This window comes from Coregonus lavaretus (assembly GCF_964263955.1).
Source record: "Coregonus lavaretus genome assembly, chromosome: 6".
In the NCBI taxonomy this organism is placed as follows: Eukaryota; Metazoa; Chordata; class Actinopteri; order Salmoniformes; family Salmonidae; genus Coregonus; species Coregonus lavaretus.
The window spans coordinates 27,457,500-27,529,588 of NC_139993.1; the positions used below are offsets into that span (position 1 = coordinate 27,457,500).

The 72,089-nt window shown below is 42.7% G+C and overlaps 4 protein-coding genes across 4 annotated transcripts in view; 2 read left to right on the plus strand and 2 right to left on the minus strand.

Moving 5' to 3' along the window:
* Positions 1-11,524: 11,524 nt before the first annotated feature.
* LOC311131495 (diencephalon/mesencephalon homeobox protein 1-like) lies at positions 11,525-17,804 on the plus strand (the record flags this gene model as incomplete). Its single annotated transcript, XM_084164518.1, has 4 exons — positions 11,525-11,678; positions 12,086-12,264; positions 14,713-15,160; positions 17,365-17,804. The coding sequence occupies 4 exons, from the start codon at positions 11,525-11,527 to the stop codon at positions 17,802-17,804; spliced, it is 1,221 nt and encodes a 406-aa protein (XP_084020644.1).
* A 12,637-nt stretch (positions 17,805-30,441) lies between these two features.
* Positions 30,442-55,308, minus strand: LOC311131446 (vitamin D3 hydroxylase-associated protein-like). Its single transcript, XM_084164444.1, has 15 exons — positions 54,958-55,308; positions 54,522-54,635; positions 53,848-53,988; positions 53,392-53,525; positions 52,408-52,614; positions 52,069-52,109; positions 51,676-51,800; positions 50,775-50,900; positions 39,216-39,313; positions 38,076-38,175; positions 36,286-36,329; positions 32,348-32,387; positions 31,932-32,040; positions 31,532-31,677; positions 30,442-31,146 (listed from the first exon to the last, which is right to left on the minus strand). Exons 1-15 carry the CDS (start codon positions 55,162-55,164, stop codon positions 31,024-31,026), a joined length of 1,755 nt encoding a protein of 584 aa, XP_084020570.1. The 5' UTR covers positions 55,165-55,308; the 3' UTR covers positions 30,442-31,023.
* A 1,037-nt stretch (positions 55,309-56,345) lies between these two features.
* uqcrh (ubiquinol-cytochrome c reductase hinge protein) lies at positions 56,346-58,045 on the minus strand. The gene is made up of 4 exons (XM_084164079.1): positions 57,919-58,045; positions 57,580-57,615; positions 57,147-57,308; positions 56,346-56,518 (listed from the first exon to the last, which is right to left on the minus strand). Exons 1-4 carry the CDS (start codon positions 57,961-57,963, stop codon positions 56,486-56,488), a joined length of 276 nt encoding a protein of 91 aa, XP_084020205.1. The 5' UTR covers positions 57,964-58,045; the 3' UTR covers positions 56,346-56,485.
* A 9,779-nt stretch (positions 58,046-67,824) lies between these two features.
* Positions 67,825-72,089, plus strand: part of LOC311131408 (uncharacterized protein) — a 9,895-nt gene continuing 5,630 nt past the window's right edge. The window contains exons 1-4 of the mRNA XM_084164373.1: positions 67,825-68,076; positions 69,861-69,963; positions 70,061-70,206; positions 72,038-72,089. The exon at positions 72,038-72,089 is cut by the window's right edge and continues 248 nt beyond it. Of these exons, the coding sequence (XP_084020499.1) occupies positions 68,055-68,076; positions 69,861-69,963; positions 70,061-70,206; positions 72,038-72,089 (323 nt within the window). The 5' untranslated portion in view covers positions 67,825-68,054. The remainder of the gene's footprint in view (positions 68,077-69,860; positions 69,964-70,060; positions 70,207-72,037) is intronic.

Consider the following 72,089-nt stretch of genomic DNA (forward strand, 5'->3'; position numbering starts at 1 on the left):
GTAACTCCCCTAGATGTGTTCATGTTCTAAACATTTCTTGGAACATCTCCACAGCCTAGGGACACTCCACTGAGTTCACTCTGATGTAGAATGAACTGAAGTTCTTGGTCCAAATCTGGATTTGTGGGAGAGTTTGGACACAGGTCAGGGTGTGTTGGGGATTCGGGGTGATGAAGCAGATTGTCTAAACAGTGTGGGTGCTGGGACAGAAAAGTTCCCGTAGTCCCTTGTCTCGGACTAAGAAAAGAGCAAAGAAAGAGTCCATATCACACAACGTCTACAATATTTAACATACAACTACCTCAAGCTAATTTTTTGAAAAACAGTATACTGTATCATTCACTTGTTCACACTTATTTTTACTAGAAACAATGTTAGACTAATGTTTTACCCAACTTTATATGGGATCCTAAAGCATATGCTTGGAAAAAAACACTCCATGGTCCTTTTGGGATCCTGGTGCCGGTTTTATGTCAGTGTGGAGGTGAAAGCCTGTCAGAAATGGTTAGCTTCTCCAGTGAAACTACTTCTTTGCATCTTATAGCTCCAGGTCTTGCCCTGTGTCTGCACCATTTCTTTCTATCCTCTTGTTTCTGTCCTTTTGTTTAGATAAAGCGAGGGATTAGGGAAGATTTGCCCCCATGAAGTAGTGGTTTGATAGGCTTTTATCCCTCCATGTTGCTAAAGCTGTGTCGCCCCTGGATTAGGCGGCTACAATAGGGGCCCTTGTGCTAGGCCGCAGCCCGAGGGGGACAACCAAACACTGGCTCGGGGAAAAAGGGAGGAAACAAACCTGCCAACTTCAATATGTCAAGTTGGCCAGAGGAACCGTTCGCCAGAGTAGCTGTGGAGCATGTATGGTGGTGTGTAGGTTATGCAATATGGGTATATATATATTCTACAGGGTCCATTGGATTAGTTAAGTCAAACTCTTCCAGGGTGCCACTGCCACAGAATATCCATTACTAGTACCCATATGGGTTTAAATCAAAATATGCCCTACCTATCTAGTTACACTTACTTTACAGTGCTAATAGGGATATCCGGTCCTATTGATGCAAGTCATTGAAAGCATTGTAACACCAATTAATCTCAATCTGCCCATCTGTTGAGATGAGCTGCAATGAGGTCTACGGTTAACCTAAGGGTTTTAGTGCCTAGGGATCCTATGGTAAAATGATGATCCAGAATCAGATGGAATACCATCTCTCATATTTAAAGGAATCAACAGGGACCATATTTATCAAGTATCTCAGAGTAGGAGTGCTGATGTAGGATCAGTTTAGCCTTTTAAATCATAATTAATATGATTATTAAAGGCCGGGATGACCTGATCCTAGATCAGCACTGCTTGATAAACACAGGCCCAGAACTCTATGGTTTGCCACCTTTTGTATGCAAGAATGCAGTGTCACTTGTGTCTCTTAATATGCCTCACAGTATGGATTCAGAAATAAACTGCACGAAAACATCTGCTTTTTCATTCATTTCCCACCTACTCAACCTACTTCTAAATAACACCTTGCTTGGTACTAGACTTGTTGCAAGAAATGTGTTGTATCGCATATGAGCGCAAAGGGCGCCTACTGAGCAGTTTCATGTCATATAAAGCCTAATAAACCTGATATTGACAGACTCCGTACACTAACACCCTCTAGGATCATTACAACACTCCAGGTTCTGACACAAAACACTCTAAGAGTGTGTACCAAATGGGCCCATAGGGCTCTGGTCAAAAGTAGTGGACCATTGTAGGGAATAGGGTGCCATTTGAGTTGAAACTTCAGACTGTAAGACTGGAGACTATTTTAGAGGTGGTTAAAGACAAGACATCTCACGATATGTCATAATGATATATAGCACTACCAGAAGGAATGTGAATTATTGCAAGCCAAATGAAATCTAAGACTACACTGGCATTTTAAAATGTGCATGTCATGCCATGAAACATGCATATACGTACAAGACATGCATCTCGCTCTGTGTTTGTGTGTGTGTGTGTGTGTGTGTGTGTGTGTGTGTGTGTGTGTGTGTGTGTTGAACATATAGTAGGCCTAACAAAAAGAAAGGAGGACCAAGGCACTCTTCATATAATTAATTTAAATGCCTTTATTAGTATGGCATGTTCAATGGAAACAAAGATTTTTAAACTCTGACGCGTTTCGGCTGCATGGCCTTCATCAGGGAGTACAAAGATACGATAATACAATGTCTCCTTTTGAACAGCAACATACAGTAGGCCTACTTGACATTACAGTCCTTGACATGCAGTAAAGCGATTTCAAATCAAATCAAATGTTATGTCACATGCGCCAAATACAACATGTGTAGACTTTACCATGAAAGGCCTTCTTACGAGCCCTTTCCCAACAATACAGAGTTAAAAAGTAAGAAAATGTGCAAATACATATATAAAAAATAGTTACATAATAAATAACAATAACGAGGCTATATACAAGGAGTACCTGTACCGAGTCAATGTGTAGGAGTACGAGGCAGTTGAGGTAATTGAGGTAATATGTACATGTAGGTAGGGGTTAAAGTGACTAGGCAAAAAGGATAGATAATAAACAGAGTAGCAGCAGTGTATGTGGAGAGTGTGAAAGTGTGTATGTGTTTGTGTGTGTGTGTGTGTGTGTGTGTGTGTGTGTCGTCAATATGCATGTGTGTTTTGTGTGTGGGAGCGTATGTAGTGTGTATGTGTGTGTGTGTGTGTGTTGGAGTGTAAGTATGTGTGAGTGTGTGGTGCAGAGAGTCAGTGTAAGAGATTCAGTGCAAAAAAAGATCAATGCAATAGTCAGGGTAGCCATTTCATTAACTGTTCAGCAGTCTTATGGCTTGGGGGTAAAAGCTGTTCAGGTGCTTTTTTGTCCCAATCTTGGCGCTCCGATACCGCTTGTAATGCGGTAGCAGAGTGAACAGACTATGGCTTGGGTGGCTGGGGTCTTTGGCAATTTTCAGGGCCTTCCTCTGACACTGCCTGGTATAGAGGTCCTGGATGGCAGGGAACTCGGCCCCAGTGATGTACTGGGCCGTCTGCACCACCCTCTGTAGTGACTTGCGATTGTGGACGGTGCAGTTGCCATACCGAGCAGTGATGCAGCCAGTCAAAATGCTCTCAATTGTGCAGCTGTATAACTTTTTGAGGATCTGAGGGGCCATGCCAAATCTTTTCAACCTCCTCAGGGGGAAGAGACGCTGTCGTGCCTTCTTCACGACTGTGCTGGTGTGTGTGGACCATGTTAAGTCCTTAGGGATGTGGATACCAAGGAACTTGAAGCTCTTGACCCGCTCCACTACAGCCTGTCGATGTGGATGGGGGCTTACTTACCACTCTGTTTCCTGTAGTCCAAAAATAAAACAGAGGTTTCTATAAAGTAAATGAGGTTTGTCCCCTTAAAGCAGGTATCTTACAGATGCAGGGAAAGCTTTAAAGGTGAAGGACCTGCTAATAACATGGCAAGTTGCTTTGTTACTCTTGTCACACAAGTCCCCAGATAGTACTCAATTCTTCCCCATACATCCAAAATGATTAATTTCGCCTAAATGAGCACAGGCCTGAATACCCTTGACTGAGAGCAGGGGAGGCTAAAAGCAAGAGGATTGGAAGAATAATGTATTCATTAAGTTGTGAAAACCTAATAATGACTCTGCTTTGAGAGACTCAACTTTCCACTCGATTTGATGCAAAATATCTGTCGAAAATGTGCTAAATTTTTGGGGTGTAAAAATTACAAATGCTTGTGCATGATAAACATGATTAAACTGTAACTGAAAATCGTTTCGTGTTTCCATAGTGTTTTACCGCTCGAGTTGGTTTATGACGGCATAGACTGCCAAAGTCCTGATACGACTGGATAAAGTTTTAGATCCTGAAAGCAGGCAGGCCTATGCGTCATTCAGAGATGATGGAGAGCAAAGACGATAATTCACGTCAGTCGAGGCTTATACATGATAAAGTCTGAAAGGAGCCGTTGCCGGGTATGGGAGAACAATGAGGCTAGTGCCAAATCCGTGGAAATCTGAGATGAATTTCGAAATAAGGGCTAGAAAAGTTAGAGGGTGTTAGGATGAGAACGAGAGAGAGGATAGAGAGGATGGAGAGAGAGAGAGAGAGAGAGAGAGAGAGAGAGAGAGAGAGAGAGAGAGAGAGAGAGAGAGAGAGAGAGAGAGAGAGAGAGAGAGAGAGAGAGAGAGAGAGAGAGAGAGAGAGAGAGAGAGACCAGTTGTGGCAGTAATAATGCTCTAATAGGAGTACGTCTTCGTCGTTACACTTGGCTTTAAACACCTCAAACGCGCTGGACATTAGCCCGCATTAAGTTATGTAGAAAGCTGATTTGAGGAAGAGCAGCTGAGAGGAATGTCTTCTCTCTTTAATTGCTTTAGAAACGGTTTCCACAAAGAGACACTGCCCAGATTTACCTCCCGTTTAAGTTCTTATTTCTATCGGTTCACAAGTTAATCCGATTTCTCTCCCAGACCCAAATACTCAGTGATATATTGTGCTGACAAAAGACGGAGAGGAACAGTGTCGGCTTGAAGCATTAAAAACTTCCCCCCAAATAAGAACAAACAATTGGAAACGAATGTGCATTTATACGAATTAAGTCCCAAATTTGTTTTATTATTAAATTGCTAAATGTGTTGTCGTTATTTTCATTATTAACCCTATCATTAATGATCAGTTAAAAGGCGTATTCATTGAATATTGAAAATGACAATTAGGGCTATATCATTGTAATTATTATTAAATGGAATTTCATGACTATTAAGTCATCATATCATCGTAGTTTTGGAGTCTCAAGACCCAAATCAGGAACTATGTCATGCCAAATTTTGTCACTAAATCGATATTTTTCAACAAGAGAAGGCCTGCGTTCCATCAAAAATCCCATTCTGATGTTGAATAAACCCATCTTTGAAAATACTGGAGCTGCATAGATCATTGTTTTACGTAATCTAATGAAGGATCACAAATAAACAAGAACATTGGTAAGCGATATTGAACAAGGCTATCTGTTGCGCATAATGCTCTCCTGGGGGCGCGATGGGGTGATGCATAAATGACAGCAGTAAGTTGTTGCTGATAAATTCACTGTGTAAAGATGTCACATGGCGTCCTGCCAACCTGCTCAATCCACCAAGCTACGCCAACACGGCTTATTCATTATCTACAACAATTTAATAGGCCTATAATTTTCCCTATTTGCTTCAGAGGTTTCCCAAGTGTTTCCCGTACCCTGTTATTACATGTTGATGTATTACATGGAATACATTTAATCAATTAAGATGTGAGAATTACACGACCTACAAAGAAAATACAACAGCATATTCGCCTTGAGTATTGCACACACTTTTTACTGGATTTCTCAGGAAAAGTCGTTATTGGCATTTCACAACAAGACTGGATTGTAACTCAGTCGTGAGAGTGCATACGTTTTCTTTTCATACAGTGTTTGATCGAAGTCTAAACTTCTATGGATGAATATGGTCAAAGATCAAATTGAGTTTAAGATTTCACACCCTTCTCTTTCTCACCTTCTCTCTTGGAGAAATTCAACAAAATATGCAAGCATTAGGCTACCTTAGAAGGCTACATTTCGCTGCCCTTAATTCCAGCCTAAACGGGTTTTCTCCGGGAGAAGAAATCTTTTCTAAAAACCTTGAAGAAGAGAGGGGGCATTATTGTTTTAATCCTCTTACCAGCAGTCATTTTAAGACCGTTTTTTTGGAGGCTGAAATAGCGTCTTGTCTCCCCAATCCTAACCTAAATCCCTTGAGGCCGGGAGAGTTTCTAAAGGCAGTAGTACCCTGGCATCTATTACCCATCTCTCCACCGCAGTCTCCTCAGCAAATGGCTCGACAAAGTCGAAAAGCAAATAAAATTAATGCATGAGTAAATCAACCCTTTAAAACACCCCAAAACCTGCATGCAAACCACTATAATCAAAGCGATATTGAAGCCATTGGCACTTCTTGGATGAACAATCATAAGTCTTATTTACACCACTGATTTGAATTATTATAGCTACCCTTTTAGGCTATTACATTAGACTAATATAATACTGCATGCGTTTGCAAAATGGGATAGTGGATTTTGGTCAATGTTCCAAGTTCCATTTGAAAATAGACTGCACATTGATCAAAGATATAGGCTACAAAGTGCTTAGGCCGAAATGCAAAGCAATTGCCAGATGTAGGCTATATTTTAATTAAGAAAATTAGACTCAAGGAAAGAAACACTTAGGCTATATTTCTGCTAAGGCTGTCAAACGATTAAAAATGTGATCGAGTTAATCGCAGGATTTGATTTCATTAATCATAATTAATCACAAATTCAGAATTTGTTCAAAACGAGCTGTAATTTAAGACGTTTTATACAAAAAGCATTACAAAAATATTGATGTCTTGATTTTGTCCAAAGTAGGCGAATGGTAAGCAGAATCAGGTAAATTGATAAAGCACACTTACTTTAACCTCAATGTCAACTTGTTTTAACATGCAATGTTGTTTTTAGCTGTATAGACGCTGTATTTCGATTGTTTTTGTATTTTGAACGCTTTGAGACAATGCAATTAATTACGATTTAAAAAAAAAAAAGCGTGACCTAAAATTACAAGAAATTCACTCGAGTTAACAGATTAACTCTGACAGCCTTAATTTCTGCATACCCAATTATAGACTGAGCAACATGTGACATTCCTTATTGCATGACTTCACCTAATTTTTACATTCTGACATAAAGAGCACATGTTCAAAATAAAACACATTTTCCAATCTCAAGAGGTTAAATAAAATACAACTATAGTAAGTGCCTATTAAAGGCCCAGTACAGTCAATATTTTCCTGTGTTTTATATCATATTGTACAAGAGCTGATGAAACTAACACTGTAAAAGTGTGATTTTTTTTTTGATCAGTGTTATTTCCTGAAAGTTGCTTGTTGAAAATACAATCTACACACACAGGACCTTCTAATCAGCAGGTTTGCATGGGGGGAGTTTCATCTTTGCATGGTGACATCACCATGTGGTAAATTGCTTAATAGACCAATAACAAAGAGAGTTCCAAACCCCTCTGCCAATAACAGCTTGTTTTCAGTTTTCCCATCCCCACTCAGACCACTCCCAGACAAAAAAAGTTAATTTTGCCAATTTTAATGGAAATCTATCACAATAAGGTACTTAATTATTACCCAGAAATTATTTGACATTGATATAAAAACGGCTGCATTGGGCCTTTATGTGCCAAATAAAATAACAGGGTTGACCATAAAAGGGTTGACATGACTAGGTTTGAAGATTTTATCTTAAGTCAGCCATGAATCCCCTTGTGAGAGGGGGAATGGAAGCTTGTTGTGTGCAGCAGGAAGGGGCAATTGAATGCAAACTTCACAATAAAAGTAATTGTTTAAACATTTCTAGCCTGTCTGTCTATAGGTAACAGGGTTGACTTGTTATGCTCGACCCACTCAGTTTTCCACCACAAAACACCAGAACATTTTCAAAAAAAGAGTAGAACCAGCTCACCTGCTTATAGATTATGATTTGGCTATTAGATGTTCAATGTTTCCTTAGATAAAAAAATAAAATAAAAAAAGGAATTGATTCACCATATTATAAAACGAGAGTTCAATTCAGGTAACAACCTTAAAATGAGGGAATTATTTATTTTTAACCTTAAAATGAATCACAATTGCCAAAGACCCTGTCACCCAATCACATGAAATTAATAATCTTCAGAAATGACTTTGTCAAAGCAACAAAATAACTAAGACTTTACAATGATGGTGAAAACTTTGAGACATTTTGGGGTGAAGTGGGTTAAAATCTTCCTGGAAGTCACAGAGGAGGCATGAAGGGACATATCAAAATGCTGAATTTTGACACTTTAGCTAGTCTTTATTCATATTAAAAATCGGATTTATTGAATTCTCCACGTGGTCTATATTAAAAGGGCACTTAATTGAATATAATAGGCTTTTAAATTCATTATTGGTGCACAATTTCTACTTAAAATATCAACGGGGCGCAAAAGGCACGCATTTCATGGAACGACCCATACAGCAATGGCCCTACAAGTTAAGCGGATGAAAATACTACTACTACTACTAATAATAATAATACAATTTGATCGTTTTGCTATTTGATAGACTACATTTGATAATACCTTGCCAATATCAGTATTCTAAATTAAGACTTTTAATGATCACAGATCCACATACACCAACATTTTTATGATATTATGCTAACATTAATGTCCAGACATGGATTCAGAAATGAAATCTAAATCAGTCATGAGAAAGACTGGAGTAGAAGAAACCTCTTTTGATTGGCACAGCAAAGAACCATTTGAAATCCTGCATGACCTCACCAGGCGCTCTAGGTCCTTAAAGCCCTTACCTCGTGCACGAGCCAGATATATGGCAGTTCTCTGGATTCTCCCACACTCACGAGAACGACAGGGGAGCGAGAGCATCTCGCGCAGAAAACGGACTACTGTATTCCTGAAAGAAGACAGCGTTTTGAGGAGTTTGGACACTAGTTCAAAAATGAGTATACAGGACTAAACAGCACGGAATTTATAAGTAAACATACAAGGTGATACTTTGAAAGCTAATATTCCATTTGAAAACAGCCGGACATAGGCTACACCACTCAAAGACCCCAGGAGCGGCGTGCGTAAGAGGTAAGAACTTTTTGAAGGGCATTCATCAGTAAAACAAATCAGGGATGGACCATGTCAAAGTACCATTCTAAAGTGTGCCTGTCATAATTTTGGGGGGCATTTCCTTGCAACTTTAAACCTCTTATTTGATTGCTTTGCTGAACCATTTAAACCTTGGAGAATAATATTGTTGTAGTCTTATGAAAACGCATTCATTATGCGTGGAAACGCCTAAACGTATTTATTGAAATTTTAAATCGGCTAAATAGTTTATTATATTAGCCATGTCTATTGGCGTAGGTTTGGGCATAACTTGAATCAGGGGTGCATGCATGCATGTTGAAGAGTGTGTCGCTTTGACAGACATATCTGCGGCCCCTGGGCGATAGGCCTATATAGCCTCTTCATTGTCTGGGGTAGAACATATAAATCCACGGCAATTAGCATAATGAGGCTTAAATCAGATACCCAAGGCTAACTGACTCTCTCCACATGGAGATATTCATATTTAAAGATCCTCAAAGCAATTGTAAACAATATGTAGGCTACAGGCAATGGCACTTATAGTAAGATCAACTGTCATATTCAAAAATGGACATTATTAATCACACACACACACACACACCTTTCACGTGTCAGAACTTATGACAAATGAATAGCCTAGCATTTGAAACCTATTTCACCTACATTAGATGGGGTAGCCAACTGGGGATCACCATATATCTCCCCGCCACTGCAAGCCTCCGGGCGGAGCAGCCATAGAACGGGAGAAACGGCTCTCATTTAACTCAAATAATCAGGGAGCTAAGTAAATATTTAGCCATGCACATTCTGTCCCGTCCAGGCCTATGTAAAGTGTTCCCTCATGGCTGGCTGGCAAAGATTCGCTAGCGAATACAGAAAAACTGATTTCTTGACCTGTGGGCTATGGCATATTCCAGTTTATTGTAACTCATTGTATTGTCATTTAAAAAAAATGTTTTTCTCAAATACATTACAGTTAAAAGTAAGCCTTATCTAAGATAGGCTGTATTTTAGGCCTATGATAATCCCTGTAAATATGTCTGAAATGACCTTGTCGTTACACTATACTGTATTATTGGCATGGCAAAAAAACTAGCTAATTTATAATAGGTAGCCTATATGCTTCCATCATAACTGATAAATCAAGATTTGTAGCATTCAAACATTCAGATATTGTTAGATCTTGATAAATGTTCATGCTCCTGCATTTGGTGACAATATAAGAAAGTGAAAATATGGATGATATTGATATAAACGTATATAGGCCTATCAGGTTATAAGCGTTCAATTATTATTATTATATTAAACTTGTATTACCCATTTTTATAATTTCACTTCATACATTCTACATTTCTGCATTATCAATTACAATATTAAATGTTAAACTCGTGATAGGGGTCTGACACTATAATATAGGCTACTGTATTTAGATTATTGTTGTGTTAGCCTACACATTCCCGCTGTCACCCTTAGGGCTTTCATTCCCAAGAGCATATAAAATAAAATACCGTAGGCTATATGATCTTTTGGACATAGTGCAAGACTGCTAAATATAGCAAATAAATAGATCCAAAACAGACATCCTTGAATTCACCTATTTGAGGGATTGAAAATTATATTCAAATAAATATTATTGCAGGCCTACTTATAATTATTCTTAAAATACCAACATTGCAGTCAGTATTCCAAATTATGAACGCAATATGCACGCAAATAAAGCGATGCCAACTTGTCTTAATAAATAAATAATAATAATAATAATAATAATAATAACAAAAATAAACATGATTCGTCATTACTTTAAAAAAAATTAAGTTTGCGATTAAATTCTCAACGCACTGACAAACCTTTGATTTATGTCGTAGGCTAGGATCATTTTATCGTAATCTATGTGTAAATACAAATTACCTAGGCTATTAAACACGCTAATTTGCTACACATTATGTATATGACAATAATTATGCAATTTATAGGACTCTTAATGAAAACATTATAGCATTTAATAATTTAGTCTGCCGGTCACGCCAATTTATTTGCTTTTATGTGATTTTTCAGAGCAAAGTCCCCGATTAATTTCTGATTATTGTGTAGTTTTCTGTTGACCTTTCATTGTCGTTTTTAACTTCAGCTTGCGCTGTAGGTACTCTATATGTTGCCTATTTAGTAGGCCCACGACGCTTTGCTTTCAGGCACAACGTCAAGTGCGACATAAAAATAATGAATATCAATATCAGCATTAATGTTGAGATAACACAGGAGGATAGGCTAATTATTTCATACAGCCCCTGGGGCTTTAGTGGGGGGAACTCTCTTGGGACAGGCTGGTTAAATAGCGAGCTTTGCGTGGGAACAGAGGGTTAGGGTTAGTGGAGGCTGGCTTGGCTTCTCAATGCCATCATATTATAATGTCTCACTCTCAGCTTTAATCTTTACAAAGACAAATATTTACAGTTATAGCCATATAATAACTGATGCAATATTGGATCATCTCCAAATGCAGGTGCCCCATTAAAGGTATTAGAAGTTAGCTATTGACAGGCGAAATGGTTTTAATAAAATGTATGGGAATGGAAAATGAAGATATAATAAAAATAGGTGATAATAACTTAAGCTTACTTGATCTTTGAATGATCTATTAATCTATATCTACAGGCTATTTACAAGACTATAGCCTTGATAAATCCACACTGATATTACACTATGGTTTTAGGCTTTAATTCAACAATAAATAACAATACATTGTTTGACTTGTAGCTACACAACCTCAAAATTGTGTAATTACAAATGCCCATAAACAACAACTTTTCCCACTTTGTTTGAAGTTGACGGCAGCCATGCAGCACTACGGAGTGAATGGATACTCTCTCCACGCAATGAACTCGCTAAGCGCCATGTACAACCTCCACCAGCAGGCGGCGCAGCAGGCGCAGCACGCGCCTGACTACCGGCCGTCGGTGCACGCGCTCACCCTGGCAGAGAGACTGGCTGGTAACATTTACATTTACATTTTAGTCATTTAGCAGACGCTCTTATCCAGAGCGACTTACAGTTAGTGAATGCATACATGTTTTTTTTTTTTTTTTTTCATACTGGCCCCCCGTGGGAAACGAACCCACATCCCTGCCGGCCAAACCCTCCCCTACCTTGGATGACGCTGGACCAATTGTGCGCCGCCCATATAGCCTAAATCTGTCCATAAGTCAGAACTATTTGCAATACAATTAGGCAAATGCTATGTGATGGACAAGTCTGTTGTCTTGTTAAAGGACTCTTGACATAGTTGAACTAAGTGTCTTACGCAATAAATTGATGCATTTACTTAAATCCACATTCTGAGCCCATCTCTCAATTAAATTGTCCCTGTATCTTTTCCTTCAACGGCTGCACATTTCAAGACATCATCCTTGAGGCCCGGTATGGCTCCCAGCACCGAAAGCAGCGGCGCAGTCGCACAGCCTTTACTGCCCAGCAGCTGGAGGCCCTGGAAAAGACCTTCCAGAAGACCCACTACCCTGACGTGGTGATGCGTGAGCGCCTGGCCATGTGCACCAACCTGCCAGAGGCCCGTGTGCAGGTGAGGATACTATGGAGTCAAAAGAAAGTATTTCACCTGGTTCTCATCTTCTGAGGTGGAGTGAGGATGATAAAGAGCAATACTTACTTAATCCTCTTCATTCCTGGAGAAACATAGCAGGGCCCATACCAAAGGTCTCCAATGCTGTCAGTCTTGGGCAGATTAATTTTTTTCTGGCCATGACTATTGGATGTTTTTGAGTTCTGCTGACAGGAAGAGCAATATATACTGAACAAAAATATATAAAAACGTAAAGTGTTGGTCTCATGTTTCATTAGCTGAAATAAAAGATCCCAGAAATGTTCCATACTCACAAAAAGGTTTATTTCTCTCAAATTTTGTGCACAAATTTGTTTACATACCTGTTAGTGAGCATTTCTCCTTTGCCAAGATAAACCATCCACCTAATGTGTGGCATATCAAGAAGCTGATTAAACAGCATGATCATTACACAGGTGCACCTTATGCTGGGGGCAATAAAAGGCCACTGTAAAATGTGCAGTTTTTTCACACAATACAATGCCACAGATGTATCAAGTTCTGAGGGAGCATGCTATTGGCATGGTGACATCAGGAATGTCAACCAGAGCTGTTGTCAGAGAATTTAATGTTCATTTCTCTACCATAAGCCGCCTACAACATTGTTTTAGAGAATTTGGCAGTACGTCCAACCGGCCTCACAACCATGTGTATGGCGTCGTGTGGGCGAGAGGTTTGCTGATGTCAACGTTGTGAACCGAGTGCCCCATGGTGGCGGTGGAGTTATGGTATGGGCAGGCATAAGCTACAGACAACGAACACAGTTGTATTTTATCGACGGCAATTTAAAATACACACAATTTGAATACACACAATGCACACAATTTTTTTTACATCCCTGTTAGTGTGCATTTCTCCTTTGCCAAGATAATCCATCCACCTGACAGGTGTGGCATATCAAGAAGCTGATTAAACAGCATGATCATTAAATAGGTCACCTTGTGCTGAGGACAATAAAAGGCAACTCTAAAATGTGCAGTTTTGTCACAAGTTTTGAGGGAGCGTTCAATTGGCATGCTGACTGCAGGAATATCCACCAGAGATGTTGCCAGATAATTTAATGTTAATTTCTCTACCATAAGCTGCCTCCAACATCGTTTTAGAGAACTTGTCAGTACATCCAACCGGCCTCACAACCGCAGACCACGTGTAACCACGCCAGCCCATGACCTCCACATCCGGCTTCTTCACCTTCAGGCCACCAGGACAGCTGATGAAACTGTGGGTTTGCACAACCAAATAATTTCTGCACAAACTGTCAGAAACCGTCTCAGGGAAGCTCATCTGTGTGCTCGTTGTCCTCACCAGAGTCTTGACCTGACTGCAGTTTGGCGTCGTAACCAACTTCAGTAGGCAAATGCTCACCTTCGATGGCCACTGGCATGCTGGAGAAGTGTGCTCTTCACGGATGAATCCCGGTTTCAACTGTACCGGACAGATGGCAGATAGCGTGTCTGGCATCATGTGGGCGAGCGGTTTGCTGATGTCAACGTTGTGAACAGAGTGCCCCATGCTGGCGGTGGAGTTATGGTATGGGCAGGCATAAAGTACAGACAACGAAGACAATTGCATTTTATCGATGGCAATTTGAATGCACAGAGATACCGTGACGAGATCCTGAGGCCCACTGTAGTGCCATTCATCCGCCGCCATCAACTCATGTTTTAGCATGATATTGCACGGCCCCATGTCGCAAGGATCTGTACACAATTCTTGGAAGCTGAAAATATCCCAGTTCTTCCATGGCCTTTATACTCACCAGACATGTCACCCATTGAGCATGTTTGGGATGCTCTGGATCGACGTGTATGACAGCGTGTTCCAGTTCCTGCCAATATCCAGCAACTTCGCACAGCCATTGAAGAGAAGTGGGACAACATTTCACAGGCCACAATCTACAGCCTGATCAATTCTATGTGAAGGAGATGTGTCGCGCTGCATGAGGCAAATGGTGGTCACACTAGATACTGACTGGTTTTCTGATCCATGCCCCTACCTTTTTTAAAAAGGTATCTGTGACCAACAGATGGATATCTGTATTCCCAGTCATGTCAAATCCATAGATTAGGGCCTAATGAATTCATTTAAATTGATTAATTTCCATATATAAACTGTAACTCAGTAAAATCTTTGAAATTGTTGCATGTTGCCTTTATATTTTTGTTCAGTGTAGAAGTAAAATTGTTATCAGTTAAAATTATATTTGTGAGAATCAACAATGTACACATTTGACGCATCAAAGATGTCTATAAAATCAAATCACCAATATTGACAGTACCAGAAGCCTTGGCTATGATAGAGAACTACAGTTTTCATAGCAATACATTTCAGCCAAAAGATGATCTGAGATTCAAAAGTAATTACATTGTGTTATTACTGTAAAACAACTGAAATCCTTCCTCTCACCAGGTGTGGTTCAAAAACCGCCGCGCCAAGTTCCGCAAGAAGCAGCGCAGCCTCCAGAAGGAGCAGCTCCAGAAACAGAAGGAGGCCAACGGAGAGGGGTGTGACAAGGAGGAGGTCAAGACCAAGGACACCTCCACCACGAGTGTGCCCTCCACCCAGAGCCCTCCACCTCCCTCCTCCTCCACGTCCTCCTCCCTCTTGGAGTCGATGCGGCCCCAGCCTGCAGAGATGAACGTGGAGGTGAACGTCACCTCCCCAGAGCCCTCAGACAGCGAGTCAGCCACCGAAGACAACGGTGAGGGAGAGGAAGAGCTGAGGAGGGAGAGGCTGCAGGAGGGAACGCTGCAGGAGGGCACGCAACAGCAGCATCAGGGGGAGGTGCAGCAGGAGGATGCAGGGCTGCAGCCGGGATGTGGATCTCCGTCCTGCAAACGCCTCAGCCCCACACCAGGTGAGAACTCCTCTATCATAGTCACAGATATTGGGCCATACATACAGTGAGGGAAAAAAGTATTTGATCCCCTGCTGATTTTGTACGTTTGCCCACTGACAAAGACATGATCAGTCTATAATTTTAAATGGTAGGTTTATTTGAACAGTGAGAGACAGAATAACAACAACAAAAATCCAGAAAAACGCATGTCAAAAATGTTATAAATTGATTTTCCTTTTAATGAGGATAATAAGTATTTGACCCCTCTGCAAAACATGACTTAGTACTTGGTGGCAAGACCCTTGTTGGCAATCACAGAGGTCAGATGTTTCTTGTAGTTGGCCACCAGGTTTGCACACATCTCAGGAGGGATTTTGTCCCACTCATCTTTGCAGATCTTCTCCAAGTCATTAAGGTTTCGAGGCTGACGTTTGGCAACTCGAACCTTCAGCTCCCTCCACAGATTTTCTATGGGATTAAGGTCTGGAGACTGGCTAGGCCACTCCAGGACTTTAATGTGCTTCCTCTTGAGCCACTCCTTTGTTGCCTTGACCGTGTGTTTTGGGTCATTGTCATGCTGGAATACCCATCCACGACCCATTTTCAATGCCCTGGCTGAGGGAAGGAGGTTCTCACCCAAGATTTGACGGTACATGGCCCCGTCCATCGTCCCTTTGATGCGGTGAAGTTGTCCTGTCCCCTTAGCAGAAAAACACCCCCCTAAGCATAATGTTTCCACCTTCATGTTTGACGGTGGGGATGGTGTTCTTGGGGTCATAGGCAGCATTCCTCCTCCTCCAAACACGGCGAGTTGAGTTGATGCCAAAGAGCTCGATTTTGGTCTCATCTGACCACAACACTTTCACCCAGTTCTCCTCTGAATCATTCAGATGTTCATTGGCAAACTTCAGACGGGCCTGTATATGTGCTTTCTTGAGCAGGGGGACCTTGCGAGCGCTGCAGGATTTCAGTCCTTCACGGCGTAGTGTGTAACCAATTGTTTTCTTGGTGACTATGGTCCCAGCTGCCTTGAGATCATTGACAAGATCCTCCCGTGTAGTTATGGGCTGATTCCTCACCATTCTCATGATCATTGCAACTCCACGAGGTGAGATCTTGCATGGAGCCCCAGGCCGAGGGAGATTGACAGTTATTTTGTGTTTCTTCCATTTGCGAATAATCGCACCAACTGTTGTCACCTTCTCACCAAGCTGCTTGGCGATGGTCTTGTAGCCCATTCCAGCCTTGTGTAGGTCTACAATCTTGTCCCTGACATCCTTGGAGAGCTCTTTGGTCTTGGCCATGGTGGAGAGTTTCTGTGGACAGGTGTCTTTTATACAGGTAACAAGCTGAGATTAGGAGCACTCCCTTTAAGAGTGTGCTCCTAATCTCAGCTCGTTACCTGTATAAAAGACACCTGGGAGCCAGAAATCTTTCTGACTTAGAGGGGGTCAAATACTTATTTCCCTCATTAAAATGCAAATCAATTTATAACATTTTTGACATGCGTTTTTCTGGATTTTGTTGTTGTTATTCTGTCTCTCACTGTTCAAATAAACCTACCATTAAAATTATAGACTGATCATTTCTTTGTCAGTGGGCAAACGTACAAAATCAGCAGGGGATCAAATACTTTTTTCCCCCTCACTGTAGAGACTGTGAGCCAGCTTATAAAACGGAATTGTCTTTTATTAGTCATTGCAACAAACACTGAACAATTCTATGAAGTGCATAAACTATACATAAACAGTGGTGGTTATTTATGCAATAAGGCCCAAGGGGGTGTGGAATATTGGCCATTATGAACTGGGTGGTTTGGCTGACAGCCGTGGTATACCACGTGTATGACAAAACATTTATTTTTACTGCTCTAATTATGTTGGTAACCAGTTTGTAATAGCAATAAGGCACCTCGGGGGGGTTGTTATATATGGCCAATATACCACGGCTAAGGGCTGTGTCCAGGCACTCCACGTTGCATGCTTAAGAACAGCCCTTAGCCGTGGTATATTGGCCATATACCACACCCCCTCGGGCCTTATTGCTTAAATATACCACAGCTAAGGGCTGTTCTTATGCACGACAAAAAGCGGAGTGCCTGGATACAGCCCTTAGCTGTGGTATATTGGCACCAAATCAGCAACCAGGACCCAAACTATCCAGTTTACAATTATCTTTTGACCTAACTAAAACCAAAATCTTCTTCTCCCTCTCATCATCAGACTCTCCCCTGGGCTCTCCCTCCCTCCCCTCCTCCAGTGGTGGCATGGGCAGCAGTGGTCTGTCCCAGGGCTCCTACGCCTCATCCCCCCTCAGCCTCTTCCGCCTGCAGGAGCAGTTCCGCCAGCACATGGCCGCCACCAACAACATGGTCCACTACCCCTCCTTTGACATGGGTACCCCCTCCTCCCTGCCCTACCTAGGCATGAACGTCAACATGCCCTCCCCCCTGAGCTCCCTGCCCTGCCAATCCTACTACCAGTCCCTGTCCCAGGCATCACTGTCCCAGGCCCAGCAGGTGTGGAACAGCCCCCTGGCAGGTCTCCAGGCTCCTCCGGGCAGCATTCCCAGCCTCAACAGCAAGACCACCAGCATCGAGAACCTGCGTCTGAGGGCCAAGCAGCACGCTGCCTCCCTGGGCCTGGACACACTACCCAACTGACCAACAGACTGACCTCCGCCCAGAGCAGGGCAGCTACCAAGGACACAGCGAGACGTTATGAATCATTCTACTGACATCATCACTGACTGGACATTATAGACACTGCATCAGTTTTGGACACTGGGACTGGACATTAGATCAGTAACCTACCGGACACTACTTATTTGACCACCTTGCAGGTTAGATGCATAGACCCAGTCTAATCTCACTACTGCTACCCACCAAACCATTTGGATCAGAGAACTCAAAGCTACACTCCTATATCACAAAGCCGTCATCTCATACTGGGGCAAATGCATGACGGTTTACAATATCTGATGATCTCAACACTAGAGCGAGGGTGACAGTAACATTAAAGATGAGCTTTGCATGCATCCTGAGACAAGGATTACAACAGCACAAAAATAGAAATGGCACAAAGATTGAACCAAGATTCCAGCTTCAGATCAAAACCCATTCAAAAACATTTACAACAGGACAGACTGGCCCTACAAATCCCACAATTCCCTGCACCTGGCAGATGGACGGTACTTCCTGTTTAAGCGCTACATCCCACCTGCAAGAATTTATTCCACATTGTACTGTAAATATTCCTCCTTGTTTGTTCCCATCCCATCTGCTTGGTTAGGGAGTATAAGTCGGTGTCTCCTTTTGTGTCAAGGACTTAAAGAGGAAACATTCAAGCTATTTTTGAATTGTTCCATTGTGGCTTTATGCAAAGGACCTACAGTAGAATGAGCCAATACCTGCTGGGGTAAAGATTATAGTCTACGGTGGGAACAGAGCGACGTTCAAATATGAATCTGTTTAATCTAGCTATGTTATGTTTGCCTGGGTGCCAGGCTGTTTCTGCATGCGTTCAAGAGCGCTACATCTTTACGGAGTCAAGACAATGACAAAAAAATTATGTTATTGACTAAAGCAGAAACACACTGGCACCCAGGCCAAAGCTGTATGTATTTTATCATTGTAGATCGCAGACATGTATTTCTCAATTGTTTACTTAAATGTGAGTAATTTATCTGTTAAAATGCAAGGGAATAAACCACATGTATGAAGATCGATTGGTGAATGAGATGATTATTTTAGACGATAATTAAAATCATGCAATACAATTTATGAATAATTATGTTGTGAATACATCACAGGCAACAGAGACAATTTGCATGTTTACATGTGTAAGCCTTCCATTTTTTTTCTACTCGTGTTTTGTGTTTTGAAAGCTATACTGAACAAAAATATAAAACGCAACATGCAACAATTTAAAAGATTTTGCTGTTACAGTTTGTATAAGGAAATCAGTCAATTTAAATAAATAAATTAGGCCCTAATCTATGGATTTCACATGACTGCCCAGGGCCGCAGCCATAGGCCCACCCACTTGGGAGCCAGGCCCACCCACTGGGGAGCCAGGCCCAGCCAATCAGAATGAGCTCTTCCCCACAAAAGGGCTTTATTACAGACAGAAATTCTCCTCAGCACCCCGCCCTCCCCCCTCTGACGATCCCGCAGGTGAAGAAGCCGGATGTGGATGTCCTGGGCTGGCGTGGTTACACGTGATCTGCGGTTGTGAGGCCGGTTGGATATACTGCCAAATTCTCTAAAACGACGAGGCGGCATATGGTAGAGAAATTAACATTCAATTATCTGGAAACAGCTCTGGTGGACGTTCCTGCAGTCAGCATGCCAATTGTACGCTCCCTCAAAACTTGAGACATCTGTGGCATTGTGTTGCGTGACAAAACTGCACATTTTAGAGTGGCCTTTTATTGTCCCCAGCACAAGGTGCACCTGTGTAATGATCATGCGGTTTAATCAGCTTCTTGATATGCCACACCTGTCAGGTGGATGGATTATCTTGACAAAGGATAAAATACTTACTAACAGGGATGGAACATTTCTGGGATCTTTTATTTCAGCTCATGAAACATGGGACCAGCACGTGTTGCGTTTATATTATATGCATGTTGCGTTTATATTTTTGTTCAGTGTAGTTTGCCCCTTAGGGCCACCGTACTTACCAGAGCTTTGGGACCATGGGTGGCTACCTGGTGGAGCAGCTAGATCAGAGTGGCTCAACAGACTACCAGAACAACTCCTGAACCATGGAGGATCACACAGCAGGAGGCTTACCCCACCACCCCGCAGTGTGAAATCACTAGCACAGCAGGGAACCTGGCCTTCAGCAAACAAACAAACAGACAAACACACACGCACGAACACACTCAAACTCTGACATGCATGTACTCCTGCAGATGCGCGCGCACACAGTTGAACAAAAACATTTCTAAAAGTTTTAAAAACTTTGGAATAGTTTCCATCTTACACCCAACCCCTATGTACAGAGCTGAAGTCCCTGTTTAAGGACCTTCATGTCAAACAGTACACACACACAGTCTTGTATAACTAACCTCGTGGGGACACACAATTTAGTCCCATTCAAAATCCTATTTTCCCTAACCCCTAACACTAAACCTTAACCCCAAAACCTAACCCTAGCTCCTAACACTAACCATAGCTCCTAACCCTAAACCCAATTCTAACCCTAAGACTAATTCTAACCTTAACCCCCTAGAAATAGCATTTGACCCTGTGGGGACTAACAAAATGTCCCCAGTTGGTCAAATTTTGTTTTTGTTTGTTTGTTTGTTTACTTCTGGTCCCCACAAGTATAGTTAAACACATCCACGCACACACACACACACACACACACACACACAGCCCCTGCCACTTGTTCACCGAATGCAGAGTAACTAATCCTAAATGAAATGACTGAAGCACAGTGTCAGGCTCTAAAGAGTCCCCAAACCCCCACTCCCCTTCTCGGCCCTGTCATCCGAGGTTTGGCTGCACCGAAACAGAATGCTTTGCCATAATAAGATTAACTTGGGTTGGGATATCGATGGATTAAGTAAGAATAGAATAAGATGAAATAAAACTGAAAAGGTTCCTAGAGTCAGCAAAGTTCAGACACCTGTTTTCTCCGGTCCCCCTCTCTCTCTTTCTTCCTCTCTGTCTCTCACTCCCTCAACAACCCATAAGATCAGAAATCTCTCTATCCAGTTTAACTGAAGGCTATCAAGTTAGTGTACAAAATAATTATTTGAAGGAATAAACAACAACGTCCTAGCTATGTCATTAAACCTAATTTGTTGATATAATAAATCCTGGCGTAGAAATATTGGGATTAAAAGATGTTCAAGCCTGTATGATCATGTTGTCATGTTACATCGATCAGTGGGGTCTGCGCGTGTACACAACTTTGTATATTGTGAGTTGTGTGTGAAATGGTTCATGTTAATGCTGTGTGTATGTATACACACTTGTTTGTGTGTGTGTGCACACTTTTGCATGTGTGTGTGATCATGTATGTGTGTGTTTGTGTGTCTTCGGCGCTGCTAAGCCAGTGAAGGAAGGTTTCCAGGAGCTCTTTGATGTGTATCTGGGCAATGCGCTATTAGAGGGATTTTCATCGTTGACAGCTCGGAGAATGTGTGGAGGAATTGCGATGCCAGCGGGCTAAGATAATGCTGGAAACAGGATTAGGATCATATTCTGGCAGCGCCTGTCACTTCATCAATGGGCTAAGGTTCCCTGGGTGACAGCCCTCCTCTGCCCGGCTAAAACCTTTAGTAGGCCCATAAAGGGGGTGAAAGAGGGAAAAAACAATGATTGAATGAATGGTGCACTATGATTTAGGTTGTGCCCGGGCTGTGCTGGGGCTGGGCTGGGGCTCAGGGGGGCATTGTGTTGGGAGGTCTAGGGGCGTGAATTCGGAGGGAGGGGTGGGTTAGAAGGGGGATGAGGGGAAGGAGGAGGGGTGCTGGGTGAATGACTATGGTCTCTTTGGGAAGTTACACATGCGCATGCACACACACAAACACCCCCCATTGGCTGTGCATGGTGAGGGTTGTTACACTGATGCTACCGGACAGAGAAGAGGCAGGCATGGTGGTGTCCCCACAAGGAGGAACAGCATCAGGTGTATGGTGAAGAACAGTGTCCTGAGAACCTTGTCTTTTAGTAGAGCATTATTCCATTGTATCGAGCTGTAATGGGGATTATGAACTGCTTGTTCTACAGGTAAAGTCTGTTTTACTCTGTGACTGACTACATTTGATGTTACAAAATGGTCATTATTCACCTTGATGTTCAAAAGTACCCTACAGTAGGTTTCGCAGGTGTATAGCCGTATTACTCTTGTAGCTACTATTTAAAGTACACCATGTAGGACTAAGCCATATTTATGAAATATTATCTCATATCAATCATATATGTAATAAATAAAAATGTGTTGAACAATGAATTGTTTCATATATGTAGCGGTCTGAGCTCTATTGCTGTCTGAATAATCCAGTAATCTCTCCAGTAAAATCACTGATGTTTGGTCGACTCAGGAAAGTAAGTAGTGTTAGATTACATGGGTTTACTCAACTACAGTGCATTTGGAAAGTATTCAGACCCCTTCACTTTTTACACATTTTGTTACATTACAAACTTATTTTAAAGTGGATTAAATCGTTTTTCCCCCCCATCAATCTACACACAATACCCCATATAAATACAAAGTAAAAACATTACAAAACTGAAAAGTCATATTTACTTAAGTATTCAGACCATTTACTCAGTACTTTGTTGAAGCACCTTTGGCAGTGATTCAAGTCTCAAGTCTTCTTGGGTATGACGCTACAAGCTTGGCACACCTGTATTTGGGGAGTTTCTCCTATTCTTCTCTGAAGATCCTCTCAAGCTCTGTCAGGTTGGAAGGGGAGCGTCGCTGCACAGCTATTTTCAGGTCTCTCCAGAAATGTTAGATCGGTTTCAAGTCCGGCCTCTGGCTGGGCCACTCAAGGAAATTCAGAGACTTGTCCGGAAGCCACTCCTGCGTTGTCTTGGATGTGTGCTTAGGGTCGTTGTCCTGTTGGAAGGTGAACCTTTGCTCCAGTCTAAGGTCCTGAGCGCTCTGGTGTAGGTTTTCATCAAGGATCTCTCTGTACTTTGCACCATTCATCTTTCCCTCGATCATGACTAGTCTGCCAGTCCCTGCCGCTAAAAAACATCCCCACAGCACGATGCTGCTACCACCATGCTTCACCGTAGGGATGGTATTGGCCAGGTGATGAGCAGTGCCTGGTTTCCTCCAGACGTGACGCTTGGCATTCAGGCCAAAGAGTTCAATCTTGGTTTCATCAGACCAGAGAATCTTGTTTCTCATTGTCTGGGAGTCCTTTAGGTGCCTTTTGTCAAACTCCAAGCGGGCTGTCATGTACCTTTTACTGAGGAGTGGCTTCCGTCTGGCTACTACCATAAAGGCCTGATTGGTGGAGTGCTGCAGAGATGGTTGTCCTTCTGGAAGGTTCTCCCATCTCCACAGAGGAACTCTGGAGCTCTGTCAGAGTGACCATCAGGTTCTTGGTCACCTCCCTGACCAAGGCCCTTCTCCTCCGATTGCTCAGTTTGGCCGGGCGGCCAGCTCTAGGAAGAGTCTTGGTGGTTACAAACTTCTTCCATTTAAGAATGATGGAGGCCACTGTGTTCTTTGGGACCTTCAATGCTGCAGAATTTTTTTGGTACCCTTCCCCAGATCTGTGCCTAGATACAATCCTGTCTCGGAGCTCTACGGACAGTTCCTTCGACCTCATGGCTTGGTGGACTCCAATCAAGTTGTAGAAACATCTGAAGGATGATCAATGGAAACAGGATGCACCTGAGCTCAATTTTGAGTTTAATAGCAAAGGGTCTGAGTACTTATGTAAATAAGGTATTTCTGTTTTTTATTTTGAATAAATTTGCTACAATTTCCAAAAAACAGTTTTCGCTTTGTCACTATGGTGTATTGTGTGTAGGTTGATGAGGAAAAAAATTAATTTATCGATTTTGAAAATAAGTCTGTAACGTAACAAAATATGGAAAAAGTGAAGGGGTATGAATACTTTCCGAATGCACTGTCTGTGGTTGTTGTTTCATTTACTCAACTAGGTGGTTTGTGTTTCATTTACTCAACTAGGTGGTTTACTTGATGGGTTGTGCTACGGCATCTGACTAGAGTACATAGAAGACAAATGACATGAATAGTTCATATATGACTTCATATGCGAATGGACCCACAACCATGACTGCAGGATTACTTAACTGACTTCTCCTTGTTCTCCGCTGAGAATCTGAGAAACATCACCATGACAGGGGTCAAAGGTTAGCGATGCTCCATTCAGCACCACCCACTCTCCCTCCGCCAGGACTGGGTCCATATTTGCATTGAGCTCTTTGCCAATTAACCTCTCTCTACACAGTGATATAGTGTTAAACAAGGAGATCTATCCAAATGCACACCCCTTTTGTTATGACACAATCCCACAAATTACTTTTATGCATTCAGCTCGGGTCATTGTAAATAGAACATCTTAGTCACTTCTCAGCTAACAAATTTTGGTTCCCAGAATGTTGTGGAAAAGTTATATTTCAAATAACCAAAGGAGAACCTTAAGGGAACATGGCGGGAACGTTCTTTGCTAGCTTGGATAGGATCTGATGCTGACTCTCAGCACATCTCACTACGCAAACTTCATTGATTTGCATCCTGACTTCCTAACAAGCTCAGGTTGATATTCAACGTTTATCCAACGGATTTTGGAACATCGAAATATGATGTTCCAAAGGGGAGACGCGTCTTGTCAAAATGATAACATTCACTTGTCAAAATCATGACTTCAAGGATGCAAGAACTATGAAGGGGTTAACATTTAGGGATGGGCATTTTAAATAATTCCAGTGGTTCCCAAACTGTGGGACGCACCCCATAGCGGGAACGTGAGGGGTCGGCAGGGTGTTCCCCATTGCTGTAAGGGGGGCCTGAGTGAAAAAGTTTGGGAAACCCTGCAGTAGTCTACTCACATTTAATTTTTATTTTTTTACACAAGGCTTGCACAAAATTGCGCATTTATGCCAACTGTCACGACCTGTCCTTGAGAACCCTGTTATTCTCTAGTTAGTTTGGTCAGGATGTGAATGTTGACATATCTAGTTTATCTATTTCTATGCTGGCCGGGTGTGGTTCCCAATCAGATGCAGCTGTCGATCGTTGTCTCTGATTGGGGATCATACTTAGGCAGCCATTTTGCCTACCTATGTTGTGGGATATTGTTTCTGTTTGGCTTGTTGGATGTTTAGCCTCTTGAACTTCACGTTCTGTTGGATTTTGTCGGTGTTTATAATAATAAACGACTATGTACGCATACCACGCTGCACCTTGGTCCGATCCTTTACACAACGAACGTGACACCAACAGTGCACAACAACAATGCCTAATTTATCATAACCATTAGAGATAACAAATCCTAATTGCTAAATTGCCCTATATATATATATATATATATATATATATATATATATATATATATATATATATAAAATATTCAGCTCAACAAAAAAACAAGTGGCATTTAAAATGAATTTGTTGAAACTGTAATATCAATTGGTTATATAAAGTGGAACACAATCTTTAAAAAATGCAGTAACCTCAGCAGTGGCGCTTGCTTGTAGAAGCCTTATATTAGGAATCAAAAGGACGATGTAAATGTAGGTTAAGTAATTAAATATGAACTGAAATCAAATTGCCCTATATATATATATATATTCAGTCAATAAAGTGCCATTTGAGAATTATTAATTGAAACTGTAATGAGCTGTGTTACCTGCTCGGCTCTGGCGAGGTCACGGCGCTTTGCAGTGGCAAAAGATGCCATGAGATATTGGTGCTGCTTGTCCCCCTCCAAGAAAGTTTATTTGTGCTTGATAAGCATATGATTCCTCATGGAGCTAGTTGTGCTGTGATAGGAGAGCTCGATATTGCATAGTTTGCATTGCACATGGGTTTCATCAGTTTGATCAAAATACTTCCAAACCTCGCGTTTGGCCACCATGCTGATAGTGCCCACTTCCTGCTGTGCGCCTAAAACAGCCCCCCCCCTCACAGTCAATCAGAAGCGCTTGCCATCAGATATTTTTTAAATCTTAAAGCTGCAATACATAACTTTTTTGGGGACCTGACAAAATGCACATAGAAATGTGAGTTATAGATCTGTCCTTCTCATTGAAAGCAAGTATAAGAAGAGGTAGATGTGTTCTATGTGCACCATTTCTATGCTTCCCATTATTAACTTTATTTTACTTTAAGTTTTGTACACCAGTTTCAAAACAGCTGAAAATATAATATTTTTGGTTATGGAAAAGATACCGCGATTTCTGCATAGTGCATCTTTAAATAAAGAAATAAACTAGTTGTAATGTGATAGTTAACCCCACTCCATCTCAAAATCACATTAAAAATGTTGACAAGAGTTATGAAATAAAATCAGACAGTATTTGAAAAAAAATAGATCTCTGGTTACAGATTAAGTTTTGATTCGAGTACTCAAGTACTTGATTACACATGCCCATCCCTATTAAGGTTTGGTAATAACCACTTTGTGGTTAAAGGGATAGTTTTGGATTTTGGCAATTAGGCATTTTATCTACTTCCCCAGAGTCAGATGAACTTGTGGATACCATTTTTATGTATCTGCGTCCAGTATGAAGGAAGTTAGAAGTAGTTTCGCGAGCCAATGCTAACTAGTGTTAGCGCATTGACTGGTCTACAGGATCAGCTAGCATGCTAGTTAGTTAGCAACACTAACTAAATGCTAACGCTAGTTAGCAACTTCCTTCAAACTGCACGCAGTTACATACAATGTTTATCTGACTCTGGGTAAGCCAAAATCCCAAACTATCCCTGGGTCAGGGTATGGGCTGCTACTAATACCTCAATATAGCGTCACCAAGACCAGGGAAACTGATCCTAGACCAGCTACTAGGCCAACTCCCTCTATGGAAGAACCACCAAGACTCCCTCCACCAGCGGCGTACAGAAACTCCCAGGTCTGCTCACCCATGTGAAACAATACTTTCACAATACAGCGTAAGGAGTTTGATTGTTGGCCGACAAGTTCCTATAATTCCTGGAATTACAGACTAGCATGCAAATGCTAAATCCTTCTCTCTTTCTTCTGAAAAGTGGATGAGACGGCCTGTAGCTGCAGGCTTTGCTAGAGGCTCCCTAGCTTTGTGCCGCTGAGACTCTCCTTTCTCCCCCTGACTTGGGTGCTAATCCTGACATGCACTGTCTGCATTTTTGACTGTACGTGTTTAAGCGCATTTGCAGTGCATTTATCTCCCCAATGTAAACCAATTTGGCTATAAGGGCCGTGGGCCAAGCGAGCCGCCAGAGAGAAGAAAGGAAAAACTCACAACCTTGCAGATGTACAAGAGGGCGAAGAAATGGTGAGGTAGTGAGAAGAGAGGGATGGAGAGAGGAAGGGAAGGGAGGAAGAGAGGAAGGGGGGGTTGATGAACGCCTGAAAGCAGCAGAAAAAGGCAAGCGGAACCATCTCGAAGAAAAAAAAGCCCAGAGTGTCCCTTGTCCAGAGAGTAAGCTTTTCAAAGTTGGGATAGCGGCTCTTAAAGCCGCTAGAACCTGGATCACGGAATTGTTGAGTCACAGAATTGGAGGAAATCATTCAGAGCTCTTGGCTAATCCCATCATAGAAAAATTGGTTGGCATATACCTTAGAGATCCCAGCCCCCATGCAAGAAGCACTGTGCGTGGGCTGGTGCATTGAAAAGAGCTCCTGTATGCTACTTGCGCTACTCCATGTACACCTGTATCAGCTGTCTGGTAATCTCCCATTCCTCTCCTCCCTCCATCTCTCCACATGCTAGCTCTTCCTATTGGGGAGTAATGGCGGATGAAATGGACCAAAGTCCTGAAAGCTGCCAATCTCACTCTGATGTCCCTGATGTCCCTTTGGAAGTGGCTTTCAGGTCTCAGAGGCAGAACTTGATCATCTGGAAGGCAAGAGTCGTGCTGCGACAGACATTACTACCTGAGAGTCTATGGTACTATAACGACCGAGGGGCTCCTTGGTCCCTGAAATGGCACATTAAGACAGAATCATCCTAGTTTAGTTGGGGCGATATCATATTTTTATTTGTTTGCACCCGAGCGGGGTGTGAATGGGTTGGGATGGCTTTTAAAGTACCTGATCTCATAGCCTGAGGTTTCTGTAAATGAGGTGTTTGGACCTCTTACCAATGAGCTGGAACATAAGAGGAGGTCCCTGCTAGATGCACTGGTAGAGGTTCCCTGTTAGATGGTCTGTTATGTTTTCTTGGTCTGGTGCCAGGTAAATCTGCAGTAGAGTGTTGAGCTCTAACTTTTCTCTAACTCTGAAAACTCCTCAGGAGTACGGCATTCATATTAGGCAAGCCTCAGTTTTAGCACTAATGCTGCGCAAAAACCGTCATACCAGTCGGCATAGCGGGACAAGAAAGCAAGAAGGAGGGTGACAGCAAAAGCAAGCCAGCACGACTGTATGCGTTGCTATGGTGATTTCAGTAAACAATCCGTGCAAATCAACATCCGGTAGAAAACAACGCTACAGCAGACGGCAAAACTTGAAATATTGGAACTCTGGTGGCAAGTCCCGTCTACCGTGGTGGCTGACGGCATTCACCGCCAGCCTCAATGGCATTTACCATCCAGTTTGCCTTCTACCTTGTACCATCTGAAAGCAGCATTAGTCCTGCTGAGATTGAAAAAAAAGTTGTACTGAGGCTGTCCTAATATAGTCTTACTAAACACAAGTCATAACTACAATCAGCTAACATTACTAAACAACGACATCATCCTGATTAGTGTGAAATCAAGCATTTGATATGTATACAGGGCTCATCTGTGAAAGAGGCCTTGGTCTCAGCAGGACTTAAAATAAAGGTTAAATAAAATAAGTAGAACAATTTTAATGCTCTGTTAGAGAGAGAGAGAGAGAGAAAGAGAGAGTGAGAGAGCAAGAGCGAGTGTGTGTCACACTGTTACTGTAGGGATTTGCGAACAATGTCAAGTTCTTTTGAAGAGACCTGAGACTCTTCCCCCCCCTGCCTCTTACTGCTTAATGCTCCCTGACTGAATGAAACAGCCAGAATCTCTCTCACTCTCTGCCACAGATAACACTAATAACCCTACCTCTCAATCTACACTCTCCTCCTCCTTGCCTGCCTAATGTGTCTACCTCACTCTAACATATATGATTTCATATTCAATAATGGTATAGCAAAGAGAATATGAATGCACCAATGTGATGGAAAACAAAAGACATCGTCCCCTAATGATCTCCCATCCCAGGAGAGCTAAAAAAAAAATGTAAACTTATGCAAAAACGAAACGGAAACACATATTTACAATACTTGGGGGGTAATCACAATACGCGTCGGCCGTGGCGCGCTGGCCATGCCGATGGAAGCGCTATGTGTCATTAGGTCCCCCCTATCTATTGCTGCTCTAAAGATATGTCCTGTTATTGAGGCGACGCAGTAATCACTCACAGACACACACAGGGAAAATGATCTGTGCTCCTCATCTGTGGCACCAAGATGGAGAGAGGAGAGAAGAGTCCAAAAATGGTGAGAGGAGAGACAATGAGGGAAAATATGGAGAGAGAGAGAGAGAAGAGAGGAGGGCAAATATGGCACGGGGTAAAGGGGAGAGAAATAAAACGAGAAGGGAATATAGAAGAGAGGGGAAGGGAGAGAGTATAGATGGCTATGGGAAGAGGGGAAGCCAAGGTGGAAAGGGAGAGAGGTAGATGTAGGAGAGCTATGGCAGAAAGGGGCAAGAGAAAAGAGGTAGAGTTAGAGGTGAAGAAACAACACAGAGGAAGAGAGAGAGGACAACAGAAGAAGAACTCTAGAAGGGCTAAACATAAGAGATGCGGTAGCAGAAATACAGATGGGGGGGGGGGGGGGGGGTTCAATTGGGTTGAGATCTGGTGACAAACACACACACACACACACACTTAAATCCCCTATGCTCCTTTGAGACCCCTCTTTCAAAGTCACTGAGACGGGCATTTTTATACATGACCCCAAGCATGGATGGGTTGTTTTAATTGCTTAATTAACTCAGGAACCACACCGGTTTGGAAGCACCTGCTTTCAATATACTTTTTATCCCTCATTTACGCAAGTATTTCCTTTATTTTGGTAGCTACCTGTATACAGTAAACGCCATTTCATCATTAGACATGTCCTATATAATAGTCTGAGTAACCAAGACTGCATTCATTTTCCAGAGCGTCTGATGTTAGCAAGGCGCTAGCTAGTACCTCATAGCTTAATGGTAGAGGCAACACAATTTCTACCCCTTAATGTTGTTGTGCCTGTTCATGCTACATTGGCTGAGATAGAGGAATTGGAATGTTAGTGATTGACTGAGGAGAGTGACAGAGGCTGTTACTATTGTCCTGGGTTAATTCTCACAGCCCGCTAATGGACAAGGTCGCGATCGATGGTATTGGATGAAGAAACGACAGTCAACACATAACAATAATTCAGATTGCTGTCTTTGAGCATAAACTTTCCTTCTGTATTAAAATTGCAGCATGTATTGAAATGTACATGAATGACCATATTAGATCTCAGATATGCACTGCAATGTAATGCTTTTAGATGTCACGTTTGGTAGACACTTGACCTCAAGGGGAGAAATCCATGATAAATGTGCTCATTCCTAAACCATGCAGACACAAACGGCACTACATAGAGGGATACATTAACAAAGTTGTTTAATTTGAGATATGAAAAACACAGACATACTGTATATTCAGACTAATTTTCCTATATAATAATAAGTGCATATGTTGATTATAATTTACAAATACCAAGTAATTTCTTATTTCATTAGGATTTCCTTACTCTATTAGTGTGTTATTAATCGACTGAGGTAAACAGAATTTTCCAATTTTCTTGAGTGTGTAAGAAAATATTACTTCTTATTTATTTAATTCCTGATGTATCACTATTTGAGGTCAGGTGAAGTGTTAGCAGCCAAGGAACAGTCCTTCATGTTTCTCAGTGCACTTGGATCAGTCCTTCCGCCAACCTGCTTTCTGAGGACATTTAGGATTATTTGGGCCAGGGGACCCTATTCAAGTTACCTTGCAGCACAAGAATAATGTTATATTTTCCTTTTACTACTTCAACAATCCAGTAACTTTTTCTTATATTCATTATTTTAACTGCTTGATTGAACAGGTCCCTTTTACCATTCTTTCTGTCCATAGACTGAACTTCTCTCTCTCTTTCTCTCTCTCGCTCTCTCTACCTCTTAGTACATCCATCCATCTCTCTCTCATGTCTTCTTCTCTCTGAACAGCCTCTCCACCTCTCTCATGAAGCGCAGACAGAGCTCGTCCTGCCAGGGCAGGGCCACACACTGTACGGCCACCGGCAGCCCCTCTCCACCAGTCACCGCCTGTTAACACACACAAACAATAGTCAGTCCCAACCAAACGCATGTTGGCTATGGACCATATTCACAAATAATCTCAGTAGGAGTGCTGGTATAGGAACAGTTTTCCCTTTTAGAGCATAATAAATACAATTATATGGACGGGCTGATCCTAGATCAGCACTACTACTCCAAGATATTTTTTGAATATGGGCCCAGTGGCCTGAACTCCAACCCAGCAACCAGGACAGGCCTCTGCTTCCATCTACTGGTTACAAGTGGAACTACAGGCTAAGATTCACTGGCATGGACAGAATGGCCACTTCAAGTCAGGATGGCGGTAAGATGGAAATAGCTAAATATACTGTTAATATTTTAAGAGGAAAAATGTGCTTGTGACTGACTGTACCCTTCTGTAGAGCTTGTCCCAGAGGTCCCCATAGTTGCCCTTGTAGTGCCTGAGTTCCTCCTCATCCTCTGCTGTTACCGTGGAGACAGGGACCACCCCAGCAGGGAAGTTAAGGAGATTGTAGATAACGGTGTAGGACAGCGCACCTGAAGAGCGCGAGAGAGAGAGAAAGAGAAGGTGTGTGTGTTTGGGGGGGGGGGGGGGGGGTCTCAGTCAATAATCCATCCATCCCATAGTTCAATAAAGCAGGTAAATTCATCCCAATTCCAACTGGTGATTCTACTTTTTTTTTAATGATAATGACTGCAAAAAAAAACAAGTCTCATAAAATTCATGGAGTTAGTTAAATCTATATTACATTTGATAAGTTCAGATCAGAGAGGAGAGATGGGTACCGTACTGGTGAGTTTCCCAGGGTAGTTGTGGTTGTAGGCTGGACCAATCATGGGACAGAGCAGCACGTCCAGCTCACACCTTGTCCACTCCGCCATCACCTCATGCATGTAGTCCTTGGGACACAGACAGAGAACTACTGTACATTTCCCTCAGAGCACTGATTTCCACACAACATTCTCTTGAAGGTTTTTGTCAAATTGATCATAATTACTATCATGCTGCAAGCTTAGGCCAACAACCTAGTTGAACAACAATATAATATTGCCAATGACTGACATACAGTAATCCATTTTTCTGTATTACAACAAAAGACCAGATTAATGATCACATTTAAATAATAATTTACAGGATACGGTTTGTGCCTCCTCTCAGACCATCAGGAAACTCTTAGACATGGCACAACTTCAAAATGTCTAGTACCTCCACATCCGCATGCTGTCTCCACAGGTCTTGCACAGAGCTGGTGAAAAAGGAAGTGATGGAGTCATTAAGATTCTGCATTTCATACCATGGCATCGAAATATAATAAAAAAAGAGTCATTCCATGTCATTTCAGCAAGCCATGACACCCACCATCTCGGATTGTTCTGAAATCGTTTCTGTAGTTAGAAACAGATAAGATTACCATTGACTAAGACATGGGGAATCCAATAAAATGTGACCGACTGCCTCGATTTGGTCTTATGTAGCAACATTTGAAATGGTGTATTTTACATTGGATAAAAGTAGAGACTCAGAGCTAGAAAATTGTATATCACACACTGAAGTTGAGGAACAATGGGAAAGTAATACTGCTTTGAAAGTTGCTAAACTTGTAACACCACTTTTTAGAAAATGAAAATGGCCCTTGAATGTTTTGGTACACCTACTGGAGAGCTCTTCTTTGTCTACACCCATTCAGCATCGTTCACACCCTCTTAAGCCTTAACCCCACCCATCTCTTTAAGGATTCACATGTGAGGCCATGTGGTATACACACACTATATCAGATAAAATCTAAGTTTATTTGTCACAAGCACAGAATACAGAAGGTGTAAATGGTACAGTGAAGTGGTTACTTGCATAGTAGCAATATCAACAACAGAAAGTGTCCAGATAAAAATATTGTATAAATATTTAATTATTTGACGATGCTTACCCAACACTAAATTGATGGGTCATGTGAAGGAAATGCTATAACCACCCCACAGCCATATCTAGCTAAGTGGATAGGTCATTATTGTCTAGACATGCACACATGTTCATGAAATACATTAGATGGCCGTAATCACCCCCAGACACAGCTGGCTAATTTAATGGGTCATGTAATAATCCGGCCGAAGTGGAGTCTTTTGTTTAGACATGTAGCTAGCTAAACAATGAACTGGCATAATCCCAACTCATATTACTACCAATACAAACATTGTCATAGCTGTAGTATGAATCTGCAGGTAGCTAAAGCTAACAGGTACAACGTTAGCTAGCTAACATTAAGCTATAACAAGCAATGCAAATGAATTCTGATTCGAATAATATTACTACACAGATCATACACGTAACGTTAGCCAGCAAGCTAACGTTTGCTAGCTGACCAACAGTCCGCTTTAACTTGCTCTAGGGATATAATTATTGTTTGGATAACCTTATTTACAATTATGTACTGATTTTTACCATTAATTTTTTCACTCTTTATGCGATGCGCACTGCAGAGAATGCCGGAAAAAGAATTATCACTGAATTATCATAGTGAATTATTGTAATGTTTGTTTATGTGTCAATTAATCCCATAAGGGATGGGTTGCCAATTGGCGATTTGACACAAAAATACAATTTAATTAATTAATTCATTCATTCATTGCAATAAAACGACTTTGACAAAATTAGAAACGTATATCTGAAAATTTTTGCTAAACTCTTACCCGTATACATGGATGAACGCTTCACGGCAGACTGGAACCATTTAACTCCGCTTTGTTTGCAGCTACAGTCCCAGTCAAAAGTTTGGACACACCTACTCAATCAAGGGTTTTTCTTTATTTTTACTATTTTCTACATTGTAGAATAATAGTGAAGACATCAAAACTATGAAATAACGCAAATGGAATCATGTAGTAACCAAAAAAGTGTTAAACAAATCAAAATATATTCTTTATTTGAGATTCTTCAAATAGCCAACCTTTGCCTTGATGACAGCTTTGCACACTCTTGGCACTCTCAACCAGCTTCATGAGGTAGTCACCTGGAATGCATTTCAATTAACAGGTGTGCCTTGTTAAAAGTTAATTTGTGGAATTTCTTTCCTTCTTCGTTTGAGCCAATCAGTTCTGTTGTGACAAGGTATACAGAAGATGGTATTTTACCAAATAGGGCTAAGTCCATATTATGGCAAGAACAGCTCAAATAAGCAAAGAGAAACAACAGTCCATCATTACTTTAAGCCATGAAGGTCAGTCAATATGGAACATTTCAAGAACTTTGAACATTTCTTCAAGTGCAGTCGCAAAAACCATCAAGCGCTATGATGAAACTGGCTCTCATGAGGACCGCCACAGGAAAGGAAGACCCAGAGTTACCTCTGCTGCTGAGGATAAGTTCATTAGAGTTAACTGCACCTCAGATTGCAGACCAAATAAATGCTTCACAGAGTTCAAGTAACAGACACATCTCAACATCAACTGTTCAGAGGAGACTGCATGAATCAGGCCTTCATGGTCGAATTGCTGCACAGAAACCACTACTAAAGGACACCAATAAGAATAAGAGACTTGCTTGGGCCAAGAAACACAAGCAATGGACATTAGACCGGTGGAAATCTGTGCTTTGTGAGATTTTTGGTCCCAACCGCCGTGTCTTTGTGGGTGAATGGATGATCTTCGCATGTGTGGTTCCCACTGTGAAGCATGGAGGAGGAGGTGTGATGGTGTGCTTTGCTGGTGACACTTTCAGGGATTTATTTAGAATTCAAGGCACACTGATACAGCATGGCTACCACAGCATTCTGCAGCGATATGCCATCCCATCTGGTTTGTGCTTAGTGGGACTATCATTTGTTTTTCAACAGGACAATGACCCAAAACACACCTCCAGGCTGTGTAAGGGCTATTTGACCAAGGAGAGTGATGGAGTGCTGCATCAGATGACCTGGCTTCCACAATCACCCAACCTCAACCCAATTGAGATGGTTTGGGATGAGTTGGACCGCTGAGTGAAGGAAAAGCAGCCAACAAGTGCTCAGCATATGTGGGAACTCCTTCAAGACTGTTGGAAAAGCATTCCTCATGAAGCTGGTTGAGAGAATGCCAAGAGTGTGCAAAGCTGTCATCAAGGCAAAGGGTGGCTCCTTTGAAGAATCTCAAATATAAAATATATTTTGATTTGTTTAACCCTTTTTTGGTTACTACATGATTCCATATGTGTTATTTCATAGTTTTGATGTCTTCACTATTATTCTACAATGTAGAAAATAGTAAAAATAAAGAAAAACCCTTGAATGAGTAGGTGTGTCCAAACTTTTGACTGGTACTGTACATCTTCTTTGGCCAGCGTTGTGTCAAGTCACTCCGGTTCACACTGACCGTGGCGTGTGCAGAAAGTAGCCCATCACTTTTTCCAACTGATCTGTTGATAGCGCCTGCTAAATTCAGGGCATCAATGTTGTTGAGAAAAGTAGCAAAACTTTTGTAGTTCTCGATGATGGCTAACATTATATATCTTTCAAAAACAGCGCGGTAGAAAGGCCGGTCAACACATGCTGAAGAGCTCAGATTATAAACAGAAGCATGCTACATGGTAGACCAATCCAAACTCAACTCCGGGCATGTCCAGCCCATCCATTATCTCAGTCAATCATGGCTAGCGGGAAGGTTCCTGTCTTTTTCTGTGGCTAAACCAATTAGGCTCGTAATTTAACAAATTGTACTAATATTTATGGATGGAATAGAAGTTTGTTATTAAGGCACATGAAAGTTCACGTACAGAAGGCACTGCCCAAAAACACATTTTGATAAAAAACGTTCAAATGCCGTTCCTGTGAAGTAGTGACCTGCGACATATGTCTAGTTTCCTGAAACGAGTCAAAAATTATCAAAAGCCACCCACAGACCGCCCAAACCCCATGCTAATACCACCCCAACAACCAATATACAGTATCAGTTATCTATGTCTGACAAGTAGTATGGAGCTGCGGCGTGGAGTATTGCTTCTTCATCCTATGTAATGTATTCCCTGGGGTGGGATTGGCATTGGGTGTGGGGGGTCCGTGGGTGGCTTTTAATAATTGGATTGTTAGTAAGAATTATGGTCCAAATCGGATGTTAGGTATTATAGTTATTGATGATTATATGAACCCAATAGGAAGAATAGACATTGGTTCTTCTCACCTAACTCCACACAGGCTTTCCATAGAGGCACCTATGCGAGGAAACTGAAGGGAAAAAATAAGACCATTGACAAACATCGAAGTATCAGCCAAATACAACATTAGCAGTCTATAGTGGATATAAAAAGTATACACACCCCTGTTAAAATGCCAGGTTTTTGTGATGTAAAAGAATGAGACAAAGATAAATCATGCCAAAACTTTTTCCACTGTTAATGTGACCTATAATGTGAACAATTCAATTGAAAAACAAACAAATCTTCTAGGGGGGAAAATGAAAAATAAAAACCTTACAATAACCTGGTTGCATAAGTGTGCACACCCTCTTATAACTGGGGATGTGGCCGTGTTCAGAATTAACCAATCACATTCAAACTCATGTTAAATAGAAGTCATTACACACCTGCCAACATTTAAAGTGACTCTGACTAATCACAAATAAAGTTCAGCTGTTCTAGTAGGATTTTCCAGACATTTTCTTAGTTGCATCTCAGAGCAAAAGCCATGGTCCGCAGAGCGCTTCCAAAGCATCAGAGGGATCTCATTGTTGAAAGATATCAGTCAGGAGAAGGGTACAAAATAATTTCCAAAGCATTACATATACCATGGAACACAGTGAAGACAGTCATCATCAAGTGGAGAAAATATGGCACAACAGAGACATTACCAAGAACTGGACGTCCCTCCAAAATTTATGAAAAGACGAGAATAAAACTGGTCAGGGAGGCTTCCAAGAAGCCTACAGCAACATTAAAGGAACTGCAGGAATTTCTGGCAAGTACTGGCTGTGTGCTACATGTGACAACAATCTCCCGTATTCTTCATATGAATGGGCTATGGGGTAGGGTGGCAAGATGGAAGCCTTTTCTTACAAAGACAAACATCCAAGCCCGGCTGAAGTTTGCAAAAACAAATATCAAGTCCCCCAAAAGCACGTGGGAAAATGTGTTATGGTCTGATGAAACCAAGGTTGAACTTTTTGGCCATAATTCCAAAAGGTATGTTTGGCGCAAAAACAACACTGCACATCAACCAAAGAACACCATACCCACAGTGAAGCATGGTGGTGGCAGCATCATGCTTTGGGGCAGTTTTTCTTCAGTTGGAACCGGGGCTTTAGTCAGGGTGGAGGGAATTATGAACAGTTCCAAATACCAGGCAATTTTGGCACAAAACCTTCAGGCGTCCGTTAGAAAGCTGAAGAGGAAGTTCACCTTTCAGCACGACAACGACCCAAAGCACACATCCAAATCCACAAAAGCATGGCTTCACCAGAAGAAGATTAACGTTTTGAAATGGCCCAGCCAGAGCCCAGAACTGAATCCAATTGAACATCTCTGGGGTGATCTGAAGAGGGCTGTGCACAGGAGATGTCCTCGCAATCTGACAGATTTGGAGCGTTTTTGCAAAGAAGACTGCGCAAATATTGCCACGTCAAGATGTGCCATGCTAATAGACTCCTACCCAAAAAGACTGAGTGCTGTAATAAAATCAAAAGGTGCTTCAACAAAGTATTAGTTTAAGGGTGTGCACACTTATGCAACCAGGTTATTGTGAGTTTTCTATTTTTCTCCCTCAAAGATTTCAGTTAGTTTTTCAATTTAATTGTTCACGTTATATGTCACATTAAAGGTGGAAAAAGTTTGTCTCTGTCTCATTCTTTTACATCACAAAAACCTGGCATTTTAACAGGGATGTGTAGACTTTTTATATCCACTGTACATCACAAAACTCCACAGATACAGTTTTAACCTTCCCTTTCTGTATGCTGCAGATTTGGAGAGCACTCACTATGGGCTTGATCAGAATGGAGAGAATTTTCTTCACAGCGCGAGGTAGACCGTACGGAATAATCTGAACCCGCAGACACGGGTCGACAGGCCCTCCTTTCCTACAATATCAAATCAAAATGTTATTTGCCACATGCGCCGAATACAACAGGTGTAGACCTTACAGTGAAATGCTTACTTACAAGCCCTTAACCAACAATGCAGTTTTAAGAAAAAAAGTGTTAAGTTAAAAATGGATAAGTAAAAAAATAATTAAAGAGTAGCAGTAAAATAAAATAACAGTAGGGAGGCTATATACAGAGGGTACCGGTACAGAGTCAATATGCGGGGGCACCGGTTAGTCGAGGTAATTGAGGTAATATGTAGATGTGGGTAGAGTTAAAGTGACTATACATAGATAATAAACAGAGAGTAGCAGCAGCGTAAAAGAGGGGGTGGGGTGGGGGGGACAATGCAAATAGTCCGGGTAGCCATGATTAGCTGTTCAGGAATCTTATCGCTTGGGGGTAGAAGCTGTTAAGAATTATTTTGGACCTAGACTTGGCGCTCCGGTACCGCTTGCAGTGCGGCAGCAGAGAGAACAGTCTATGGCTAGGGTGGCTGGAGTCTTTGACCATTTTTAGGGCCTTCCTCTGACACCGCCTGCTATAGAGGTCCTGGATGGCAGGAAGCTTGGACCCAGTGATGTACTTGGCCGTACGCACTACCCTCTGTAGTGCCTTGCGGTCGGAGGCCGAGCAGTTGCCATACCAGGCAGTGATGCATCCAGTCAGGATGCTCTCAATGGTGCAGCTGTATAACTTTGAGGATCTGAGGACTCATGACAAATCTTTTCAGTCTCCTGAGGGGGAATAGGCTTTGTCGTACCCTCTTCACGACTGTGTTGGTGTGTTTGGACCAATAACACCAAACAACAAAGTTACTTTTATATTATTTTAGTGTGAATACTGGTTAGTTCTGGTTTAACTTGTTGAGATTACCAGGGTTGTGTTCATTAGGAACTAAACGGAAGAAAATTGACTGAAACAGGGAGGGACTACATTGACTCCAATAACAAATACTAATTTTCGCTTCGCATTTCAAAATGTTTTTCTGCGGTATGCCAAACTGAACACAACCCAGGGTGATTTGACTGACTCACAGGTTGCTGAGCAGGGTAGCACATCCATCGCCTAAAATACCCCGGACAACCAGCTCATGCATGGCATAGCTCAGCCTGGGGAGACTAAAGGGAACCAACTACAGAGAGTGAGAGGGGGATGAGAGGAGAGAGAGAGCAAGAGAGATAGATAAATACAATTTCATATCACTACAAAGGTATTAACATTCACATTATTTTGTTTCTGTCATTCGGCAGTCCAAGTAAAAGCCGTCTCTGATAAATACAAAAGTGTTCAACCAAGCTCTGGTCATATAGTGCCTTAATAAAATATTCATACCCCTTGACTTATTCCACATTATGTTGTGTTACAGCCTGAATTCAACATTTATTGAACTGATTATTTTCTCACAGTTATGGTCAAAAGTTCTGAGAATTCTGAGACACACAAATATTACTTTTCACGAAGTCTGCTGACTCAGTTTTTATGATGGTAATTTGCATATACTCCAGAATGTTATGAAGAGTGATCAGATGAATTGCAAAGTCCCTCTTTGCCATGAAAATGAACTTAATCCCCCAAAAACATTTCCACTGCATTTCAGCCCTGCCACAAAAGGACCAGCTATCATCATGTCAGTGATTCTCTCGTTAACACAGGTGAGAGTGTTGACGAGGACAAGGCTGGAGATCACTCGGTCATGCTGACTGAGTTAGAATAACAGACTGGAAGCTTTAAAAGGAGGGTGGTGCTTGAAATCATAGATCTTCCTCTGTTAACCATGGTTACCTACAAGGAAACATGTGCCGTCATCATTGCTTTGCACAAAAAGGGCTTCACAGGCAAGGATATTGCTGCTAGTAAGATTGCACCTAAAACAACCATTTATCGGATCATCAAGAACTTCAAGGAGAGAGATTAAATTGTTGTGAAGAAGGCTTCAGGGCGCCCAAGAAAGTCCAGCAAGCGCCAGGACCATCTCCTAAAGTTGATTCAGCTGCGGGATCGGGGCACCACCAGTGCAGAGCTTGCTCAGGAATGGCAGCAGGCAGGTGTGAGTGCATCTGCACGCACAGTGAGGAGAATACTTTTTGGAGGATGGCCTGGTGTCAAGAAGGGCAGCGAGGAAGCCACTTCTCTCCAGGAAAAACATCAGGGGACAGACTGATATTCTGCAAAAGGTACAGGGATTGGACTGCTGAGGACTGGGGTAAAGTCATTTTCTCTGATGAATCCCCTTTCCGATTGTTTGGGGCATCTGGAAAAAAGCTTGTCCGGAGAAGACAAGGTGAGCGCTACCATCAGTCCTGTGTCATGCCAACAGTAAAGTATCCTGAGACCATTCATGTGTGGGGTTGCTTCTCAGCCAAGGGAGTGGGCTCACTCACAATTTTGCCTAAGAACACAGCCATGAATAAAGAATGGTACCAACACATCCTCCGAGAGCAACTTCTCCCAACCATCCAAGAACAGTTTGGTGACGAACAATGCCTTTTCCAGCATGATGGAGCACCTTGCCATAAGGCAAAAGTGATAACTAAGTGGCTTGGGGAACAAAACATCAACATTTTGGGTCCATGGCCAGGAAACTCCCTAGACCTTAATCCCATTGAGAACTTGTGGTCAATCCTCAAGAGGCGGGTTGACAAACAAAAACCCACAAATTCTGACAAACTCCAAGCATTGATTGGGCAAGAATGGGCAGTCATCAGTCAGGATGTGGCCCAGCAGTTAATTGACAGCATGCCAGGGCGGATTGCAGAGGTCATGAAAAAGAAGGGTCAACACTGCAAATATTGACTCTTTGCATAAACGTAATGTAATTGTCAATAAAAGCCTATGACACTTATGGAATGCTTGTAATTATACTTCAGTGTACCATAGTAACATCTGACAAAAATATCTAAAAACACTGAAGCATCAAACTTTGTGAAGACCAATACTTGTGTCATTCTCAAAACGTTTGACCATGACTGTACACACAATGCCTCATAATGACAAAGTGAAAACATATTTTTAGAAATGTTAGCAAATGTATTGAAAATGAAATATGGAAATATCTAATCTTACATACAGTGGGGGAAAAAAGTATTTAGTCAGCCACCAATTGTGCAAGTTCTCCCACTTAAAAAGATGAGAGAGGCCTGTAATTTTCATCATAGGTACACGTCAACTATGACAGACAAATTGAGGAAAAAAAATTCCAGAAAATCACATTGTAGGATTTTTTATGAATTTATTTGCAAATTATGGTGGAAAATAAGTATTTGGTCACCTACAAACAAGCAAGATTTCTGGCTCTCACAGACCTGTAACTTCTTCTTTAAGAGGCTCCTCTGTCCTCCACTCGTTACCTGTATTAATGGCACCTGTTTCAACTTGTTATCAGTATAAAAGACACCTGTCCACAACCTCAAACAGTCACACTCCAAACCTGGCTGGGAAGACTGCATCTGCAATCGGTAAGCAGCTTGGTTTGAAGAAATCAACTGTGGGAGCAATTATTAGGAAATGGAAGACTTACAAGACCACTGATAATCTCCCTCGATCTGGGGCTCCACGCAAGATCTCACCCTGTGGGGTCAAAATGATCACAAGAACGGTGAGCAAAAATCCCAGAACCACACGGGGAGACCTAGTGAATGACCTGCAGAGAGCTGGGACCAAAGTAACAAAGCCTACCATCAGTAACACACTACGCCGCCAGGGACTCAAATCCTGCAGTGCCAGACGTGTCCCCCTGCTTAAGCCAGTACATGTCCAGGCCCGTCTGAAGTTTGCTAGAGTGCATTTGGATGATCCAGAAGAGGATTGGGAGAATGTCATATGGTCAGATGAAACCAAAATATAACTTTTTGGTAAAAACTCAACTTGTCGTGTTTGGAGGACAAAGAATGCTGAGTTGCATCCAAAGAACACATTTACATTTTAGTCATTTAGCAGACGCTCTTATCCAGAGCGACTTACAGTTAGTGAGTGCATACATTATTTTATTTTTCATACTGGCCCCCCGTGGGAAATGAACCCACACCATGCTCTACCAACTGAGCTACATCCCTGCCGGCCATTCCCTCCCCTACCCTGGACGACGCAGGGCCAATAATGCGCCGCCCCATGGGTCTCCCGGTCGCGGCCGGCTACGACAGAGCCTGGATTTGAACCAGGATCTCTAGTGGCACAGCTAGCACTGCGATGCAGCTACTGTGAAGCATGGGGTTGGAAACATCATGCTTTGGGGCTGTTTTTCTGCAAAGGGACCAGGAACGACTGATCCGTGTAAAGGAAATAATGAATGGGGCCATGTATCGTGAGATTTTGAGTGAAAACCTCCTTCCATCAGCAAGGGCATTGAAGATGAAACGTGGCTGGGTCTTTCAGTATGACAATGATCCCAAACACACCGCCCGGGCAACGAAGGAGTGGCTTCGTAAGAAGCATTTCAAGGTCCTGGAGTGGCCTAGCCAGTCTCCAGATCTCAACCCCATAGAAAATCTTTGGAGGGAGTTGAAAGTCCGTGTTGCCCAGCGACAGCCCCAAAACATCACTGCTCTAGAGGAGATCTGCATGGAGGAATGGGCCAAAATACCAGCAACAGTGTGTGAAAACCTTGTGAAGACTTACAGAAAACGTTTGACCTGTGTCATTGCCAACAAAAGGGTATATAACAAAGTATTGAGAAACTTTTGTTATTGACCAAATACTTCTTTTCCACCATAATTTGCAAATAAATTCATAAAAAATCCTACAATGTGATTTTCTGGAAAAAAAATTCTCATTTTGTCTGTCATAGTTGACGTGTACCTATGATGAAAATTACAGGCCTCTCTCATCTTTTTAAGTGGGAGAACTTGCACAATTGGTGGCTGACTAAATACTTTTTTCCCCCACTGTAAGTATTCACACACAAATGTTAGAATCACGTTTTGCAGCAATTACAGCTGAGTCTTTCTGGGTAAGTCTCTAAGAGCTTTGCACACTTGGATTGTGCAATATTTGCACACTTGGATTGTGCAATATTTGCACATTATTCTTTAAAAACATTTTCAAGCTCTGTGAAGTTGGTTGTTGATCATTGCTAGACAGCCATTTTCAAGTCTTGCCATAGATTTTCTAGACGATTTCAGTCAAAACTGTAAGTGGGCCACTCAGGAACATTCAATGTGGTCTTGGTAAGAAACCAGTGTATATTTGGCCTTGTGTTTAAGGTTATTGTCCTGCTGAGAGGTAAATGTGTCTCCCAGTGTCTGTTGGAAAGCAGACTGAACCAGGTTTTGCTCTAGGATTTTGCCTGTGCTTAGCTCTATTCCGTTTATTTCTATCCTAAAAATAGGAAGGAGGCCTTTATCTTTGTAATGACTGGGTGTATTGATACACCATCCAAAGTGTAATTAATAACTTCACCATGCTCAAAAGGGATATGCTATGCATTTGAAAACCTTCCTAATCTTTGTGGTTGAATTTTATGGGATTATGTAGATGACAGAACTACATGAGTTTGTATTTTGAGTTTCGTGGTCACACATTGAGATTAGTGGTTGCAAGTACAATTCCCAAATATGTAATTTAATTTCTCAAACTTTTATCACAATGAGTGAAAGATTTGTTGAATCTTTAATTTTGAGTACATTCAATAAGACTTGCAAGCATAATTTCATTTCAGAATTATTACAAGTCCATTTACGACTATGAATATTCTGCTGTGAATAAAAACTACACCTGCAGATTTTGAATCTGCGCGCGCTCGGAGTTGTCACTGTTGTCACGTTACCAAGAGATTTGTAGAAAGAGACTCACAAGTAAAAATTTGATTTGACCTGCAATTTAAGGAAAAAACATCTTATTCTATATTTAAGGTAGATTTAAATAATTACTTTGCAACATTGAATATAGTATGCTCAGTAAGAATAACAAGGCCGTCAATAACAAGGCCGTCATTGTAAATAATAATTTGTTCTTCACTGACTTGCCTAGTTAAATAGAGGTAAAATAAAACAAAGTTTTAACTGCTGATTCATTTCTTTCCAACTCTCTTTCCCCTCCTTGCCTCTTGACCTCATCCTTTCCCAATCCCCTCCAACTCACAAGGCAGGCAATACGGTTGACCTCAACTTTATTAGAGGCTGCTCGGCTACTAATCTCACTGCAACCCCCCTCCAGGTCTCTGATCATTACTTTGTTTCCTTTTCTGTCTCCCTTTCCTCCAACCCTAACCACTCAGCCCCAGATGGTCATGTGCCGTGGCAATCTTCGCTCTCTCTCTCCCAGTACTCTCTCCTCTTCTAACCTATCATCTCTCCCTTCTGCTAAATCCTTCTCCCTCGTCTCCTGATTCTGCCTCTTCGATCCTACTCTCTTCCCTTTCCGCATCCTATGACTCGCACTGTCCCCTTTCCTCCCGGCCGGCTCGGCCCTCCCCTCCTGCTCTGTGGCTGAGTGACTCATTGCGAGCTTACTGAACAGGGCTGCGGGCAGCTGAATGAAAATGGAGGAAAACTAAACTTCCGGAGGACCCATCATCCTTTCACTCCCTCCTCTCTACCTTCTCTTCCTCTGTATCCGCTGCTAAAGCCACTTTCTACCACTCTAAATTTCAAGCTTCTGTCTCTAACCCTAGAAAACTATTTTCCACATTCTCCTCCCTCCTTAATCCTCCACCCCCTCCCTCTCTGCAGACCAGTTTGTCAACCACTTTGAAAAAAAGGTTGACGACATCCGCTACTCATTCACTCAGCCTATTGAGTCCACTGGTCTCACTCACACAGAACTACCCTACGCCTTGACCTCTTTCTCCCCTCTCTCTCCAGATGACATCCTGCAACTAGTGAGGTCTGGCCGCCCGAACAACCTGCCCGCTTGACCCCATCCCCTCTTCCAGACCATCTCTGGAGACCTTCTCCCATTCCTCACTTCCCTCATCAACTCATCCTATCCCCAGATTTCAAAATGGCCCGAGTTGCTCCCCTCCTCAAGAAACCAACACTCGACTCATCTGACGTCCAAAACTATAGACCTGTATCCCTTCTTTCTTTTCTTTCCATAACACTATCAACTTTCTCGTTATCTCTCTCAGAACGATCTACTTGACCCTAACCAGTCAGGCTTCAAGACGGGTCACTCAAACGAGACTGCTCTTCTTTGTGTCAGAGGCTCTCCGCACTGCCAAAGCTGACTCTCTCTCCTCATCCTCCTAGATCTGCTGCCTTCGACACAGTGAACCATTAGATCCTTTTCTCCACTCTCTCAGGGCTGGGCGTCTCAGGCTCTGCACACTCTTGGATCGCATCCTCTGCACACTCTTGGATCACAATATATGTTCTATACTTTGAATGTCGTGTTTTTCTCTAGCTGGAGGTAAGCAGGAGGTAAGCTTCTCATATGGTGTTGAGTAAAGCTTAACCATGTATTAGATCGTAGGTAGGTAGTTAGCTGTAGTTAGGTATTGTATTTATTATAGGTTAGTATTGTTGTTATTGTAGGTTTCCGTAGGTAATTGTAGGTTAGTATCGAAGCACGAGGCTAGCTAGCTAGCGGGTAGCTACTGGTATCGATTAGCAACGCTGGAGAGCTGTTTCCAATGTTAATGTAGTCCTAGCCAACGTTTAATTTTTGCTGCGTTATGCGTTATGAAAGGAACTAGACACGGACTTGAATTATCTGTTTAGTGTGCTAACACACTCTTGGCAGTTTGTTGTAACCAAGTATTGATGCTAAATTGTGTGTTAATGGATGCTAGCTTGCAAGTTAGCTACGGCGTCATAGCTAGGCATCGTGGGTTGTTGTGGGTAGTTACTGTGTCTTGGCAGTGCCGGCTGTAGCACGAAGCGAGCTACCTAGCCGTTTTTTCGAACAGAGTCAGAGTCAACACAATAGCCATTGTGTGCCGGGTGTAGCACGAAGCTAGCTAGCTAGCCGTTCTTCAAACAAAGTCAACACAGTGGCCATTGCTAGCTACCCAACACGACCAGCTAACTGTACGGTAGTAGCTAAATACAATATACTTGTCCTAGCTAGCCAACGTCTAATCATTGCTGCGTCATGAAAGGAACTTGACACAGACACAAATGATCTGTTTAGTGTGTTATCACACTATTGGTGGTTTGTTGTGACCAAGTGTTGGTGCTATACGGTGTGTTATTGTTATTGGATGCTAGCTTGCTAGTTAGCTATGGTGTCATAGTTGAATAAAGTGGGTTGAGTCTATTCCTTTAAACATTGAACCGTTGTGGTTCACAACAATTCTGATTTCTAAAGGTGGAAGTTGGGAGAGTTTTTGTTCGGGTGGTTCAGTGAAACAATTTTAGTTTCTGAGGTAGACGTTTTTGGTGAGGGAGGCCCTGCTCTCTCCGCTCCCAGATGCTTAGCTCATTTCATTCCGATCTCCTCTGCATTTTTGTAGCCATTTGCTACAGCCTGTCAACTATGCCTCTGCCTATCCCTGTTCTCTCCTCTCTGCACAGGCTACACAAACGCACCACACCGCGTGGCTGCTGCCTCTCTAACCTGGTGGTCCCTGCACGCACCACCCACGTGGAGTTCCAGGTCGCAGGCAGCCTCTGGAACTGCCGTTCTGCTGCCAACAAAGCTGACTTCATCCCAGCCTATGCCAACCTCCAGTCCCTCGACTTCCTGGCGCTGACGGAAACATGGATCACCACTGAAAACACTGCTACTCTTACTGCTCTCTCCTCGTCTGACCATGTGTTCTCGCATACCCCGAGAGCATCTGGTCAGAGGGGTGGTGGTACAGGAATCCTCATCTCTCCCAAGTGGACATTCTCAATTTTTCCCCTAACCCATCTGTCTATCTCCTCATTTGAATTCCATGCTGTCACAGTCACTAGCCCATTTAAGCTTAATATCCTTGTCATCTATCGCCCTCCAGGTTCCCTTGGAGAGTTCATCAATGAGCTTGACGCCTTGATAAGTTCCTTCCCTGAGGATGGCTCACCCCTCACAGTTTTGGGGGATTTCAACCTCCCTATGTCCACATTTGACTCATTTCTCTCTGCCTCCTTCTTTCCACTCCTCTCTTTTTTTTTTTTTTTTTTTTGGCATTTAGCAGACGCTCTTATCCAGAGCGACTTACAGGAGCAATTAGGGTTAAGTGCCTTGCTCAAGGGCACATCGACAGATTTTTCACCTAGTCGGCTCGGGGATTAGAACCAGCAACCTTTCGGTTACTGGCACAACGCTCTTACCCACTAAGCTTCCTGCCGCTCTTTTGACCTCACCCTCTCACCGTCCCCCCCTACTCACAAGGCAGGCAATACGCTTGACCTCATCTTCACTAGATGCTGCTCCTCTACTAATCTCACTGCAACTCCCCTCCATGTCTCCGACCACTACTTTGTTTCCTTTTCTCTCTCGCTCTCCTCCCACACTACTCACTCTGCCCCTACACAGATGGTAATGCGCCGCCGCAACCTTCGCTCTCTCTCTCCCACTACTCTATCCTCTTCCATCCTATCATCTCTTCCCTCTGCTCAATCCTTCTCCCTCCAATCTCCTGATTCTGCCTCCTCAACCCTCCTCTCCTCCCTTTCTGCATCCTTTGACTCTCTGTGTCCCCTATCCTCCCGGCCGGCTCGGTCCTCCCCTCCAGCTCCGTGGCTTGATGACTCATTGCGAGCTCACAGAACAGAGCTCCGGGCAGCGGAGCGGAAATGGAAGAAAACTAAACTCCCTGCCGACCTGGCATCTTTTCACTCCCTCCTCTCTACATTTTCTTCATCTGTTTCTGCTGCTAAGGCCACCTTCTACCACTCTAAATTCCAAGCATCTGCCTCTAACCCTAGGAAGCTCTTTGCCACATTTTCCTCCCTCCTGAATCCTCCCCCCCCCCCCCCCCCCCCCCTCCTCTCTCTCTGTGGATGACTTCGTCAACCACTTTGAAAAGAAGGTTGACGACATCCGATCCTCGTTTGTTAAGTCTAATGACACTGCTGGTCCTGCTCACACTGCCCTACCCTATGCTTTGACTTCTTTCTCCCCTCTCTCTCCAGATAAAATCCTGCGACTTGTGACTGCAGGCCGCCCAACAACCTGCCCGCTTGACCCCATCCCCTCCTCCCTTCTCCAGACCATCTCCGGTGACCTTCTCCCCTACCTCACCTCGCTGATCAACTCATCCTTGACCGCTGGCCATGTCCCTTCCGTCTTCAAGAGAGCGAGAGTTGCTCCCCTTCTCAAAAAACCAACACTCGACCCCACTGATGTCAACAACTACAGACCAGTATCCCTTCTTTCTTTTCTTTCCAAAACTATTGAGCGTGCCGTCTTTAGCCAACTCTCTTGCTATCTCTCTCAGAATGACCTTCTTGATCCAAACCAATCAGGTTTCAGGACTGGTCATTCAACTGAGACTGCTCTTCTCTGTGTCACGGAGACTCTCCGCACTGCTAAAGCTAACTCTCTCTCCTCTGCTCTTGTCCTTCTAGACCTGTCTGCTGCCTTTGATACTGTGAACCATCAGATCCTCCTCTCCACCCTCTCCGAGCTGGGCATCTCCGGCGCGGCTCACTCCTGGATTGCGTCCTACCTGACCGGTCGCTCCTACCAAGTGGCGTGGCGAGAAGCTGTCTCCGCACCACGTGCTCTCACCACTGGTGTCCCCCAGGGCTCAGTTCTAGGCCCTCTCCTTTTCTCCCTATACACCAAGTCACTTGGCTCTGTCATATCCTCACATGGCCTTTCATATCATTGCTACGCTGACGATACACAACTAATCTTCTCCTTTCCCCCTTCTGATAACCAGGTGGCGAATCGCATCTCTGCATGTCTGGCAGACATATCAGTATGGATGACGGATCACCACCTCAAGCTGAACCCTGGCAAGACGGAGCTGCTCTTCCTCCCGGGGAAGGACTGCCCGTTCCATGATCTCGCCATCACGGTTGACAACTCCGCTGTGTCCTCCTCCCAGAGTGCGAAGAGCCTAGGCGTGACCCTGGACAACACCCTGTCGTTCTCCGCCAACATCAAGGCGGTGACCCGCTCCTGCAGGTTCATGCTCTACAACATTCGGAGAGTACGACCCTGCCTTACACAGGAAGCGGCACAGGTCCTAATCCAGGCACTTGTCATCTCCCGTCTGGACTACTGCAACTCGCTGTTGGCTGGCCTCCCTGCCTGTGCCATTAAACCCCTACAACTCATCCAGAATGCCGCAGCCCGTCTGGTGTTCAACCTTCCCAAGTTCTCTCACGTCACCCCCCTCCTCCGCACACTCCACTGGCTTCCAGTTGAAGCTCGCATCCGCTACAAGACCATGGTGCTTGCCTATGGAGCAGTGAGGGGAACGGCACCTCTGTACCTTCAGGCTCTGATCAGTCCCTACACCCAAACGAGGGCATTGCGTTCATCCACCTCTGGCCTGCTGGCTCCCCTTCCTCTGCGGAAGCATAGCTCCCGCTCAGCCCAGTCAAAACTGTTCGCTGCTCTGGCACCCCAATGGTGGAACAAGCTCCCTCACGACGCCAGGACAGCGGAGTCACTCACCACCTTCCGGAGACATTTGAAACCCCACCTCTTTAAGGAATACCTGGGATAGGATAAAGTAATCCTTCTAACCCCCCCCCCCCCAAATTGTAAAGTGGTTATCCCACTGGCTATAGGGTGAACGCACCAATTTGTGAGTCGCTCTGGCTAAGAGCGTCTGCTAAATGACGTTAATGTGCCCTTGAGCAAGGCACTTAACCCTAATTGCTCCTGTAAGTCGCTCTGGATAAGAGCGTCTGCTAAATGACTAAAATGTAAAATGTAATGTAATGCATCCTACCTGGCAGCCGCTCCTACCTGGCAGGCCGCTCCTACCAGATGATGTGGAGAGGATCTGTGTCTGCACCACGTACTCTCACTACTGGTGTCCCCCCAGGGCTCGGTTCTAGGCCCTCTCCTCTTTTGCAAGAGTATTTTTGATTGACAGCAGTATATTCATAGTTGGAAATTGACTTTTTGAAAATAAATTATGCTTGCAAATCTTATTGAATGTATTAAAATGTCAAGTTACAAGTTTGCGACCATTGTTAAATCTTTCACACACCATTATACAAACATGCAAAATTAAATTACACATTTGCAAATCGTACTTGCAACCACCAATCTCAATGTGTGACCACGAAATTCAAAATACAAACTCACGTTGTTCTGTCATCATTATAATCCCATAGAATCTGTGTTTGAAATTCACTGCTCGACTGAGGGATATTACAGATAATTGTATGTGTGGGGTACATAGATGAGGTAGTCATTCAAAAATCATGTTAAACACTGAGTGCACACTGAGTGAGTCCATGCAACTTATGTGACTTGTTAAGCACATTTGTACTCCTGAACGTATTTAGGCTTTCCATAACAAAGAGGTTGTTGAAAACGTATTTACTCAAGATATTTCAGCTTTTAATTTTTTATGAAATTTGTAAACATTTCTAAAAACATAATTCCACTTTTGACATTATGGGGTAGTGTGTAGGCCAGTGACACAAAATCTCAATTTAATCCATTTTAAATTCAGTCTAACACAACAAAATGTGGAAAAAGTCAAGGGGTGTGAATACTTTTTGAAGGCAAAGTAGATCAGTCTGGAGCTGGGTGTTACTCACCGTGTGCCCTGCTCTCTCTAACAACGCCTTGGTCTCCCTCAGGGCTCGGCCCATGCTTGGAGAGGGCATGGCGTAGCCGTCGTTCTCATAGTACCCGATCCTCAGGGGCTTGGAACTCTGGTATACCTGGAGAACAGAGGAAGAACACAGTATTGATACATAGAGAAAGTAGATTGCCGGGGGCTTGAATGTGTATAGGTCCTTTCTGCATAATGTACCTTATCAATAGTATCAATATCGATAATATGATATTGATACTACTGTTTGATATCGATATGAGCAAGGCATATTGTAATATCTGTTTATTCTTCTTGTTAACCTACACTATTATGTAAAAAAGCATACGTGACTGTTCCTTCATGCACAAAACCCTCTCACAGACCTTCTCACGGGCTGTCAACTTATCATAATCCTACTTAAATTGCCTGCTGATGATCCATCAACAGTTCAAGGGCTTCTCATTGTATTCAAACTGGTTGAGTAGGTTAGGCTCCCAGAACATTCAGACCAGAACATTCCCAGAACATCAACAAGTAGCTGTCGACTTCACAGATCCGTGGAAGTAAACAGAAAAGTGAACATTCAGACAGTTGCAATGTTTTGTATAAAACCAATATGTATCGATATTATTTTAAAAATTGCAACTGATATCATTATAGATATTACATATGGGTGCCCATCACTAAATATAATAATAATGTATCTTTTATTTTTCTTCAGGGATTCCCATTGAACAATGATATGTATCCTATGAAAGGCTCCAGGATGAAGTTTCCTCTATGTACAGATCTAGGATCAGCTTCACCTCCCAAAATCCTAACCATTAGTGGGGGAAAAACAAAACTGACTCAAGATCAGCGTCTAGGGGCAACATCACCCTACTCCCTATGAGAGATCCCACCTGTTGGTTGAATGGGATCGGGGGAACAGTGGGGTCCAGTCTGAACATGTGGTCACAGAGCAGAGCCTGCATACAGAGAGCCAGGCTTTCCACATCCCTCGCCATGGGCCCAAGGGATGACAGCACTGGAACAAGAACACAAACAATTGGAGTCGTCATGACAGTGGAGAGTCAGTTGTTAAAAGCTAACAATAACATCTGTTACTATGTAATTACTAGCCCAGAGCTACCGTATGTAATGCATTTGATACCATTTCTAGATTTTCCACAGAAGCGCTCCGCTGCCTATTTTCTATCTGTATGTAGGCTTTATGACGGAGGGGTCAAGAAAACATTCACCAATTTATTTAGCTATACATGTGCAGGGTGGAAAGTTGTACGTTTGAGCCTTACCTGACTTTTGGCCCCGGCTACAGGAGCTAGCACCACGCGAACTGAATGAAAATAAAACAATAAAGATAGTCAGTCAATATCTAACCAAGCCAATCAGGTCAATGACACACACATCAGCATCACCACAGAATTATGCTTTTACGGGGGAAATAAATGTATTGTGATGTAATCTGGGAGTCTTGTGATTTAATCATTCTTGAACTGTGCTCAAGGTTATGAGCATTGTAAAAGATAACCTGTGAGGCCTAGTCACCATGAGACACACATATATACTGACACACTGACAGACATACCAAGAGTAACAAGACACACTGACAGACCCACTAACACCCCCCCCACCTCAGCCTGTTGGTTGTGGGCTTGAAGCCACAGATCCCACAGAAGGATGAAGGGATGCGGATACTGCCCCCGATGTCGGAGCCCATGCCCAGGACCGAGCCCCCTCCTCCGATCAGCGCTCCCTCCCCGCCCGATGAACCCCCGGACGTCTTCTGGGGGTTATGGGGATTCAGAGTCAGACCGTAGATGGGATTGCCGCAGTCGTAGCTGGATATGGGGACAAGAAAGAGATGTGGGTGAAAACACTGCTTGCTAAGAACATGAGACATGGTGTGACCAACCAGCTTTACTTTGGGTGTGCAGACTAGTCTGGTCATTGGACTTTGATGATGACTGTCTTCAAAGATTCCTCAATCACATTACTCAAGTCACAGCTCCTGCACTAAATTACATCACCTAATGTGGTGTGTGGCACGTTAAAGCCATTGTTACCCAGTCTATGTCAATGTATTGCTAGTGTATTATGTTCTTTCATCAATTGACATTGTATATGGTAGGCAAATTATATTCAGAATGTCATTTGTTGCATTCACAAGTCTAAACCCCCCCCCCCCCCCACAGCGGAGTCACTCACCACCTTCCGGAGACATTTGAAACCCCACCTCTTTAAGGAATACCTGGGATAGGATAAAGTAATCCTGCTACCCCCTCCACACACAGCGGAGTCGCTCACCACCTTCCGGAGACATTTGAAACCCCACCTCTTTAAGGAATACCTGGGATAGGATAAAGTAATCCTTCTACCCCCCCCCCCCCCCCCCCCCCCAAACAAAAAAAAAAAAAAAAAATTGTAAAGTGGTTATCCCACTGGCTATAGGGTGAATGCATCAATTTGTGAGACGCTCTGGTCTAGAGCGTCTGCTAAATGACGTAAATGTGCCCTTGAGCAAGGCACTTAACCCTAATTGCTCCTGTAAGTCGCTCTGGATAAGAGCGTCTGCTAAATGACTAAAATGTAAATGTAAATGTAAAACAACTATTTACTTTAGCAGGCCTTGGGGTACGTTGGTCTTGATGAAGGGAATGGCTCCTTGTCTCTTCAGCACTTCAACCAGCACACTGTCCACTGTGGCAGGCATGTCCAACTTACAGATCACGCCACACGTAGAGTCATAACCCTAAATACAAAAACAGGAAGATAAAAAATAAGTTAATAATTAATGTAAAAAATACTATTTCAGTAGACGTGCACATCTCTGAACCCAGAACCATGTTACCGGTAAGGCCTATGTCACGAGAGACTCAACTAGAAGTGCACAAACAAAGACACATGCCTACTATGGGGTGGTTTTCTGGACACAGATTAAGCCAATGTCCTGGGCTAACAAGCATACTCCATGGAGAAGGCCTAGGTTGAATCTGTGATTGGGAAACCCCTGCTGTATTTACAGGGGAAAATAACAATCAATGAAAGACACTGAAGTGACACCTAATCAACACCTTGTATCCCAAATTTTCCTTGATGCTGACAGGGACCCCATAAAGGAGACCATCCTTGTGAGAGCCAATATCCTCCAGCTGATCCCAACACTCCAGCAGGACCTCAGTGCAACAGTTCAGTCTCCTATTCACCTCCAATGCCTGTGGAAACACAGCATGGGAAAAAAATCAATGGGAGCGCTTGTAGATTGATAGGCCTAGTAGCCTGGTCCCAGATCAGTTTGTGTTGTCTTGCCAAATCCTATGGTCATTGTTACAACAAGAGCACAAACAGATCTGGGACCAGGTTAGATTGATTACCACGCCGGCACGCTCCACAATACATGTTGCCTATTATGTGATAGCCATTCAATGACTGATCATGTTGCATTCTTTTGTAAACAGCGCAGAAATGATCCAGGCATGTCATCATAAATGCATAGGCCTTTTCAGGGCTGTGTCGTCCGATTTAAATCCGTAAAAACAGTTAAAGTTTGCAGAAAACATTGCAGGAGTATGATATGACTGGTCAAAGATCACTGATTTTGGGCACAATCCCACAGTCACCAATGCTTGTAGTGAAAACAAAACACACAATAATGCAGTCCACAAAATTCCACAACATGCACATTACAAATAGCTGGTATAACCTACAGTATGTGATTGCTGGGGTTGTTGATTGGATTGTGTATTACCTTTTCCATGTATGAGTGGAACACAGCTTCTGGAGTTAGTGTTCTGTCCTTCAGTTGTTTGGACAGCTCAGCCAGTGACAGTGAGAGGATGAGAGAGGTGTCCGTTTCAGGGTGCTGACATGGGAGTCAAAGAGGGAAGAGTATGAACATTAGGTATACCACCAGATAATCTATCTAGCTACCCTCTCTGAAAATCAAAATTAAATGTCATGTTATCTCAATCAGTAAAGTAGGGTCCTCTGAATACACTTACTCTTTCACTTTATGCATGCATGACTAAGTGACAACTGGTTTGAACATAAAGTTGTTGTGATAGTATTGGGGTGGCTGTCTGCAAGCTCGAGTCACAGCTGTGTTTGACTGACTTATCAGCAGTGATGAATGTTCATTCGTTGAGGTTGTTAGCTAGCTTTTGCTAAACTAAAGTCAAACTTACAGATTTGTTGAACTGAAGGACAGCAAGCTCTGCTCGTTGCAGTGACGTTTCCCTTCGGGCTTTCGCCCTTTGAATTTTCTTCCACGACTGTTTGTGTCCGAACCATTTCAGCAAAAGCACCAAGGTAATTGCACCGCATGCAGTGGCTGTCAAAATCGTTGTCCAATTCGGCTCTGCCCAAAAAATTACTTGCTTATGGTTGTCCATAACGCTTTGAGACCCTTCTTTCTTTCTTTCTTTCTTTCTTTCTTTCTTTCTTTCTTTCTTTCTTTCTTTCTTTCTTTCTTTCTTTCCTCCTTCTCCTTGTCCTTCTCCTTCTTACTACTACTAATTGTACTGGTTCTTCTTCGTAGGGGTTTTAACGGCAATTGGCATCCAATGTTAATGGTGCATTACTGCCACCAGCTGGACGGGGTATTGAACGAAAGAATCCAAAATCCATTGTGTGAAATACAGAAAAACTACATCATACAAAATACAAAAATAGACACGTTAATAAACAAAACCCATCCTAATTTTTCAATCACATTCTATTCCAAAATACATCCCTACACAGGCTAAGGGGCCTGTGAGGTCGGAACATTCACGGTCAGGATTTCTTGCAAGGCCTCAGCTGTGAAATCACAAAGAAATGTTCAGCTGCATTGACAATGATTCCAATTTTCTCAGACTTCTTCTGTACAGTTTATGACCACTGCAAATTGACAGCTATCCAGCAAGGACAACGTGCATTCTAAGATCACGATACTGCTGTATATAATATAATATATAATATGCCATTTAGCAGACACTTTTATCCAAAGCGACTTACAGTCATGCGTGCATACATTTTTAGGTATGGGTGGTCCCGGGGATCGAACCCACTACCCTGGCGTTACAAGCGCCATGCTCTACCAATGGGGGGGAAATGCATCCTTCATGTGTCATCTCATCAAAACACAGGGACCGCCTCGAGGCTATCCAATAGCAGAGGGAGAAGAGGCAGTCTAGATCATCTTTGCCAAACAATAGCAAGCAGTTGAGGGTCCAGTTTTCCTCATTGCCTACGGATGGGGAACCCTTGAAATCTTTTATGGCACACTACAAAACTTAAGATCTTATCAGGGGTTGCTGATTGCATGGAGGCATGCTATACAAGAAGTTTCAATTATGTGAAATTGTGTTTAAGCGGAACATAAAACAATTGTAATTATTTGCAATTACCCAGTTGTTGTGAGAACAATGACCAAATTAATTTATGCTGCACTTGCCACATTTATACAGCATTACCTCATTCCCAGTCTCAATAGCTACTGCCAGCTGGTAGATGAGATTAGATGCATCACAACTAACAAAAATACATAAATATTTGAAATCCAACCAGTTACAAAACAAACACTGATTCAACACTTAATTTACAATTTATTCACATGAACAGATGTATTTGAGGTTACAACATAGATCGATAGAGGTTTCCTATAAAACCAGGTACTTGTTTGCTATATCTGACAGGGAACTTCCACCAGTAGTGCAGGGAGCTGGAGGGACTTTACTTGACAGAATGGAAGACTTTATGTGCCACCTGGGGGACAGAAATGAAAGGTAAAGTTATTGCAAACTGTCTTGTACAAATGTATGCAAAGTGAGTGACACTTGTCTCCTAAAGTAGCTAGTTATCCCATCCAAAGTATTTTCTCTTCATTCCTCGTCTGGTGATTGAAAGCATACAACCGTATAACCAAATGAGGGTCAGTCCACTTTTCTTTCCCCGTTTCTCCACAGCCTTCTGTCCTGCTCCATCATGCTATCCAACTATTGTACTCAAATTCTAAGCTCTCCAATCATGAAGAACTTAACGATGGAGAAGCATGCTACAGAGTAAATACAAATCACTGACTCCTGAAAATTGGTATCATCTGGCTGTAGAAGATTGAATGTTGAGTCATCTAATTTATTAGTGGATCAGTTGTGGTACGTAGTGGTGGGGGAACAGCACAGATGACGGAGGAGACAAGGAGTTGGACCCACTAACATCACTCATGTTATTTCTTGGCAGACTAAGCGAGATCCAACCTGCTGTAATGCTCTATCAAGAGCTGCTAGCTTTATCAGCTGCTTGCTTTAACATCTACTCTCATGCCTGGTCGTATGTTTTCCCTTGCACCCCGTGGTTAACTGCTGGTGATAGTGTCTGGGTAGATCTCACGTACACAGTGGTCCCGGGCGTGGAGAAAGTCGAAAAGCTCTTCAGTGCAGTCCTCTGCGGTCTCAGACTTGGAGCCAACCCTGGATTCGCAGTCCTCCAGTTTTGCCCGGGTGTGGATGCAGTGTTCTGCCTGTGCACACTTGTTCCGCACTGTGTCAAGGGGGTCCTGGAACAGAAGGACCAGGGCTACTGAGAACATAAGTAATCTATTCCCTAACCTGGTCTGAAATCTGTTTGTTCTATAACCAACATGTCTGGCATTACAAATGACCATACATCGGACTTGTCTATAGCACAAACAGATATGAGACTGGCTATTTATTCCCCCCCAGTTGCATGACAACTAACTAGTTAGCTATTTGACAACATATTCTTTGGGTTTTAGAACCAATGTAAGGTGGGCAGATTATGCTGCATCATACCAAATCGATACATACCACCATATCTTCCTCCTCCTCTTCTTCCTCCTCTTCCTGAAAGAAAAAAACATATTAAAGCACTCGAAACATGACACCGATATAACACACTGGACTACTTGCTAAGGCTGTTGTTAGCCAAGCTAGTTAGCTAACTCGCATGCTATTTATTACCACTGGTTGCTCGAAAACAACCGAGCAGATTATTGGCTAACTATGCTAACTAAAGTTAGCTGACTAGCTAGCTGACGTACCGGCTGGCTAGACACTTTGTCTCTTCATGCTAGCTAGGCTTAAACACACGGTTCCGTTCATTATTTAACCACGTATTGAATGGAAAATAGCTTATTCATGTCTTACATCTTCGGGTTCCCCGTTCAAGATCATTTTCTCCTCGAAAACCATGATGTTACTGCTCTTGTCCTGGTATGACCCGCTGTCAGCTGAATAACTTGATCACAGATTTTATGTTGGAGGACGGACCAGGTCACTCACCGGATGTTATCGTGTAGTTACGTTACGTTTTTCTACGTTACGAAAGCTACTGCCACCTTGTACGCTACGAAAGCTACTGCCACCTTGTGCACCGGATAAGTTACATGCTGTCAAAAGGGATTCAGTCACACAAGACTGCCAATTCACATGTAGACCAGGAGGCTGCTTGGGGGAGGACGGCTGATAATAATGGCTGGAATGGAGTAAATGGAATGGCATCAGACACATTTAAACGATGTGTTTGATATATTTGACACCATTCCACCAATTCCGCTCCAGCCATTACCACAAGCCCATCCTCCCCAATTAAGATGCCACCAACCTCCTGTGATGTAGACCTATCTATTTCCTAAATTCCAAACCCAATAACCAGAATTTCTAAATGCAACACCCAACCAATGGTCTAAAGTAAGATTGTATATTTTACTATTCCAGTTTGATATGTTTGTCCTGTAAATTAACTGGTGAGCTGAGCACTACCATTATTGATCATTGCCTCACAGCCTCTAATAGTTCAACCACTGCTCTATCAACCACAACACAAACACACACACAATTAGGTCAGAGAGGACAGACTATCCAATCAGTGATAAAGGTTATCCTCTACATTGTGTTCGTTTTTTAATGTTGTTCATATAGTGTTGCTTGTAGTGTTTACAATGTGAGTCTTTAATATCTGCTGTGTCACTGTCACCATACACTTATCCATTTTTATCATACCCATTTCTACCAGAGTAAGCACTTACTGTTTGGAGTACAGACTGAAAGAGCAAAGTCCAGGAAAAAGGCAGAATTTGATTGGCCCTTCAAGTGCCCATTTTCAAGTGATGGGAGGATCAGAGCAACAACATTACACAGATATCAAAACCCACACACAGGCTGTGGGTGATATAGGCTACACATACACTGAACAAAAATATTAACGCAACATGCAACAATTTCAAAGATTTTACTGAGTTACAGTTCATATAAGGAAATCAGTCAATTGAAATACATTCATTAGGCCCTAATCTATGGATTTCACATGACTGGGAATACAGATATGCATCTGTTCATCACAAATGTCTTTAAAAAAGGTAGGGGCATGAATCAGAAAACCAGGCAGTATCTGGTGTGACCACCATTTGCCTCATGCAGTGCGACACATCTCCTTCGCATAGAGTTGATCAGGCTGTTGATTGTGGCTTGTGAAATGTTGTCCCACTCCTCTTCAATGGCTGTGCGAAGTTGCTGGATATTGGTGGGAACTGGAACACGCTGTCGTAAACGTCGATCCAGAGCATCCCAGACATGCTCAATGGGTGACATGCTCAATGGGTGACATGCCTGGTGAGTATGTAGGCCCTGGAAGAACTTGGACATTTTCAGCTTCCAGGAATTGTGTACAGATCCTTGCGACATGGGGCTGTGCATTATCATGCTGAAACATGAGGTGATGGCAGCAGATGAATGGCACGACAATGGGCCTCAGGATCTCGTCACGGTATCTCTGTGCATTTAAATTGCCATCGATAAAATGCAATTGTGTTCGTTGTCCGTAGTTTATGCCTGCCCATACCATAACCCCACCGCCAGCATGGGGCACTCTGTTCACAACGTTGACATCAGCAAACCATTCGCACACATGATGCCATACATGCTATCTGCCATCTGCCCGGTACAGTTGAAACCGGGATTCATACGTGAACTTTTCCAGCGTACCAGTGGCCATCGTTATGACGCCAAACTGCTGTCAGGTCAAGACCCTGGTGAGGACAACTCGCACACAGATGAGCTTCCCTGAGATGGTTTCTGACAGTTTGTGCAGAAATTATTCGGTTGTGAAAACCCACAGGTTCATCAGCTGTCCTGGTGGCCTGCAGGTGAAGAAGCCGGATGTGGAGGTCCTGGGCTGTCGTGGTTACACGTGGTCTGCGGTTGTGAGGCCGGTTGGACATACTGACAAATTCTCTAAAACGACGTTGGAGGCAGCTTATGGTAGAGAAATTAACATTAAATTATCTGGCAACATCTCTGGTGGACATTCCTGCAGTGAACATGCCAATTGAATGCTCCCTCAAAACTTGTGACAAAACTGCACATTTTAGAGTTGCCTTTTATTGTCCTCAGCACAAGGTGCACCTGTGTAATGATCATGCTGTTTAATCAGTTTATTTGTATGCCACATCTGTCAGGTGGATGGATTATCTTGGCAAAGGAGAAATGCACACTTACAGGGATGTACAAAAAATGTGTGCACACACGCTACCGTTCAAAAGTTTGTTGTAACTTAGAAATGTCCTTGTTTTGAATGAAAAGCAATGTTCAGTCTATTCTTGTTCCGAGAAATGAAGGCTATTCCATGCGAGAAATTGCCAAGAAACTGAAGATCTCATACAACGCTGTGTACTATTCCCTTTTCTTTTTATTGGCCAGTCTGAGATACAGCTTTTTCTTTGCAACTCTGCCTGGAAGGTCAGCATCCCGGAGTCGTCTCTTCACTGTTGACGTTGAGACTGGTGTTTTGCGGGTACTATTTAATGAAGCTGCCAGTTGAGGACCTGTGAGGCATCTGTTTCTCAAACTAGACACTCTAATGTATTTGTCCTCTTGCTCAGTTGTGCACCAGGGCCTCCCACTCCTCTTTCTATTCTGGTTAGAGCCAGTTTGCGCTGTTCTGTGAAGGGAGTAGTACACAGCATTGTACGAGAACTTCAGTTTCTTGGCAATTTCTCGCATGGAATAGCTTTCATTTCTCAGAACAAGAATAGACTGACGAGTTTCAGAAGAAAGTTATTTGTTTCTGGCCATTTTGAGCCTGTAATCGAACCCACAATTGCTGATGCTCCAGATACTCAACTAGTCTCAAGAAGGCCAGTTTTATTGCTTCTTTAATCAGCACAACAGTTTTCAGCTGTGCTAACATAATTGCAAAAGGGTTTTCTAATGATCAATTAGCCTTTTAAAATGATAAACTTGGATTAGCAAACACAACATGCCATTGGAACACAGGACTGATGGTTGCTGATAACGTGTGTAGATATTAGGGCGGCAGGTAGCTTAGTGGGTAAGAGCGTTGTGCCAGTAACCGAATGGTCGCTGGTTCTAATCCCCGAGCCGACTAGGTGAAAAATCTGTCGATGTGCCCTTGAGCAAGGCACTTAACCCTAATTGCTCCTGTAAGTCGCTCTGGATAAGAGCGTCTGCTAAATGACAAAAAAATAAAAAAATAAAAAAATAAATATTCCATTAAAAATCAGCCATTTCCAGCTACAATAGCCATTTACAACATTAACAATGTCTACACTGTATTTCTGATCAATTTGATGTTATTTTAATGGACAAAAAAATTGCTTTTCTTTCGAAAACAAGGACATTTCTAAGTGACCCCAAAGTTTTGAACAGTAGTATAATTTGAGAGAAATAAACTTTTTGTGTGTATGGAAAAATTTGGGGATCTTTTATTTCAGCTCATGAAACATGGGACCAACACTTTTCATGTTGCGTTTATATTTTTGTTCCATATAGCTTTCATCATAGTATACCCCTCAGGTAAATTTCTATGGCAACGAATGCTTCAGAACTAACCTGCTCTGGGGTAGGCTAACTCTGTGCTAACTCCATTTATGTTGTATGAAGTGCCTGAGCCACGAGTTGAGGACCAATGAAATCAAAGATTCCCTCCCTCTCACAAAGATTGCATCATCATCCCCTTAATTTGAGGAAGACCACTGATTAAATAGGCTATTGTGTTTTTTTTTTAATGGGCACAGGGTAGGGTAGCGCAATTTTTCCCCCTAGTTTACATTCGCTAGTTCCAGGTTTTACTATATAATGTCTTCCATCTTAGCCAAATTTCCTCATCTGCTTGCATAAGCCTCCCCTATATCAAGGTGTTTTGGTACTTTCCTTATGTACTATGCTTTTCCATGTGCTAACCTTTACTATACCACAGGTCAGTATAGTATACCAGTCTAACGGTCCATCCTGCCCTCTATCCACCATTCATGGTGACAATAGTGCTAGGTGGATCGTTTGTCCAGATCTGCAATAGGCTAACTAGCAATCATACAACACATAAAAGCATCAAAAGCTGCATACATTTTCAATATGAATCCACAAGAACAAATAGGAATAGCTGATAGGCAGCGGAGAGGCCAGGTGCATCATTGAGCACGAAAAAACAGTGAAGACATGACACACAACTCAAAAAGCTCCCCTACTGATCTTGTTTGGGGACAATACAATTATCCTACCTAGACTAGCCTACAACACCACAATGCAATGAATAATTTCATTATTGTTTTCAAGCAAGTACAAAATTCTACTCTAGGCAGCAGTGAAAATGTCATTTGATTAATTGCGCAAAAGCCCTGTGATTTGAATGTTTAATTCAATTTGGATATACAGTACCAGTCAAAGGTTTGGACACACCTACTCATTCAAGGGTTTTTCTTTATTTTTACTATTTTCTACATTGTAGAATAATAGTGAAGACATCAAAACTATGGAATAACACATATGGAATTGTGTAGTAACCAAAAAAGTGCTAAACAAATAGCCACCCTTTGCCTTGATGACAGCTGTGAACACTCTTGGCATTCTCTCAACCAGCTTCACCTGGAATGCTTTTCCAACAGTCTTGAAGGAGTTCCCACATATGTTGAGCACTTGTTGGCTGCTTTTCCTTCACTCTGCCGTCCGACTCATCCCAAACCATCTCAATTGGGTTGAGGTCAGGGGATTGTGGAGGCCAGGTCATCTGATGCAGCACTCCATTTCTCTCCTTCTTGGTCAAATAGCCCTTACACAGCCTGGAGGTGTGTTGGGTTGTTGTCCTGTTGAAAAACAAATGATAGTCCCACTAAGCCCAAACCAGATGGGATGGCGTATTGCTGCAGAATGCTGTGGTAGCCATGCTGGTTAAGTGTGCCTTGAATTCTAAATAAATCACAGACAGTGTCACCAGCAAAGCAACATAACACCATAACACCTCCTCCTCCATGTTTACGGTGGGAACGACACATGCAGAGCTCATCCTTTCACCCACACCGCGTCTCACAAAGACACGGCGGTTGGAACCAAAAATCTCCAATTTTGACTCCAGACCAAAGGACACATTTCCACCGGTCTAATGTCCATTGTTCGTGTTTCTTGGCCCAATCAGGTCTCTTCTTCTTATTGGTGTCCTTTAGTAGTGGTTTCTTTGCAGCAATTCGACCATGAAGGCCTGATTCACACAGTCCCCTCTGAACAGTTGATGTTGAGATGTGTCTGTGACTTGAACTCTGTGAAGCATTTATTTGGGCTGCAATTTCTGAGGCTGGTAACTCTAATAAACATATCCTCTGCAGCAGAGGTAACTCTGGGTCTTTAATTCCTGTGGCGGTCCTCATGAGAGCCAGTTTCATCATAGTGCTTGATGGTTTTTGCGACATTTCAAGAACGTTCAAAGTTCTTGAAATGTTCCGGATTGACTGACCTTCATGTCTTAAAGTAATGATGGACTGTCGTTTCTCATTGCTTATTTGAGCTGTTCTTGCCATAATATGGACTTCATGACTACCTCATGAAGCTGGTTGAGAGAATGCCAAGAGTGTGCAAAGCTGTCATCAAGGCAAAGGGTGGCTATTTGAAGAATCTCAAATATAAAATATATTTTGATTTGTTTAACACTTTTTTGGTTACTACATGATTCCATATGTGTTATTTCATAGTTTTTGATGTCTTCACTATTATTCAACAATGTAGAAAATAGTAAAAATAAAGAAAAAACCTTGAATGAGTAGGTGTGTCCAAACATTTGACTGTGTATATACAGTGCATTCGGAAAGTATTCAGACCCCTTCCCTTTTTCCACATTTTGTTACTTTACAGCCTTATTCTAAAATGGATTGAATTAATAAAAATTCCTCATCAACCTACACGCAATACCCCATAATGACAAAGCCAAAAAATTATTTTAGACATTTTTGCAAATTTATAAAAAATTAAAAAACAGAAATACCTTATTTACAGAAGTATTCAGACCCTTTGCTATGAGAAAAACCAAGCCATGAGGTCGAAGGAATTGTCCATAGAGTGCTGAGACAGGATTGTGTAGAGGCACAGATCTGGGGAAGGGCACCAAAACATTTCTGCAGCATTGAAGGTCCCCAAGAACACAGTGGCCTCCATCATTCTTAAATGGAAGAAGTTTGGAACCACCAAGACTTTCGAGAGCTGGCTGTCTGGCCAACCTGAGCAATCGGGGGAGAAGGGCTTTGGTCAGGGGGGTGCTCTAGAGTTTCTCTATGGAGATGGGAGAACCTTCCAGAAGGACAACCATCTCTGCAGCACTCCACCAATCAGACCTTTATGGTAGAGTTGCCAGATGGAAGACACTCCTCAGTAAAAGGCACATGACAGCCCGCTTGGAGCTTGCCAAAGGGCACCTAAAGGACTCTCAGACCATAAGAAACAAGATTCTCTGGTCTGATGAAACCAAGAGTTAACTATTTGGCCCGAATGCCAAGCATCACATCTGGAGGAAACCTGGCACCATCCCTACGATGAAGAATGGTGGTGGCAGCATCATGCTGTGGGGATGTTTTTCAGTGGCAGGGCCTGGGAGAATATTCAGGATCGACGGAAAGATGAACGGAGCAAAGGACAGAGAGATCCTTGACAAAAACCTGCTCCAGAGCGCTCAGGACCTTAGACTGGGGCCAAGGTTCACCTTCCAACAGGACAACGACCCTAAGCACACAGCCAAGACAACGCAGAAGTGGCTTCTGGACAAGTCTCTGAATGTCCTTGAGTGGCCCAGCCAGAGCCCGGACTTGAACCCAATCGAACATCTCTGGAGAGACCTGAAAATATCTTTGCAGCAACGCTCCCCATCCAACCTGACAGAGCTTGAGAGGATCTGCAGGGAAGAATGGGAGAACTCCCCAAATACAGGTGTGCCAAGCTTGTAGCGTCAAACCCAAGAAGACTCGAGGCTGCAATCGCTGCCAAAGGTGCTTCAACAAAGTACTGAGTAAAGGGTCTGAAAACGTATGTAAATGTGTTATTTCAGTTTATTTTTAATAAATTAGCAAACATTTCTAAACCTGTTTTTGCTTTGTCATTATGGGGTATTGTGTTTAGATTGAGGGAAAAACATTTCTTAAATCCATTTTAGAATAAGGCTGTAACCTAACAAAATGTTGAAAAAGTCAAGGGGTCTGAATACTTTCCGAATGCACCGAATGCAAACACCTTTTCATACAGTGGTGTGAAAAAGTGTTTGCCCCCTTCCTGATTTGTTATTTGTTTGCATGTTTGTCACACTTAAATGTTTCAGATCATCAAACAATTTTAAATATTAGTCAAAGATAACACAAGTAAACACAAAATGCAGTTTTGAAATGAAGGTTGTTATTATTAAGGGAAAACCAAATCCTACATGGCCCTGTGTGGAAAAGTGTTCGCCCCCCCCTGTTATAACACAACTCAACTGTGGTTTATCACGCCTGAGTTTAATTCCTCTAGCCACACCCAGGCCTGATTACTGCCACACCTGTTCTCAATCAAGGAATCACTTAAATAGGACCTGCCTGACAAAGTGAAGTAGACCAAAAGATCCTCAAAAGCTAGACATCATGCCGAGATCCAAAGAAATTCAGGAACAAATGAGAAAGAAAGTAATTGAGATCCATCAGTCTGGAAAAGGTTATAAAGCCATTTCTAAAGCTTTGGGACTCCAGCGAACCACAGTGAGGGCCATTATCCACAAATGGCGAAAACATGGAACAGTGGTGAACCTTCCCAGGAGTGGCCGGCCGACCAAAATTACCCCAAAAGCGCAGCGACGACTCATCCAAGAGGTCACAAAAGACCCCACAACAACATCCAAAGAGCTGCAGGCCTCACTTGCCTCAGTTAAGGTCAGTGTTCATGACTCCACCATAAGAAAGAGACTGGGCAAAAATGGCCTGCTTGGCAGAGTTCCAAGACGAAAACCACTGCTGAGCAAAAAGAACATTAAGGCTCGTCTCATTTTTGCCAGAAAACATCTTGATGATCCCCAAGACCTTTGGGAAAATACTCTGGACTGAGGAGACAAAAGTTGAACTTTTTGGAAGGTGTGTGTCCCATTACATCTGGTGTAAAAGTAACACCGCATTTCAGAAAAATAACATCATACCAACAGTAAAATATGGTGGTGGTAGTGTGATGGTCTGGGCCTGTTTTGCTGCTTCAGGACCTGGAAGACTTGCTGTGATAAATGGAACCATGAATTCTGCTTTCTACCAAAAAATCCTGAAGGAGAATGTCCGGCCATCTGTTCGTGACCTCAAGCTGAAGCGAACTTGGGTTCTGCAGCAGGACAATGATCCAAAACACACCAGCAAGTCCACCTCTGAATGGCTGAAGAAAAACTAAATGAAGACTTTGGAGTGGCCTAGTCAAAGTCCTGACCTGAATCCTATTGAGATGCTGTGGCATGACCTTAAAAAGGCAGTTCATGCTCGAAAACCCTCCAACGTGGCTGAATTACAACAATTCTGCAAAGATGAGTGGGCCAAAATTCCTCCACAGTGCTGTAAAAGACTCATTGCAAGTTATCGCAAACGCTTGATTGCAGTTGTTGCTGCTAAGGGTGGCCCAACCAGTTATTAGGTTGTAGGGGGCAATCACTTTTTCACACAGGGCCATGTGGGTTTGGATTTTGTTTTCCCTTAATAATAACAACCTTCATTTCAAAACTGCATTTTGTGTTTACTTGTGTTATCTTTGACTAATATTTAAATTTGTTTGATGATCTGAAACATTTAAGTGTGACAAACATGCAAACAAATAAGAAATCAGGAAGGGGGCAAACACTTTTTCACACCACTATATATATATATATATATTTTTTTTTTTTGTAACATAAATTCTTATTTAAAAAATGTGGGCTGCCTAAATACCGGTAAGCCTCTGCATTAAACCGGTCCCCCACATGCAGCAGAGTTTAAATTTCAGAGTAGTTCCGACTAGCACATGAACGACTAGCCTACTCCCTTCCAGACTTTACATCCTCAATAGGTCTACTGTAGGAATACTTGGTATTTTGAAAAGTAGCTAGTCAAGGCTATGTCTGACAATCACTTTTGGAGAAAGTGGAAACACATGAGGACTGAACGGTAGGCGTAGGCCTATCCCCATAAAATAATTTGAGTTTTTCCTAAAGGGTAGGCCTACCGAACTCTTAAATATGTTAATACACAGACCCTGCTGCAAGTTTGTGGTTTACGGTATTATAATTTAGAAATAAATTCACAAACTGTTCATTGCGTGTATTTCTGCCTTGGACGGCTGACAAATGCTTGACGTCATAATCAACTGATTATGAACTCAAGCATCACACTGAATTGCGTGAATAAAATAAAACACAACATAACCTAACACAACACAATATCAAGTTAAGTATGGACATTGTTGGTTCAACAACCCAAGTCAGGTATCTGCTTCACTGAGAAGATTGTATAAGATTACGATAATATTTTCTAAATGTGATGTCCCTGATTTTACATGCGCATGTTCAGCCTGTTTTCTCACACTTTAGATTAATTTTAACTCGCAAAATGCAATGGAAAGTTGCCACGATGATTCATCTATCAAGATTAATTGTGAGAACACGATATTGCCACAGGGTGGCGCACATTGTCCTGTTTTCTGTTGTAACGATGAGAAACCAAGAGGCAAGGGTGTTTTGCAACGTCTGGCCCGCCGACTCCTCCTCTTCCAAGCTGTCAGTACAGCAACCTTCATATAGCTGTCCTTGTAGTAACCGTTGGTGTCTCGAGTTCCGTTTGCTTTGTGCTAGAAATACTGTATCTGATTGTATTTGTTTGTAAAAGTGTTACGAAGAGCAAAAACAAAGTGGTTGGCTCATTATTACCCCGTTCTGCCGATAGGTTAGTGGTAGGAAATGCATTGGGCTGCATTGTTGCAACTGGCCAAGTTATCGTACAATTTGGAAGTGGTTTGACAGCTCGCGCTCTGCCTTGCGCATGACTGCGACCCAACAAGGTGGTAAGTCATGACAAATATCTCCGTTTGTTTACACCAAGTTTGTTTATGCACTAGTTATGCTGTGAACTCATGATGTGCTGTAATCTTACTAGTTAGCAAGCAGATTAAGGACTTTTTTGTAAATATTTTGTTGATTATGCTTTTGTTGTTTATGTCCGCGAGACAGACAGCGTCTGACGATAAGGTCCAGCAGCAGATTGTTGATCAAATGTAGCTAACTAGAGCTGGTTACCTAGCTAGCTATGTTGCTGGCTAGAACGAAGCTAGACTGTAAATATTTCCACTTGGCAAGAGGACTACTGTGATGCTGATGCAACCATCTTACAAGTTGCTAAAGCCTATATAAGCGTTGTTTTGTAAAATGAGCCATGCAATCTTCTTAGATTTCTACACAGAACCACGTATCTAAAAAGTTAGCTAGCCAAAATATGTACAAGCGATGCATTCATGGATGTTATTTCTCAGTATGTGTGTCGGCATATGTGCATGGCTGTGCACACTGTGTGTGTGTTGTGGTCTCTTTTATCTGGCTGTGTGTATGCCAGTAGTCATGCTAGCTATGCCAGCAATGGCTTCCCCACCCCACCCCACCCCACCCCACCCCACCCAGAGCCCTCACTTTCAAACCCTCCCTCTCTCCTCTGAAGTTCACCTAAATAATACAATAATATGCCATTTAGCAGACGCTTTTATCCAAAGCGACTTACAGTCATGCGTGTATAAAAAAAAAATTTTGTGTGTGTGTATGGGTGGTCCCGGGGCTCCACCAGCTGAGCTACAGAGGACCTAGGAGGAACATCATTCAATTTACTCATTAGGATCAGCGTCAAGCTGTTATGGCGACACAATCACGTGTGTTTGTTCGTGTCTTTTTGGGGTATTTTGTATCAGTGTCCTTTTCAGTGGAAAAAGGGAATATGAGAGAATTACAGTACAATATGTTCCACTCTCAGTGAAGCTAAAGCTTCTTTACATACCCAGAGGAAGGTAATAGGGCTGGGAATCGCAAAGGGACCTCACAATAAGATATTATCACGATACTTAAATGCCGATACGATATGTATTGCGATTCGCATGATTCTATATTGCAATTAGATACTGTGATTTTTATTGCGATTCGATGTTACAAACATATTTGTCACCATATGTCTGCTGCAGAGGACAAGAGGGCGCCATTAGAAAACGAGTTTTGATCAGTCATGGAAATAAAACTGCTGAAAACAAATTAGCTTCCTAATTCTAATCAGTGTTAGCGCTGTTTGGAAGTTGAAGTTCATTCCCACATAGCCTGGCTTTGTGTGCTGTCTGAGTAAAATGGATTTGGTAGCTCTAGCCTTTTCATATGACTATACAAATGCTACCTGTGTTGTATTCAGGCCTTACAATATTCAGGCCTACACAAGATCTACTGAGAAACCTTTTTATTGCACACTGTAACACACACTCCCACCTGTTGTACCATGCCCAGAGCGTGTGTGAGAGGGAGAGAAAGCCGTGTGAGGTGCTGTAGATTAACTGGATTAGAGATTATACAGGAGAGTGTCTGCCAGAGTGCTCTCCTACCACTAGCTCTAGGCTATTTCTTGGAAACGGTTTTTTGGTTTAAACCTCTGTGTTAACAACTTTAATTTGACTGTTACTGTAAATAAAGTCCTACGTGTGAAGACCTATAAACCAAATGAATGTTACAAAGTGTGTGTGTGTGTGAGAGATTCCTCCAATTAAATCGCTTTGTCACAAAGTAGCCTATATGTGGTATTGACACTTCTCTGTTTCTCTGTCAGACATGTCTCGACGGAGTATGAGGCTGGTTTTAGGGGGATACTACCACCAATCCTCCGAGGATGACGAATCCTCCTCAGTTTCCTACAGGGAGAGCCCTGTGAGGTGTGTGTGTCTTTCATGTTGTACAGTATAGCCTAATACAGTAGGCCTGATACAGTTGCTTTAACACCTTTTCAAACACTCTCTCTCTCTCTCTCAGGGTCTTTACCAAGAGGAAGACAGGGGGTCGGAAAGTGGCCTCCTCTCGTACCTCCAGCCGGGCCAACAGCGTGGCTAGCAGTGCTAGCATTGCTAGCAGCAAGGCTAGCACGATGGAGCCACCCAGTAATGCTGAGGACAACATTGGTACGGTTCACACCACTTTCTGCATCCACAGTCCCAATGACACTCCCTCAGTTACTTTCACTGTATACTCAGTATTGGACAGTCGTGGTCAAACGTTTTGAGAATGACACAAATATTAATTTTCACAAAGTCTGCTGCCTCAGTTTTTATGATGGCAATTTGCATATTCTCCAGAATGTTATGAAGAGTGATAAGATGAATTGCAATTAATTGCAAAGTCCCTCTTTGCCATGAAAATTAACTTAATCCCAAATAAACATTTCCACTGCATTTCAGCCCTGCCACAAAAGGACCAGCTGACATCATGTCAGTGATTCTCTCGTTAACACAGGTGAGAGTGTTGACGAGGTCAAGGCTGGAGGTCAATCTGTCATGCTGATTGAGTTAGAATAACAGACTGGAAGCTTTAAAAGGAGGGTGGTGCTTGAAATCATTGATCTTCCTCTGTTAACCATGGTTACCTGCAAGGAAACACGTGCCGTCATCATTGCTTTGCACAAAAAGGGCTTCACAGGCAAGGATATTGCTGCTAGTAAGATTGCACCTAAATCAACCATTTATCGGATCATCAAGAACTTCAAGGAGAGAGGTTAAATTGTTGTGAAGAAGGCTTCAGGGCGCCCAAGAAAGTCCAGCAAGCGCCAGGACCGTCTCCTAAAGTTGATTCAGCTGCGGGATCGGGGCACCACCAGTGCAGAGCTTGCTCAGGAATGGCAGCAGGCAGGTGTGAGTGCATCTGCACGCACAGTGAGGCGAATACTTTTTGGAGGATGGCCTGGTGTCAAGAAGGGCAGCGAGGAAGCCACTTCTCTCCAGGAAAAACATCAGGGACAGACTGATATTCTGCAAAAGGTACAGGGATTGGACTGCTGAGGACTGGGGTAAAGTCATTTTCTCTGATGAATCCCCTTTCCGATTGTTTGGTGCATCTGGAAAAAAGCTTGTCCGCAGAAGACAAGGTGAGCGCTACCATCAGTCCTGTGTCATGCCAACAGTAAAGCATCCTGAGACCATTCATGTGTGGGGTTGCTTCTCAGCCAAGGGAGTGGGCTCACTCACAATGCTGCCTAAGAACACAGCCATGAATAAAGAATGGTACCAACACAACCTCCGAGAGTAACTTCTCCCAACCATCCAAGAACAATTTGGTGACGAACTATGCCTTTTCCAGCATGATGGAGCACCTTGCCATAAGGCAAACGTGATAACTAAATGGCCGGGGAACAAAACATCAACATTTTGGGTCCATGGCCAGGAAACTCCCCAGACCTTAATCCCATTGAGAACTTGTGGTCAATCCTCAAGAGGCGGGTGGACAAACAAAAACCCACAAACTCCAAGCATTGATTATGCAAGAATGGGCTGCCATCAGTCAGGATGTGGCCCAGAAGTTAATTGACAGCATGCCAGGGCGGATTGCAGAGGTCTTGAAAAAGAAGGGTCAACACTGCAAATATTGACTCTTTGCATAAACTTAATGTAATTGTCAATAAAAGCCTTTGACACTTATTGAATGCTTGTAATTATACTTCGGTATACCATAGTAACATCTGACAAAAATATCTAAAAACACTGAAGCAGCAAACTTTGTGAAGACCAATACTTGTGTAATTCTCAACTTTTGACCATGACTGTATAGCGTTCTATTGCAGTGTGCTAGCTAGCTAGGTTATCTTTGAATTGTAGTTACATAGCTAGGTTAGCTGCTTTTTGTTGTTGTTGTTCGTTAGCTAGGTAGCCTTTTCTGTCTATGGTTACAGTTATCTATTATGGCTATTCAAAACTGACCATCTGACTCTCTCTCTTTCTCCCTGCACCCCTTGCCCCTCAGGGGTCTCAAGTTTGGTTCAGAGGAGGAAGACCTTCCAGGAGCCTCCCAGTGT

Coding starts and splice junctions, on each gene's coding strand:
- LOC311131446 (XM_084164444.1), bottom strand. CDS start 55,164: ATGGACAACCATAAGCAAGTAATTTTTTGGGCAGAGCCGAATTGGACA. Junction 50,901..51,675: donor CGATCCCATTCAACCAACAG/GTGGGATCTCTC, acceptor TCTGTTCTCCAG/GTATACCAGAGTTCCAAGCC. Junction 36,330..38,075: donor CCATTCTGATCAAGCCCATA/GTGAGTGCTCTC, acceptor TTTTCCCTTCAG/TTTCCTCGCATAGGTGCCTC.
- uqcrh (XM_084164079.1), bottom strand. CDS start 57,963: ATGGTTTTCGAGGAGAAAATGATCTTGAACGGGGAACCCGAAGAT. Junction 57,309..57,579: donor AGGAGGAGGAAGATATGGTG/GTATGTATCGAT, acceptor CTTCTGTTCCAG/GACCCCCTTGACACAGTGCG. Junction 56,519..57,146: donor TCCACGCCCGGGACCACTGT/GTACGTGAGATC, acceptor TCTGTCCCCCAG/GTGGCACATAAAGTCTTCCA.